Genomic DNA, 60,000 nt, shown 5'->3' with positions numbered 1-60,000 from the left:
CTTGTTATGTACGATCCCTCTCAGACGACATTGTTCAGATACACCAAATTTTATCTCCTTTTGCAAAATTATCGGCGACATAATAAACGTATCAGTTTCCTAAACTTTCTACATCTTTATAGCTATTTCCTTTCCAAAGATATTTATAAGTGATGAAAGTCACCTTCAAGTTTATACATGTGTAGCCAGGAATTTTACTTGAGAAGTCAAGTGAATAGAGCAAGCAGCTCTATCTAGCCTTTATTGACCTGTTCCAGCCCCTAGAGAAGATTTGATGTCCCCCTAAGTTCCTCAGCATGTTTGTTCCCTACCACGAAAGGATGAGCGGCACCGTGCCCTTCATAGTCCCTCCCAATGAAGAGCGGCGTGAAAGAGGGCTTTGTCTTAGCCAGGACAATCTTTTGAATCTTTTCTCTCCTCTTGTCCTATTCACTGGACTCTTCCACAGAGTGTAAACTCTTCAACCTAGCTCGCCTCCGCACCAAGCCCAAAGTTAAAACTGTTCTTGTGCGTGACATGCTCTTTGCTGACGATGCTGCCTTGGCAACACTCTCCGAGAAAGCAATGCTGAGGCTTATCAACAAATTCGCCAGCGCGAAAACTTTGGCCTCACAATCAGCCTCAAGAAAACCAATGTGAGTGCCCAAGATGTCAGCCAAGCCCCTGTAATCAAAATCGGCGACGACACTCTCGATGTAGTCGGCGAATTCACCTAGTCGGTTCCACCGTCCTCATGAAGTTGAGCCTTGACTCAGAAATCTCCCGAAGGATCGGCAAAGCCACCGGCACCATGTCCAAATGGACCAGGAGAGCCTGGAAAAACAAATTTCTGACTGAAAACGCCCAAATGCACATCTACCAGGCATGCGTTCTCAGCAAGTTGCTCTACGGCAGTGAAACTTGGACCACCTACATCAGACAGGAACGCCGCTTGAACTCTTTCCACCTGCTATGCTTCTGCACATCTTCGGCATCAAGTGGAAATACCACATCCCCAACAGTGAGATACTGTCACGTGCTGGTTTCCCCAGCATGCACTCCCTCCTCAGTCAGCGCCGCCTGAGATGGCTGGGACCTGTTCATCGCATGGATGATGGGCACATGGGCACATGCGGACAATTAATAACAGGAGTCGGGAAAGTCGGGTGCACCGCCCTGCGGTTCATGGACGCTTGCAAACCTGACCTCAAAGCATGCGAAATTGATCCAAACAACTGGGAAGATTAGAGGGCCATGTGTTAGAAAACTCTTTACTGGGTTAATCATGTATCTACCCTCTCAAAATAAAGAACATTGTATTGTATTGTATTGTATTGTATTGATGCTGCGATTGATCGTGCTTGCTTGAGACGGACAGTGAAAGAAGGAACAAGAAAGCAAATGTGAAGCGTCACCAGAAAGCTGAAGAAAAGCGCGCTCTCCGCAAAAAAAGCTCTACTTTGCCTTCCTTCAACTTCATCTGCCCCATGTGCCGTAGGGACTGCCACTCTCGCATTGGCCTACACAGCCACACAAGAAGTTGCAGAACCACCATTGATTGACTAGGGCGCACATGCCTTGTCTCTTGAGGCTTCACATGCCAGTTAGCTAGGATTTCTCAAGGCGGGGTGCGGCAACATCCAGGATCGTTCAGGGATTTCATTGCTGTGTTTTACTAAATCTGAAGAATGAGTGCTTTGCTTTACAACGTAAAAAAAGAAGTAAAAGCTCGTTCTGTATCTAGACTATATTGAAATAAGTTTTCAAAAAAAGTTACTGTAAAGTGAAAAAAGGATTCGGTTAAATTCGTAAAATGATTGCTGAAGGGCAAAGAAGTCAGTTTTGCCTGAACCTGCGTAAAATAGGGTTATATTAACACACTCCAGGCAATTCAGCTTGTGGATTTTGCAAAGAGCACAAGGTTCAAATATAATTTTGTATTGTTTATGTTTGTCCCGTGCTGGATACTGTAGTGATTACACGAAAAAAGCTGGGTTTTTTTCGTTCGATGATTTTTGCTAATGAATTGCATTCTTTGTCTTTGTTGTATGGTCTTGCTTTACCAGGGTTGGCGCGGACATCTTGTTATCTGATAGTGTGTAACTCATATTCAGATTCGTCCTCAATACAGACATCATTCCCGTGGTTAATTAAGAAAAGGAAGAAAGTTCGTGCACTGTGCTTTCCTTTGTGGGTGACAAACATTGAATGAGAAATATCGTCATTAAGGCATCGTCTAACAGCTGACAATTTTGGACAAATGCCGCATTTTATACAACCATTTTTTTTTAGATAAAACCGCGAGCCAGTTTACGTAACTCGAACGGACTTTAAACTTTGATTTATGGCATACAAAATCATTGCGCCGTTTTCTAATCTTTTAGTGCTCCCCTTTCTTTTTCTCCCAATCTCAAGAGCGGTGAAATAACACAAAATCAGAATCGGTAACATCTTGACATTTGATCTCTTCATCTTGCCAACGATGTCTCCGGGCCATTTGCAGAACAAGATGTTTTCATTACAAGATTTGCCTCCGCCAGCAATTCCCACGCTTTGTGGTTATGTGTGAAGGCGTTTTTGTTGAGTCTTATTAATTATTGATTGCTAAATATTCAAGTGGGATAAAATTTATTAATCCGGACTTCTCGACCCCTAAAGGATGCACCAAATTGCTACAAGATGGCTTAATCTTTTCACAGAAAAAAAGAGGAAAATTTATATTAGGAAACGCATGCATAAGTGCAGCAGCGTCTTTTGAAATTGCTAAGAAACAAAATGAAAACAAAAATATTCTTGTAAAGAGATTGTGAAACATACAGCAAAAACGAGAAAATGATCTGTTATCCCAGTGAGAGCCTCCGGATATTCCTGTTCAAAAGCAAGCATTAGCTGAAGAATTATGTGTATCGAGGATCCAGCCCAAAGACCTGGAGAAAGCTTGTGCTTCATTCATCGCAAGTAGTTAAAAAAAACTTATAAATAAATAATTTGCGACAGTATGTGGCAGTTTTTCATACCGTTTCTAAATGCGAACACAGCCGTTCTCATTACTCACTCGGTTTTTAATTAGAACTTAAAGAGTATTGATTTCGATTAGAACGATGCAAAATTATATTTTTGAGCAAAAATTTGTGTAAAGATACTAAATTTTTAACCGCGCCATTTTTACATGTTCTACCGTTTTCCTCCTCGTCTAATTCTCTGCTGGTCGGTTCTCCATAGCTGTTTTCAGATCATTATCACTTGCTGGGTGGGGGTCAGATGATATCCTAGGATCGATAGACATTACATGAAACTTCAATAGCCACTAATTGGGACTTTTATGTTAATGCTTTATAAATCGGTGATTTGGGGTTAAATTTTTTTGGGCGTAATTTAAGGAAAAAGTCCCCGCACAAGGTGTGTGAAATCTTTTTCACCTGTTGTGTAAAATGATCGCTTTTGAAAGAAAGAACATTTGGACGCTCTTAATTGCTCCCGGCTTCCTGCTATCTTGATCATTGTATTTTGAATTCATTCTAAACCTGACTCATTCTAAACTTTTTCTGCACTGTTTTGTGTTAATTATTTTTCTTGCGTTGCAGGATGCAGGTGAAAGACTGGAAACTAACTTTGTAATTGAGCTGTCAAGCACCTTAAGGTCACGAACAACAAATCTACTTTGCCGCACTTTGAATGTTGGCTTATGATTATTCAACACTGCTATCATCTCGACTCCGATCGGTGGATACTCAATAACAGATTTATGATAAATCTATGAAGTAGTTTTGCATACGTGTTCATCATGCAGTTTGCATATCTCTAAAAGAATGATATCAACGGAGTCCATTATCGCTTCAGGGTGTAATCAAACTGATTAGTTTCCGAAATATATTGCTTGCATGTGACACCGCTGGGTATTTCATTTTGGTCAAATGAATCTAATGTAAAAATCAACTTTCTATTTTACAACAAGGACCGTGTAACCACGTGGCCTGCCAATTCGCCGTCAGTCACTTTTTCATCTGGCGCCACTGCACTGCGAGCAAGAGGCTTATATTTGCATATCTGAATTCGACAATCAAGACTTCATCTTCACTGGTTTTCGAAACAGCCAGCAACAATGAGCAACACAACGGCCAACAGTTCCGGAAACCATGTCTGCACCTCTGTGATTTGTATATTTACAAAAGAAGAACGCGATGTTATCGTAGTCTCGCTGTTTTCCATTGCAGTAATCTCACTGGCTGGAAATATTCCCATTTTGATGGTGATTCTCTTTTCGGCGAAGAGGAGGAATTCCTCCAACCTGTCGACTGTTAATTTAGTCGTGTCAGACTTACTCATGACGGTGTTTTGCATACCGTTTGTGACTTTGGATATGTACGTGTATGACGCTTGGGTCTTTGGATCTGCCATGTGCCGTCTTGTAACATTTGTACAGAATTCTGCGATCGTTGCTTCCTTGTTGAACCTTCTGACTATAACATGTGAGAAATTTCTCGCTATTCGGTTTCCGTTTCATCTGCGCCTCAGAAAAAAACTGGTTTGCCGCTCCATGCCCGTCGCATGGATCATAGCCATTGCACACTCAATTTTCTACGGACATTTCAGAAAAAGGATAGAGATTGGTGGTGCATATTACTGCATCGATGATTGGCCGGACAGTCAAACATTAACGAAAGCACTGCTGATTCTTAAATCAACTATGTTTTTTGTTCCCCTATTTTTGATTGTAGTCCTGCACTCCATCACAATGTACACCCTCTTCAGAGGTAGAAACACTTTCCATCTTCAACAACAGAATGGGGATAGGAACTCGTTTCGCACTACTGCTAGAAAGCAAAGACGTCAAAGAAAAGCCGTCAAGATTATCCTTGCAACTCTTGTCTCCATAATAATGTGCTGGGGGCCTTTCCATATTTTAACCTTGTTTCTGCTGCTGCGGCAAGACGAAGGATTTGGAATTAGGAATGTCTACATTGCTTACACTGTTTCTGTCTGGTTGCTGTTTTCCCACTGCTCTGTTCTTCCATTTATTTTCTTTTTTTTGACAAAGAAAGGTAAGGAGACTATGGACACTTTTTCACTTTGCCTTCGAACTTGCTCCATGCCGGGAGGCTCTAACTCTGGATCTCTGTTGCTTGACACTTCCAATAACCATGGAAGCAGAGGAAGCAGCTTCAGAACGAGTGTGCGGTATTCAAGCTGGCGAAAAGGGTTTGCGGTCGTCAACGAAAGTCGTTTGTAGTTAAATTTTGTAAAAAGGCTATACGAGAGACGAGAAGAAAGAGTTAAAAAACCAAGTGTGATTGAAAAGTGACGCAATGACTGCATGTGTCATTTTAAGGAAGCCTGAAACCCATTCAGGAAAACCTTCAAATGTGGTAGCGTCCCAACTTTAAGCCTTATCCAAATCTTTGGGTAATTTTTAATCAGAATGCAATTGTAAAGACGGCAAAAGCTAGCAATCATGACTTCACCCTCGGGGGTGCTTGGTGATCCGCCTGAAGGGGCATTATATGTAGATATTTTAGTATTAGTTTAATGGTCTATGATTTGTTTTTAAACTCCTGCACAGCGTAAATTTTTAAATCGATAGGGACACGTTCATGTTGACTATAGTTGTACTAATTGACAGTATTTATATTCATTATCCCTGAGCGTTCAATATGTGATTAGAAAGTCGAATATCATAAGTAATGTTTCTAGGCATATGTCAAAGCAGGGGGCTGAAATAGTCTAAACGTGAACCTCGTTTTCAAACATTTCCCTCGATAATGAATAACCGAAAATAGTCTTATGTCGAAGCCACTCAGTGACTTCTTTTGGTCTCAATGGTTGAGGTCACACTAGAGAAAGTTTACTATAGTAAACTCAAGTTTACCATAGTAAACGGCGCCGTAAGTGTGACCGGCATTTTTCAGTTTACTATAGTAAACTCTACCCTGGTTAATTTCCATGACAACAGCGGAAAGAACAAAGATGACCCATCACCGATAACCATCTGGTTACCCAAAAAAATAGGTGGGTATATCTCTAGTCTATCTAAACTTTGTTTGTTTTGTTGACAGTTTGTCATGATTTTTGAGGAAAGTAGTTTCAAAAAGGGTCGCATAACAGAATAGCTTTAGAACATCGGTGATTGTTTTTTTCCACAGTGCTTTAAGGTTTCTGTTTCTGTACATTTCTTCAAACCATTCTTGGGGTCGAGGGTAAACCCACGCGTGCCTTCGCAATGCCGCTCTTTCTCTAAGAGTACGTCTTCGACGGGTAATCAATGAACCTGTCACTAAAACATCTTCACTAACTTCGTATTCGAAACCAAGGTAGGTAATAAGGGAGCGCATTCTTCTTGCTCGTCTGAGCAGCAGAATTAAAAGCAAAATGCTCACAACAGAAAACAATACTCTCTCACACTGAACCACGCTCAGGAAGTTATAGTTCAGTAATTTCAATTTAGTCAGCTCTCATAGCATGTCATCATTTGTTTTACTTTCCACTCTCACGTTACCGATCACGCGAGAAAAAACGCCTGGAAAAATTCAAATGCCTTTTTAAGTGGACCTGTCAGGTTTACTACTGTAAAGAAGACGTTACGAAACTTACCATAGTAAAGCCCTTTTTACCATAGTAAAGTCTCTAGTGTGACCTCAACCAATATTACCTTAAGAGTATGGGTTTCTCTTAATTAGCTTTGGTAATACTTACAAGGTGATCCAGAGTCACTTGTCCGCTTACATAAAGATCTTGTCCTTTAGTAGAAACTTGAATACTGTGTGGTTATAAGTGAAACTCAAACACAAACACCTGTCGAGCATTACTTACCGCGAAGAAGAAAGAGCCTGACTTCTGGCTACACCTCATCGGATAATGACTGCTATCTGAAGAATGTCTGCCAGAACCAACATTCCAGTCCATATCCTGAATTTGCCAAGGAACAGGGACTTAAAAATTATTTTAGTAGTGGTATCGGTCCAATTATAGGGACTTTTTCTGCACATTTATGCAAGCACGGAGAGCAGAAGGTGAGCGCATTAGAAGTAGTGTGTGGGAGGGGTCATGAGCATAAAATCCGAAGATTCATTAACATAGAAATCCTAGGTAGGAGGAGTAGGAGAGTGTAAACGATTATTGGGCTTTCGTGGGTAACGCCCAATTAAGTTCTGCGTAGCGTGTTTGCCGAAATGAAATGCAAAATGGCCGACGCATAACCAAGAGGGGGTTTCGTGTCCTGTCCCTCCTGCAATGGAGACAATCACCTGATTTTTTTGGGAAATAGCATTAGTCTTTTCAGACATAATCAAACAGACTCGGCTTGGAACGAAAACAAAATTCTGGCGTTAAGTTATCAGTCCTAAGTAAACTTCACAGTCAATCGCATTCGGTATACCCCTGACGTAAATTCAGTGACCACAAAAAAAAAATCATTGAAAAAAAAAATATATGTGACGTAATAAAGCTTGGTGAAGCAAAGGTGTGGTACGTAACGCTACAGTGCAGTTATCGTGGATTGGACAGCGGAAGAGCTGGTCAGCATGGATAGAAAAACTAGGAAGATATTGGCAGTGAATGGTTGTCTACACGCCAGAAGTAATGTTGCCAAAATGTATCTACCAAGGAAAGAAGGAGAAGGGGGATGTTTGGTAGTGAGTCGTGTGTCAAGAAGGAGACCAAAACCTGCATGTCTACCAGAGAAAAAGCACAGAGTGGATGCGAATGGTTTTGAAGAAAAAGGTGTTTGTTGAAGAAAAATCTTCAGGACTACCAGAGGAGAAGGAAAGAGGAGAAAGTCAAGAACTGGAAGAAAAAAAGCCCTACATAGAGAGTTTTCTCTACAAAATTCAGATGTGTCTGGAGAGGAGTCCTGGTTGGAGATGGCTCAGGAATGTTTTGTTAAAGAAGGGAACAGAAGGCTTTATCCTCGCTGCATAAGAGCAAGCTTTAAGAACAATTCGGTCAAGCACAGCATAAATAAGACACCTGAGACATCACTGGGCAGATTATATGTGGTGACTCCACTGAAACAGTACGACATATTGTCAGCGGATGCAGCAAGCTTGCCCAGAGAGAATATAGGAAGCATCAAGACAAGTTGGCTCTACAAGTACACTGGGAGCTATGCAGAAAGTATGGGTTAGAGCGTACCGACAAGAAGTACGACCATCATCCCTTACCAGTTGTATTAAATGGAGAATTGAGAATAACTTGGGATATGACTATCCCTACAGACAAGCGGCTTAAGTGCAATTGGCCAGATATGACTGTAGCACAGAAAGACACGCAGAAAAGAATCGCAGAAAGCCACGAAAGTGACAATAATACCAATCGTGAATGGTGCTCTTGGAACTATCACGAATAATGCTAAGGCCGGGTATGGAAGGTTGAGAGTCTGCCTGACATTTTTGGAAGTGCATAGTTGTCATCCATGCTTGGTACTGCCCATTTCTTGCGGAAAGTGTATTGTGTGGGAAGCCGCTGAGACATGGCTGAAAATACCCAGAAAATACCAGAGAACTGGAGAGGATCGCACATGACGATAATAAAAATAAAATTAATTAATTAATTAATAATAATAATAATAATAATAATAATAACAATTATTACTTAATACATCCACCAGATGTAAGGAAAAATCGTACCCTAACTAACTTAGTGATCTGAGCACTCTCCAGAGGCTCTCTTAACAGTTAATCTGTTAATATCCATTGGGATACTTAGTACGTAAATATGCAATGGAGACATGTATCTGTCTTGCAGAAAGTAACACCAGATTAGTCTTCGACGCATTAAGAGCCCTGAATAGCCTTCGAGGCGAGAGATAGCAGAGGTTAGGCCCACAGCACCATCTTTCAACTTGCAAACTTAAAAGTGCAGGAAAAAGGTTGTATCATCTGCATATTGGTAGCATGGACTTTGTAGGGTCTCTAGCAGGCCTGCCACGTATAACGTAAAGTTGAGGGGACCCACTATAGAGCTCTGCAGAACACCGAAGTCCAACACTTACCGGCGTCTAATCTGAAGGAACTATGAGGAAAGTATCTCAGAAAGTTCTCGAAGACCCCAACGCGTGTAGTTTGGTAAGACCGATCTGAATTTGACCGTATCGAAGGCCTAAGAGTAATCGGCACACGCCATCATGGTCGTAATCTATGTCGTAATCCATGATGAAGTCAACAACAACAAAAATACTTTGTTTACCCATGCTACATCTAGGAGTGATAAAAACTCGTTAAAACATGTGCGTGGAGGTAAAAAAGATTAAAAAAAGAAAAAAAAGAAATCATCTATCTATATAAAACATTCTCAACTAGTAACATTTTTGATGTATACAATCTAAAATTCATCTATGTACAAACAGTATTGAAATTAAAAGCTAATCACTGCTACAATTAAAGATCGTGCTTATTCAAAAGACGTTTAAAAGTAAAAATATTTTTGGCGTTTCTAAAATACATGGGCAGAGAATTCTAAAGCCTTGCTGCCAAAACTGAGAATGATTTATGGAGTCATTCTAAATTAAAATTGGGTAGCGTTAACAGTGCCCCCGACGCTCTTGAGTTATAATTACAGAAATTCTTCTATGTAGCTAGCTTGGGGCTTCCTTATTGATACACTTATATACTAAAACCATGCCGGGACCTGAAATTTTCTTCTTTGTTCTAGCGTTATGATTATAGGGCGTATGCTCTCCATAGCCTAAACTAGACCTAAGAATATAGACAATATAATTATTAGTGTCTTCTAGCTTTTTAACTTGGCCTATGCCAACTCCAAGTAATAGCGTACAACAATATTCTAAACGGTGAAAAACATATGCTTTATAAGGGCCGCACATTACGTCTAAAGGAATAAACCAGCGAATCCTCCTTAATGCGGAGGCTTTGGCGCACTTCTTTTTAACTTGTTCGGACACATGAGCAATAAAATTTAACTTACAATCTAATGTTACGCCAAGAATTTTAAGTGTATCGGTAGTTTCCTTTGCATTGTTATCTACACTAAAGAGATAGTGATAGGATACAGGACCTATGGCCATTGCCTGTGTCTTAGATGCATTGATCTCAAATAGTTATGCCGAAGCCATGTTGATGTTATATGAGATAAGAGTTAATAATATATTCTTGAACTGGAGGGGAAACGTCCGATAGATATTCAGTAGTGTAAAACGATATTTTTGGGTATAAGTTAATACCAAAATGAAAATACCTTTATCGAATAAGGAACGTTAATGAATCATCAAGCATTGCTATTTTAATATATTTTAATTATTATTGTCACTGAGTAGAGTGTTTTGAGTTGTTATATAAATACGTTCTACTAGAATGTACTGGGCTTACAAAAGCTGTTTGTCTTTCGTTAATAAGGTTTGCCCTTTCTCTGTAAAGATGCTCTTTTGGACGTCGGTTTCTCTTTGCACACGTGCCGCTATCCAATTAAGAAATGATGCTTTTTGTTTAAACTGAGCCCACACAGAGGTTCTTAATCTAATTAGTTCTGGTAAATTTAACGACATTTGTTTGTTATCTTACATTAATTGGCTTAATTGGTTTTTCCTAAATCTTTAGAAGCTTGACCTTACCAAGTTGTCTTTTCCTGGACATTCCTATTTTTACTATCTTTCGCGTATTTAGTGGTTTGATCGAAACTTCAGTGCGCTTCCAAAAGAAAACCTCGTCCAACAGACTATCTTAGTTAACTCGTTGTGATAAACAAGCTTTTGTTACTGCCTAGTTCAATTTACTTGCTAAAAGTTGTAACGAGTGATATCTTTGTTTAAAGGCTTTCGCAATGTAAATATCTTGCTAATTGATTTTTGATTAGAGATTTGTAAACAATCTTTTAGTTAATATATGGAAAAAGGCGGGACTAATTACCATTGTACGATATTCCAACAAGAAGCTTTTAAACGACAACTTAAGCATTGTACGCGAATTGACAAATTGTACATTTTAGAGTAACGATATTGTACATATGTGATTTTCATTCATGTAGACATTCCTTGTAATTTTTGTGTCTCTCTGACTGTTTTGTTTTGACTGGACAATTATTGGACAAAAGTGAATTTTGGAGTTTTAACTGATTTTCCTATTACGACACAACCTCGAAGGAAAATATGTTAATAATTCTTATAGCCAATCGAATTTTTACTGATGTAAGATTATTTTAAGTTTGAGTAAGATTGGCAGCCTTCAGATTCAGTCAAGATAAAAGGAGCTGTAACTAGGTCTTGTCAGAGAGATACTGCTAGTCTTGATTGTGAAAAGTTGAGCAACAAGTTATCTACATTAAAACAGTTTAAAGAGACAAAAAGTTTGAGTTCATTGTAGAGGATTACTGTTCCCCCAAGTTTCCTACTACAGTAGTGTCATCTGCATAAAACCGTAGAGAGGTGTGTGTGACTTGAAGGTTCAAATGATTAATATAAATGTTAAAAAGGAAAGGGTCCAATAGGGACCCCTGAGGGACCCCAACTTTGACAGGTATCTAGTCAGAGTAAACGCCGTCGAATTTGACCCTCTGCCTCCTATCTTGCAAATAATTCCTCATTAACTTCAATACTTGATCTGTAAAACCATAGGCTCTTAGCTTTGCAAGCAGTAGGCCGTGGCATACGGAGTCAAACGCCTCACTCAGGTCAATTGCAAGCGTAGGAACAGCCTCTCTGTTGTCAAGTCAATGAATACTTTAGGTCTATTCAGTCGGGGTTTAGTTCTCTAGATGGTAGAGTAATTTAACAGCTATGCTAGAAGTCACCAACAGTTGGTCAGTAAATATTGATGTTATGTTTAATGGCGTCATTTTTACTGAGCTGAAAAAGGCGTTTGACACCATTGACCATCACATTCTGCTACTTAAGCTTTCTGCCTGTGGGATTGTTGGGAACCTTTTTTGAGGGGATTGAGTCGTATTAAGGGAATCGCAGCCAGAAGTGCAAGGTCAACGGTCGAAAACCACAAGTGAGTTCCTCAAGGTTATATATTCGGTCCGTTGCTTTTTCTGATAAATAAATGATCTCGCAAATTGTTAAGGGAAGGCTTCCTCTACTAATACTACCTTGGTTACGTCTTACTCAAATGTCCTTGAAAAGGAGAAAAACAAACCTTTGGCGCATAAAGAACAAGTTTAGTCTGAAGATTGCCAAAACTGAAATCGTGTTTACTGGCACTCGTCAAAGAATACGGCTGCCGGACAATCAGCAAATACAAATCCATATTGAAGCTAAAAATATCAGTCCTTGGGAATGTAACTTTCTAGGGTTTTCAAAAAGAAAGTCATGTAAAACAGTTTGACTTTTGTTGTTTAGATTTATTTACACTGTACTAAACACATTTTAATAACTGTGTGGCTGATGATTTCCGTGAATAAATAAATAAACTAGACTCGCCGAAAAGCAAGTTTAACTGGGCTGCCATGTTTAGCCTTGTTGCCGATCATTGCGTGACATAGAAGGGGAAATCTGTGACCCGGTAAATCTAAGAAGATCTGTAGACAGCCACATCGAGAATGATTATTTTCACAACCTACACTGTACAGAATTATTTTGCTGCATGAAAACGATAAGTTTACCAGAACATACAGCGAACAGATTTTAAGAGAAAACAACCCACTATAAAACCCTTCACGATAGACAGGCCTTATTCAACCGAGACTGATGAAAATGATCAATAGCTAGACGTTAACAGGTTATTTTTACCGTGATATGACTCTAAGCCAAAGTGCTGATGACACGAACTTAAATTGTTTTTTGTACAAGCGATTCATCTCGAAGCCTTATGTAATTGACCTTGATGTATAGTTAAAACCCTACATATAATTACCTCCTCACATTTACAGTGTGCGTATTCAGAACACTTTCAATAAAATACGGGTTATACCCTTGCGTCAAAAGCCTGGTTAAACCAGGGTTTACCAGGGTGCAAGCCTGGTTGAATCAACCAGACTTTTCTGGTTTTCAAACCAGGCTTACCAGACTTTACCGAATGTGCAAAAAGCCTGGTTAACCAGGGTATTCCTGGTAAGCCTGGTGAGCCTGGTTATCCTTAGAACCAGGAAAACCAGACTTTAACCAGGCTCGTAAAATTCTGAATGAACCACGCTTTTTTAAAACATAAAAAAGGTGTTAAAGCGAGCTGTAAACTTTAAAAGTTTATTGAAACTCGCTAATGCGAACATCAATCGTGTTTGTTCGGGTTGTTAAATAGGCGGAGACACTGAAATTAGGAGGAGCATAACACTCGATCAAGCACGAATTTAATGATACAGATACAAACAAAAGCAAAAACTCTGAGCCGCTGTGAGAACAACTGTAAGCTCTAGGATATTAAGTCACTAAACTGGTAAATAACTTGCTCAGTACTCTATTTCTATCAAGTTGGTATTTGAAGCACTCGGTGAAGCTTTGCGTTCTCGAAGCGTCGCGGCTTATTTCCCCCTCACCAATGAAACTATGAGATGAACTTGTGTGCGAAACTGTTTTCGACGGACGAGTCTTCTTTATCCTTGTCCGAAATTTAGTTCTCCACAAGACGTGTGTTACTTGCATTAGAGAACAGAATCAATCTTTTAACAGACTCTGGGAAAATGGACAAACATACTTTTATGGATCACGCAACGCCCTTTGGGTTACTTGGTTAATCATTGATAGAGTTCATTTTTTTACACTAATCTTCCCATTTTATGAACTGGATCTGCCCTATAGGCAGCCCAGTGAATAATAACATTGTTTCAATAAGATGGGCTACAATAACCATTACATTTCATGTTTTTATTTTGGAGGGTGGGGTTGGGGGATGGGAAGGATTTTTAGAAAAATGAAATGATTTTTTTTCCTTTTTTGTGTTATTCCGCAATGACTTAGTAGAGTCTTTTTAGCAACATACTGTAAAGTGCGTAATGTAATAAAAATAATAATAATGATAATAACAATAAATTAATTTTAATGGCACGATCGTTTTTAACACACCGAGCAAACACATATGCTGAGTAGATTGATGAAAGTAATGTTGAGGTATTTTTAGTACTTTTTTAAATAAGTGAACTTTTGTCGTTTCTCCTGTACATCAAGGTCCTTTAAATTGCTTTAAGGGGAAGCAAAAGATCCATTCATTGAGATATATTTGTGGAGATATATACCTTACTAAACGTTAGAATGGGAAATAATATCTTTTTCAGCCCACATCAGGATAGACTATTATTTTATAATTTACTATATTTATCAGTCATCTTGATTTCTTCCTTCTTTGAACTAAAACAAAACCTCTTTATGCTGTCTTTCATTTAAACGTGCGTGTATTCAATACGTCTCCCACGTTGGTCATTTTAATATTGTAATTAGGGAAAATCAAAAGAAAAAAACGTCATCAAAAAAAAACCTAATCCATCGTTCAACTAATGGTATTATAATTGTGATATCGCCCTGACTTTTCGATTGTTTGATCTTTGCACGGAATAACCATACAACATTACGATGTTACTTCCTAAGTTTTAAACGACCTTCATAAACGGTCAATAAAAAGTGGATTGAAGAAAAATATTAAATTATGCTTTCGTGGACACCCAGTTGTTAACTTATGTTAATTTGCCAAGTAAAAAAAAAAAAGTATCAAAAAAGGTTGAAGTGAATGAGATTGTTATTATCGTTCTGATTACTATTTTTATCCGAAATAACTCAAAGTAGACTTTACTGAAATTGTACATTGATTCAATACAGAGGGGGACATGGGGGTTTACGGTATTGCGGTATTGGGCTTTTTTTCATGCGGTATTTCGGTAATTTTCATTTTAAAGTGCGGTATTGCGGTATCATCTAGTTCTGCGGTATGCGGTTTTTCATCATTTTGGTTGACGGTATTCGGTGAAATAAGATTGTTCACGGTATTACGGTACCGTTTATTTGCGCTTTCATTTCGATACAATACGCAAAACAAAACACAGTAGGACATAAAGGTCAATAAAAGTTAAAATTCAGAAGTCTTGAGACATAACAGTAAATGATTACACCATTTGTGGGTCATTTTGTGACAGTTAATGGTCGATAATATACAATGTGATTGTTGCTGCATCCAATGATAATGAGTCATCTCAAGTCACCTTACCAGGCTTTTCGATCTGTGTACTTGAGCCGGTGGTAATTCGAGGTCTTACACGTTTTCTCACAATGGCTGAGATCGCTGAGGTTGAAGGCAGCATGGTTATCATTGACTGTGTGGCAGTTTCTTGGAAGAGGGCGAAGGAGGCTAACATTATCGCAACAAGAATAAGTATAGATGTCGGGTTTCGAGAATTAAAATTTGGTAAGTTTGCCTCTTACCGGCGCGGCGTGTGAGACAGTCGAGACAGAATTTTCGAGGCGCAGGAATTTTTTTTCGTTATCAAAATCCTTGTATGAATTTTTTTTCATTTAATTTTCCCTTGCGCGAATATTTTTTTTTGTACTTCGCCCACCCCCCCCCCCCGCCATAAGTTTTCTAATGGTCAGTGACTTATCAAAACTCGCACTAGACGTGCGTGGAAAGGGTTTGGATTGGTTTGTTTTTCGCCCTTTCTAGAGTTATTTTTATTGGAGTTAATTAGCTGTTGGGTCCACCTACCAAAAGGTTGAACGAATGTAGTTTACTTTTCCGTGAAAATTTGCGAAAATTTTGCTAACTACCAAAATATTAAAAAAAAACATGCACATCTGGTGCATAAATGCCTGAGATAAGTAAACGTACTAGATGGAAGCAACCATAAGTATGCGGAAACGATTATAAATATGATTAAAATATGCGGTATCGGTATTTGGACAATTTTCGACGCGGTATTTCGGTATTTGCCATTTTTTCTTACGGTATTACGGTATTGGGTACCCCCCAATGTCCCCCTCAATACATGTTACATAATAAGATACATTGGGTTATTTTTAGGCCTCGTCTGACCAGAACCCAAATATTTTTTGAAACCGCTTAATAAAATTAGACGAATCTGCCTTCTATCCACTAAAAACCAGTGAATCTGCTCACCAAAACCGCTCTCCAACTCTGTCACGGATTTGCCAATTCGATCGTGTACATGATTGAATCCGTATATTCTTGAAATTCATTTCCTCCCCATTCTGCTCAGATTCGTCCGGACGGGGCCTTAGTTATCTTATATCTGTCTCATTATTGTTAGCTTACGGTAATGTACACTTCAGACGTTAATATAATTAGTTATGTGGTTCTAATCCCGTCTAGGAAATAATTTTTCTTTGTCCCACTCTCTTGGCATGAAGAACGGAAAAAAACGCCGACTGAAAGTGCGACTACAAAGAGGAAACTGAAGCTACAATAATCAATATGGTGCTAATAAATTGATATTGACACTAGGATCATGATAGAACATATGCTCTACCTCTTGCCCCGCCTTCTAAAAATACTTAGCAACATTACAGTGTAACAGCTCCTCCTTAACGTTTTTCTAGACTCACACTTCCTATAGCAAGCATGTCCTAAAATAAGGACTGAGCATTTTGAAAACTGTGCGCCATCTTTGAAAAAAAAACAAAAAAACAAAGACGACACATTTTCCGTTAAGTCAGTCGTGTGTGCCATACTCTCACGAGTCATATGTGGATAACGACCAATCAGCACGTGTTCTGGCATTGTATTAATTCTAATGGATCATGTTATGAAATAGCGACCTTTAGATTAGACAAACTGAATGACTGCGAGGGGAGCTCGTTACATCCACATATGCTATTCTTCTCACTGTCTTGTTACTGATTAGCATATACTAGAGGGGCTTAAGCAGTACGATTGGTGTCACAAGTGATAAATCTCTAGATCTAAAACATGTGAACTTGGTCTGAAAACGCGATAAAGAAAACCAAAGAATTAGATTTTGTATTTAAACAAGAGAGATGAGAAAATTTTCTTTTCATGTAGATGTGACAAGAGTTTCAGCAATGAAATTTCGGCTTCTCGAAAGGAAAGCTTGTTCGTACGTCCCATCAAAAAAAAGAAAAGAGAGTCAGTATAATAAGGGAGTTAATTTCGGGCAAACTCAGCCGCTGCCGTTCATAGCGAGGTGTTACTGAGTAACAGCGAAGAGCCGGATCATTAACTTAAGGCATTATAGGTGACTGTGTGATGAACTGCAATTTCGCGGTACAGAAAATTAAGTAGCTGGTAGTAATGAATAGGTATAGCTAAGGTCGGTTCAACTTTTTAGATAAATGCTGTGTTGAGAACTTGTTTGAAGTCTTTCGCAAAGAGCCTTCGCAACTGAAGCCTCTCAGCAACACAAAATTACTTTCGGATTTTATTTGAAATCAGTAAAGCAATGCCTCTTTCTTTTGGATGGGTTAATTTTGATGTTGGATTTTTGTTAAAAGAGCCACTTTTACTTGTACATATAACAGGGCACATTCAATAGCATCAAGACTTCAAATTTCATTCATTGCGATAACCATTTTTGGTTGGAGGTTACCGAGGCTGCGGAGTTTCATAGCATCTGAAAATTTTGGCCTCGACGGATAACACCCTCCTCGATCTCCATATTAAAGTCATTAAAAACGCGTCGACGGGCTGTTTGTAAACCACCCAAGTACCAAGTTCGAATAGAAAGAAACTGCGTGGTATGCACAGATAATAATAAACTGAGTCAAAGGTTACGCAACGAAAACGAAATTGCGCAATTTTTATCTAAAAAATCTGGCAAGTGTCTAGATCGGAAAATCTTGAATGCCCTAAAATAAACCATTACCTTTTTCTTGTGCGAGGTTCTGACTTGACCCACCTGATAAAGACAAAATCAACTTATCTGTTCTATCGTATCGATCGCAGTAACTCGTTTCTTGTTGCAAGAACTCAGCCTTTGAGTGAATGATTTCATGTGGTCAGAAAAGACTCTTGTGATAAACTAAAGAAATGAATGAAAAATTAGTCCAGCTATTTCCTACAACGAACTTTTATAGAAATCTAGTGCATTTGCACGTATTACCCTTTCTCAAAGTAAGTTTAATCTCAGCGAATGTCTTTTTTAATGCGTTTTTAGTTAGGGAACAACAGATGTGAAACTCTGTTTATTTTTGTCATCTCATGAATGACGGCCGTATCAGTGCGTTATTGCATTTTAAATATTTCCTTTGCAAATAGAAGGGTGTAAGATTTCAGTTCCAACTAAGTTGCCGAGGTCATATGGTCAGAAATTATAAGCTGCTGATAACTCAGGAATAAAACAAAGCTCCGACCCCAGCTACCTTGAAAGACCACGATGCGCCAGCTCACGCCGACGAATCGATACCGAGGAATGTTATGTCACAATAACGATTTTAGCTGAACTGATTAGTGGTATCTGCTGATGTGCACCAAATGCATGTCTCTTTTCAAAAGAATCCGCAACTTTTGGGAAAAAACGTACACTGCTTCAAAAGAGATATTGAGAAACTTACATAATAGTTCAATTATATAATTATTTTTTGGTGAAAAAAATTCTACGAAAAGGAATAGGCTAAGTATGACGTTTAATATCAAAACTGTTGGCCAACTGAGGTCCGCGTAAAACTGATGATTAGCCGAAAGAGTAGTTCATTGATAAGTGACTCCACTTATCTCCATTTTTACAGTGAAAAAGAGGATTAGATAACTTTACTTTAATCCGATAATTTCCAGTTTCGTTTTTCCTGCGTTCCCACCTCAATTTCCTGTTCAGAGTTAGCGTTACAGTCCATGAAGGTCGTTCTCAATACACTGAAAAGGAAAAGCTATTAATTAAGACCATCCGGCTTAGCTTGAAATACATTTTATTTATTTATATGCGCACTTTTTTACTTTGAAGCCTTCTAGAGAGTTCTTTTTACGAAACCGTTTCCGAAATACGTTTTTGGTGCTGCTCTACTTAGTCTGAAAAAATTTAATTTTGACTTGCAATATTGAAAACATATACCAATTATTTTCAAGTGCCTTTAGGAAGGAGGAGATCTTTCTTATTTCCATGCACTAAATATTTTTATTAACATGTTTTGAAAGACAAAATATATGCGTTAACCACCGTAAATCATAAAACAAATGAAACACGCCAATCAACCTCTCCTTATTCCTTACCGGATACTTTCAATGGTTAATAATATTTGATTATTCAAAATCACGCGTTCAATAAGACATATTTCTTCCTTTTGACAGCAGGAAGGGATGAATTACAATATCTCCCTTGTCGTGCAAAAGTCCTTCAGTAAAACTTAATGGAATAACCTAAAACAATCGTTCACAGCTGTCACTTAAATGGTGTTTAGAGATAAGGGGATGAAAAGACATTAATTAAGAGGTGAAACCTCTGTAGCATGTTTTCAAAAGAACGTTTTAGCACGCGTAGATCCCTATAAAGCGGACGTTTTTACTGCTGATTTTATTGATCAGAACAGAGGGATTTCTCCAGTTGGACCTGTTTTTATAGGCTTTCAATACCTTGATTTTTTTCGTGAAATGCTAGACGCATGATGAACTCTACACACCTGAAAGCCTCGAACTCTACCCTACCAGTTTGCGGCACCGTAAAATGCCAGTTTTCCGTGGGCAGCAGAGTGGCCATTATTTTCTTCTTCTTCCTTATCTTCGTTGCCTCTTTCATTGGGAACAGCATCCTGTCCTTTGCAATAATCCGCCATAAGGGGATGCGTCGAAGTTCGACCAACTTTTCCGTTCTGAGCCTCAGCCTCGCAAACATTCTTATCACAGTGTTCTGCATTCCGGTTTTTGTGATCGACGCTTTTATTGTAGATAAGTGGACGTTCGGTGTAATCGGCTGCAAACTGGTCGCTTTCCTTCAAAACCTTGCCATAAATGCCTCTATTTTCACACTCGTCATCATCAGCGTCGAGAAGTTCTTGGTTGTTTGCTTTCCATTTCGAGTACGTTCCCAGAAAACTAAAGTTCGCTACTTGGTTCTTGGCGGATGGGTTGTTGGAATCATCCAGTCATCGGTGTACTTGAGTTACAAGAAGTTAAAAATGTTTGATGGAATTCCCTATTGTATCCAAGTCTGGCCTTCCTTCAAGACTCGGCAGATATTCCTTGTTGTTGAGGCAGTTGCCCTGCGTATCATTCCGCTCGCGCTCATGATTGTTCTCCATGTCGTCACAATCGTAAAAATCAAGGCAAGATTGAAGTATCGAGCGCAAGAAAACTCTGCAGCAAAGTCAGCAGCGGTGAATGTCGTTGGTTCGCAGGCCCTCAAGAAGAGACAGAGGGCTGTTGTTATGCTGGTGTTTATCGCCACTGCAGCTGCTGTAACCCTCTTTCCCCACTACTGCTTTAGGTGCTGGCGTTTGTTGGCTAATTCGGAGAAAGTTTCAGACGTCTACACTTTTAATATCTTTATTACCGTGTTCACATGGCTGCTCTTCTTTAACAGTACCTGTCATCCCATCATCTTTGGGCTCATGAGCTCCAAGTATCGCAAGGCAGCAAAAAGGACATTATCTATAACTTGGAAATCCCCACTAGGTTCGAGCATAGGGAAAAAGAAAAGGCAACAACTTATTCTAATGGCCGAGCAAGGTGGGAACTTTAACCCTTCAGCGTCGACTTAATATAAAGCTTGGGCCAGTTTAATAAGATGTATGCTCACTAGACAAGCTCAGAAGTCCCTACAATATGATCAGTACGATACGTACGTTGATACGTAGATATTTGTTGGCTTTTTGTTATTTAATAAGAAAACACAATTTGTAATAGGCAGTGGAAAACACTGCCGACATTGGTTTTTTAATATTTTAATTTGAAAATTCAACGAGAGACTATTAAAGGGAGCGACTCCTAGCGATATTTTAAGACTGTTAGATGAACGTAAGACTGCATGTAGTAATTGTTAGTTGCGTTCGAATTGGCAGGGTGAACAGCAATTACAATTGCAAATCAAATGCGTGCACCCTTGGAAACCTACCGCTCAAATTGATTGAAAATGTTGTGGAAAAGTACTGACCTCGACGGTTCTTCATTGAACTTTTAACTAATTCCTTTGTAAATTGAAGTCTAGAGTGACATTATGAAAAATTCCTTATAAAGAATGAATTGCTATTGTAACGCTTCTTTGCTGTTAAATGTCATCAGCCATTATTGCGCAACAGTATATTTACTTCCACTTTTACACAAAGTTTTTAACCTGGGTTTCTTTAGTGTCTATAAATATCGGTGAATACCCATTGATGTAATATAACTAATTTAATCAAAATTAAAGAAATAGTCATTAAATTTTGGTTACATAGCATATTCTAAAAGGAAAAACCTTCTGAACTTTTAAACTTATACAAAGCAATTCAGGTATTTTTTGTGAAGAGCCAAGTTAATTTGACCAATCAAATGAACGCTGGCCAACTGAATTTTTAAACATTGTCACAGTGGTACTTTTTGCCTAAAGTCTTACTGAATTATGCTAAATCACTATTGCGAAATATGTAATTCCTCACTTTTACGAAGTCGAATACTAACATCTCTGTGGAGTGGCTATTATAACATCCTGCAGGTGTAATTTTAAAAAAGCGTGTTTCTGTTATGCAATGCAAAATGTTACGTAACTGTTTTTATTGTCACACTTTTTAGATGTTAGGTATAAGCCACCGAAAAAACACGAGCTACGTGCCTCGTCTTTCTGCCTAATCATTAGATCTACTATCCCTGTTAAAATATTGTCTTTTTTTCAGTCTGCGTTCTGTAAATAATTGTTTCCTTATATAGTATCAGAAATGGGCGGTATTTGTGTAAATTAAAATGCTTTCAAAGGGAAAAAAAATAACAATGGAAGTAATAAAGAAAACTATGTAATATCATTTCTGCCTTGAGGGTTACTTTGTATTTGAGTAACTTACTTTAAACATCTTGGATTATTTTTGGTATTGTCGGTTTTTACAAACAGCAAAAACATGAACTGGTGTGTCATTTACGTAACATCAGTGTGGTGAATGACTTAGTTCAGACACTTCCCTTCACGCATTCGATCCCAGCTCTGAAAATAAAAATCCATCGATTACAGAGAGCAGCAACTTTTTAGTTCACCAAGTCAGAATAAGGGTTTCGACCAAAGGGATGATACTTGATAGACTCTTGATAGACCTTTCGATAACAATTTTGTCGCGAAAATGGAAATCAGATATGGCTGCAGATATCCGTTTGCTTTAGGTTATGTATCCAACTGGGTAAATAATCTCTTCCATGATTATAAACAAAAGCCATTTTTGCTGCCGGTTTGGATGACTCTGGCTCTTTTTGTTTGTCTGTTTGTTTATCTTTTTGTTTGGCTGCAAGATTGCTTGTATTCTGCTAGCCTTTGAAAATTATTTGAGGATTTTTTTATTCTTAGATGCTATGTTAGAGACGTCACGTCTCAAGTTTGCTTCTGTATCAAATAAAACGTCTACCGCAGTACTTTCATATGTTATCTATTTAAAAGAGTCCGGCTCACTTTTGAGAATGTGGACGAAACCTTAGCTAATTAATGATGTGGTCATTCAAATTAAACCTCTGCTAGCACTTTCTCATGATATCAACTGGTTTTTCAACAATTTACTCAAAAAATAAATTTTGAATTATTTTTGTTGTATTTTGCATCTCCTGTTTTATTTCATTTATGTTAAGTTATCGTTGTAATTCTTTTTTGTGCATGACTGCTTAATTCTGTCTTGTTAGATCCTTTCTTCTCTCTTAGAACTTGTCGGTGGGGCTGGAACCAGAGGGCATAAGTGTGAATTAAATCTTATTAAACAGCGACCCTGCATATTTTACATGTTTGTCTCGATACTTGAAACTAATTTAGCGACAATTCGCTTCAATTTACTCAACTATTAGTCACAGCCGCGTGTTACTGTTCCATCCTTGATACTGAAGAACGAAAAAGTCTTGCGGGCGAGTTTCGAAATAGGCTTGATGATGATTCACATGTTCATGTTATGTAACTATTATATACAAGATGTAAAAGGAAATGGGAATTGTTTATTTTCCACGAACTGTTTCAACAGATAAAATAGTGTTTAAAAATAACATTGTTGATAGAACAAAGCTGCTTTCTACGTCTGATCTTGGCCTTAAATTTCACTGATAAGCTAAGTTTGAAATAGGGTTGATCTGGTAGATCAGTAGAGGATTATTTAATTTATTGCCTTCAGTCTTCGGTTACACAAAACGTACTTGTCATCTGGGAACCGCAATAAGCAAAGTTGAAAAAGATAGTCAAAAACAAAAACGTGATGTGGTTGACATTGGATATAATTAAAAAGAAAGTTAAAAAAATGCAACCAGGCAATGGAAAACTTACGCAGTTAATTGCAGGAATCTTGCCCTAAGTGCATACTGGAACTTACAAGATTGAACTTAGGAATGCGTAAATTTCCACCACTGTGAATTAAAGCCAGCAAACTGGCTGACGCGTTTTCCCATTTTACCTCCAAGAGCTTATTGGCTTTTTAATGCGGTTGTGACAATACAATATCGGTCCTGGGGAAGTTTTGTGTCCAGCAGTTTTAGTGAAAACAGGGGTTTGTGGGGTTGCTCAGTCTCGCGGGTTTACAAAACCTTCCCTTGGTCGATCTTTTTTTGTATTTGCCGTTTAAAGCAAGCCACCAATTTTTTAAACGGAATCCACTTTTCGGAGCCTTAATTTAGACGACTGCCACGAACACACTAGAACATTTTAAAAGGCCAACAAGAACAACGCCGATTTTTTGTGGCATTTTGATTTAAAAGTTACTAGTTTGAAAAGGAACATAACAGAGGTTCCGTGCAATGTTACATTATTAAATACCGTGAATGCTTGAATTACCGCCCGGGGCTTTTTGTTTGATTTTCCGCGACAACTATAAAAACTTTGTGTAATTGCGAAAACTGCGACGTCAATAAACACGTCTCTGAAAAATAGTCTTCACATCCTTTTAAACTTTTTCGCGATTATCCAATTCGCCCTGTTACTTAATAGAAGGGAATTTTGGTTGGAGCTGAAGAGAGGGGACCGCGCCCGAATTCCGACAGAGATGATAGAATTTATCGCCTTGCCGTTCCCGTTCTCAGGAAAACTTAAAATTTGTCAATTCACGTCGTAGTTGTCCACGGACAGCAAAAACGCGTGATGCACGTTTAGAGTTGTTGTTTTGTTCATTAAACCTATTGCTTTTTTGACGTTCTCGTTGCCGTTGCCATCGTAGTTTCGTAAGGTCCCTGTTAATTGGAAGGGGGCGCTTATTCAAAGAGGACGTTTATCTTGCTTTTCAAATTTCGTCCTCTTTATTTCCAGCATAAAAAAAAATCCTAAACTGGAACGTACAGTATCTCGGCTGTAAGAAGAAACACAATTTTGTAAAATAAGCTTAATTTCACTTCAATCCTCTTTGATTCCTCTTAGGAAATCTTTGTGGTATTTAAATCTCTTCTATTTTTCTTCATATATACAGTAACTTTTTCATTCTGGGGGGAGAGTTGGGGCTGTTTATTAAAAGAAGGCCCTGAAAGGCGATTGAAGATGATAGGTTTGTTTAGTAAAGCGACTCCTAAAGGTAGGTTTTAATGTTAATATTGCTTATAAATGAAACAAGCTGTGTTTGAATATCAAGACAACGCCGATGGTATTGAGGCAAATGCAAAGTCGCATGACCCTAGATAAACTGAGAAACATAGCAGGAAACCGATCATTATACAAGTGATAAATAAATTTTTAAGACAGAATCCAGCAGGAAATTGAGTTATTTTGATTTTCAGTGGACAAAAACCTTGTACCAGACTATTGCATCCTTTTTTACATTTTTAAAGGGCTAAAGATGTAATTAGTCATCTGTAATAACACCAAAGAAAATTTCTAATTGGAGTCCGAGAAAATGAATGTCAAATTTCACAAGAATTGTGAAAACACAGGTAAAATTCTAAAAATTTCATGTGTAACATATCAGTTTGTGAAACTGGACATTTATTAATTTTCTCGGGCTCCCATACGAAATTTTCTTTGGTGTTATTACAGATGACTAATTACATCTTTAGCCCTTGAAAAATGTTAAAAAGAATGCTATTTTATGTAAATTATTCTGGTACAAGGTTTTTGTCCACTGAAAATTGGAATTACTCAATTTTCTGGTGAATTCCGCCTTAATCATTTTTTCTAGTATTTCGTTTAGGGACACACACTTTATCATTTTGTTCCTTTCGAAAAGGTTTTTATCAAACGGCCCTGTCGGGCACAAAATAGAATCCCTTAATTTTGCTTTTTCCATCGCCCGAGGTTTCACTTCATTAGACAATTTGCTGCAACGTTCAAGGAGCTTTTTTCATCGCCAAGAACTCTGTTAGTATATCACCTCTCAGTAAAATCCATATAGTTGTCTATTATCAATGCTCGGTCATTGGTTGAGCTACTACTAGGCTATCTGTTGTAGCCCACTAGTAGCGAAGAGCGCCGGCTTTGAAAACCAAAACAATGGCGGCTGATCGTGTTTTGCTAGCTAAAGTTGTTTTTTCTCGATATTTTTGACCAACTTGCTGGATTTTACTAAAACAATTATTCCTCTTGCCCTCATGGCCTCTGATTCAATAGCCCATGAGGCCGAATGGGGCCGCTTGACTCAGAGCCCATTCGGGCTCGAGGAATGATTGTTAATAAATTATAATAGCCCACGGTTTCAAATTTATTAGAAACCAAAAAATCTGAAAAAATCTATACTCCAGGTCTACTAACGTTTTTCGGAGCAGGTGTTTAAGCTAAGGGCTTAATTAGCTTCCTTAAGGCCCCGATCTCCCAATCACGCAGGCATATAGATATGTATTTTTAGGTTGGGTGCTGCAGTTGACACTAGGGACCTTAAGCATCGACAACGAAACGGACGACGACGACGCTTCGCAACCGAGGCAGACTGGGCCAAGGGTTTCGTTTTCGGTGGGCAAAACGAAGTTTAAGCGGTGCAGCTTCCCAGACGGACGACGACTTTTTCTTTGCGAAGAACTTTGTCTTGTTACAGTCTTGTTAGGGCATTCAAAGACGTCCGTAATTTGCATTTTATAAAGTATGAAGATGGTTTAATCGACGATGGCGAATTCATTGTTCTTTAGGACCTGGATTATTTGATTGTGGAGGCTTTCTCTTCGTCGCGCAGCTTTTGTTTTTGTTTTGAAATGAAGTTAAACCTGTATACCGATCTCGAACAGCTCTTGACTTGCAGTTAAGCTAAATTTCGGCTGCTGAAGAGAATTCAGTGCTGCTACAATGTTCTCCCTTATTTGTCCTCTCTCAGGGCTCCTCATAACCACATCATGTTCCAGCTGAGTCCACTGAAAATAGTTGCCTTTAATAGCGGCTAAAAACAACATGGGAAATTATTAAATCTTAGTACGAAAAAATGAACATTTATCCTATAGTACAACCTAGAATGCATGAGTAAACATAGGACCGTAAAGGAACGAACAGCAGCTAATCTAAAAGGTTCGGAAGATAGCAGAGGAAAGCTTACTTGTCTGTCCGACTTGTTGTTCCGCCATCACTCAGGTTTTCAAACAAACCGAACCTGAAAAATAAATTCAAGTTAGCAGGCGAAGAAACCGACAAAGTGTTTAACATTTGGATTCTGCTAATCCAGAAAGAATATATATCTACTTGTACTGAATGACAAGGAGGGAATAGAGTGATTTACACGCAGAAAGTATAGTTTTATACTTACGTTTTAGCGACGACGGCAAACCTCCCTGAATTACGTCGTCGACGAAGGCTGGACGACGTTTTGACAACCTTACGCATGCCCAGAAGGTTCGCGCGGGAAAATTTCACTTCCGGTCGGCGTCGTCGTCCCATTTCGTCGTCAATGCTTAAGGTCCCTACTGATGCCAGATGACGTTGCTATCTCCGAGACCACTCTGAAGTGCATGAACAGTGATTGTAACGGACCCCTTGCAGGTAAGTACACTTACAACAGCAGCAAGTTAAGAATACGACATAGTTCAATCGAGATATAGTCCATAATGACAACGGTTGGCCACTTAGACTCATTCTCGATCTTGGGCGTGGGCAGGCACTTAAGCGTTAACCAGTTTTTACCACACGAAGTCCGTACATGGCCAAAATTAAATTTCATGCACGCACGGTAGCAGCGGACACTTAGAAAAATGACAACAGTCTACAATGGAATTTTACAAAGAAATGTGGTATAAGTAGAATAATTCGCAAAACGGCATGTTAGGCAATATTCCTGGACAATTTTGTTCAGCGTGAGACTGAAAGGTTGACTTCTTCGAATTTCGCGCTTCCCAGAATGGAAATAATTAATACCAAAAAAATACCTTCGAATTCGTTTCTATAAAAGTTCTTTGCAAAAAAACCTCTTTCTTCACTATTAATAACAACTCCGTTGGAAAACTATCAGCTGCTCGGTTGAAAACTTCAAGATCTTTCGTGAGTTTCTTCATAGTGAAAAAGTAGATTCTTTATTCCCATGTTTAAAGAATTTGCTGTTAATTCTGTTGGTAAAGGCGCCTCTACTACACGGCTAAAATCCAAGACCTTCGTTCTACAATATCTCCGCCATAAATCATCCAAAACACAGTTATGTATCGGTCAAATCGAGCCTTCAACATCCCGCCGGGGCATACCCCGGGCATTTGACACCTTTGCCGTCCCGGGGAGGAGGGAATTTGATTATCAGAGAGTTCCAGGCGGTGGTGAATTTTATTCCCATGCGTATGGGGTGGGGATGAAAACTGTGGCCTCGATTTCATGTGAAATCTCTGTGCTCTTTGCATGTGGCGAACTATCGTGGCGGACGCAGTGTTGGAGGATTTTCGTGGAAAAGATTGATTGGTTACCAGGAAAGGGCTTAAACAAGCTTTGTGCCGTATTTGAAGGTATTTGAATTTTAATATTTTTAATACTGGATTCAGGCTTTGAATATATGAATGTATTAAGTTGTGTTTACAATGAAACCGGCGATTCAATAAATAAGCTCAACAGAGGTCAATTGCACGTACTTTGACGTGCCGCATGCATGTCAGTGAAATGGTCATGAATACGAATATCGCATGTAAGAAATGTAGTAATCTCAGTACGTGGGACTTTTTTTATAGAACGCCTTGTATGTTGCATGACACACGGAGAAAAGCTGAGCATTCAGTGACCTTGTAGCAGCGATTTCCGCCGCTTTGCACCAGAGTTTTGTTCGTAGTAAATACGCCTGCAGTGTTCTGTTCTTAGTTTTTATTATATTGAACGCGAATTATTTGCTGTGTTTATAAAGATTTTGTTTGACAACTGAAGGCGTTTCTGCCGTCCTTTTGTCATTCATGTGCCTGTGAAATGTCCCTAAGGTAGGGGGGTGGGGGGCATTTGATCACCTGAATGGACCCTAGTGTGAGGCATTTGAACGGCATTTTGGCTCGGGGAGGGGGGGAATTTGAACAATAATTTTCAAAAAAAGTCCAATTCCCCGGGGGGTTGCCCGGGGGGGTGTTAAAGCTTCGATTTGATCATACATTAATAAATTAGAAACGCACCATTTTACGATTATTTGAGACTAATAATCGTAGTATCTGCGTTTTACGATAATAATAATAATAATAATAATAATAATAATAATTCAATAAGTAAACTTATATTGCGCGGGCATTCATAAAAATGATCAAATGCGCATTACATTGGTAATGAAAGCATAAAATAAAAAAAACTTAGTATTAACAATTCGAAAAACAATACGAATATATACACTTCTTCAATAAAAATCTAAAATATCAATTTGCAACAATTAAAATTCAATTAACTGCAAACTTAAAAAGGTGCGTCTTAAGATGGCTCTTAAAGTATGTGAGTACGGAATCTCAGGAAGCTCGCGCGGTAGAGTATTCCATGCTATAACTGGAAAGACATATCGCCTTGTGTGACCTTAGTTCTTAATGTTGGCGATGCTAGCAAAATTCCACCAGACTATCTGAGGTTACATGCGCTTTGCGATTTCGAAGAAACTAAGTTCTGAATGTATGTGGGGGCTATGCCACAGATAGCCTTGAATGCAAATAACAAAATCTTAAAATGAATGCGCAGCTTTAACGGAAGCCAATGCAGCTCATACATCAATGGTGTAATATGGCTAAAGTGCGGGGTGAAGTGCAGCAAACAGGCCTTGCGGCATTGTTTAAAATACGCTGAACCTTTATTATCCTGTACTCCAAAAGTATTTTGAAACTCCCAAAACGAATTGACATCTTCTCTTAATTTTCTCCAAAACCTCGTGTTTGAAAGCTCGTTTCATAGACATTTCATCGCCCGTTTTGGCAGTATTTTTGATCAGCAGCTTTCATTTGACCATAAATTGAACCACGTATCCGACCACTAGAAATCACTGTTAAAAAGCAGCGGTTAAGGCCATTCACGCGTGACAGCCTGAATGTAAAAGTCCCATGAAGGTTTGATGTGCGAGATTACTGGCCATGCTTACCTGAGATCAGGATCTATTTAGGCCGGATCTTAGGTTAAATATGCACCTATCTGGGATCGAGGATATCTGCACCAGTGATAATCAGATAGAAAAATGGCCGAAAAGTTAACTCTGCCTCTCTCTTGCTGAGAGAAGTTGTGCCTGGAGCAACGGCAGCCTCGACTGGGATTCCATGGACCCAGAAAAAAGACGAAGTAGCCAGAAGTCTAACAGGGATTGCTGGCTGGGCAGCGTCAAGAGCTTTGGCGAGGATAGTAAAGCCCACCGAAATCTTGGGAATGCCATTAACAGCCTCTTCTCGAGCGAAGAACAAGCACACTGTATATCTTGATGGTGTTACCTCTTCTTGGTGGATAAACCCTCACATGCCAGCTGTGTGGCAGTAAAAACGTTTGTTTAGGGCTAAACGGAGGGAGACGAGTTTCTCGTCTTCTGAAAATTCTTGTCCCAATGTTTATTGTACCGTTGTCACACATCTCAGTTGTGATGTACTCCTGAAGAAGGCCGAGACGGGCGAAACGTAAAGTAAAGGCTTATTAAGAAGATCTATTTGGAGTTTATTATTAGACATACTTGTGTTATTTGTTTTATTGCATTAGATTTGTTTCGTGCTTCCCTCTGATTGGTTGTTCTTGACATGATAAACGAGGTAAATCAGTTGGCGGTACTTTTTGAAATATAATTTAATCTCAATCTTTGATTTAGTTATCCAGTTCATATTTACAATACTTAAAGTAGAAGTAACCCCATGAAAACTCTCCATAAAATTATTGCCCGACAAATAAAGAGGAAGATCGCATTCACTAATTTTCAGCTACTAAAACTTGTAAAAATAGGCTAGCCAAGTATGAAAACTAGTGCTATGCTTTAGTCTATAGACCTGACAGTTTCAAGACCATTGGAAGTAATGGCTACATATTCACAGTGGCAATAATTCACAGAATTAGAGGGCTGTGTGTTTTCCGTTCTTTTAGGCTCCAGATTTTTTCTAGATTCATGCTAATTGAAGGATTAACTGATAATTAGTTCAAGACGGCAAACGTTATCAATTGCATGGAAATTCCCTTTCAGCCTGACCGAACTACATCAACATGCGCTGTGATTGTTAAAGATGCCTTCCAAGTTAGCACTCTTAGGGCTTATGTGCGACAAGTCTCTTGGAAGACATTTCGCGCAATTCAGTCATTGTATTTCATATGGAAGCAAAACTTAAAAACAGACTACAACGTTCGTTTTCTTCTTCTTCTCCCCTATTCATTTCTGTTCACTTTTTTTTCAATTATTCCTGTGAAGTTTGTGGAAGATGTGGTGTTTCTTTGATCCCTTCACTGGTCTTGGGGCGTGGTGACGTTTACCGTATTGATAAGGTGCGGGGTTGTATACCGTGTTGCAGCAGGCTGGGGTGCATCCAACAGGTGCACAAGTGTTCGGGCAGGAGTTAGGGCAGGTTCCTGCGACTGGGACTGGAACTGGAACTGGAGGTGGAGGAGGCATGTAATAAGGCTGTTGATAGCCCATTGGATAACCCTGCTGGCAACACGTGTCATAGCAAGAAGGTGCACAGGCTGATGGGCAGGGTATCGGGCACACAGGTGGAGCAGGCTCCTTGTAACAAGCTGCAAAAACGGAATGCAGTTAACACTCCTCAGCATAATCCTATTACATAGATATAAAAGGAGTTCGCAATTTCTAGTAGAATCTAAAACTAAAGAAGTGTTTGTAATGGTTCTTTTTAGCACATCAGCAGTAACAGTTTTAAATAAGTTGCCCTTCCTCCTCATTTTTGATTCGAAAGTAATAGTAACTGGCGCAACATTTTTATTTTCCACCTTTAAATAACACAGTGTCAAGAAATGTTATAGCTTAAGAGATTTCAAACCTGCTTGTTCAAGTTTTGGAGCGACTGACACAGGGGTTAGCTTGCCAAGTTTACCCAACGTTATGGCCTTTGTCAAGTTTGGAAGATGAGTTCCATTGGTCGTGAACTCCACACAGAAGTGCACGATGGACTTGCCGTCTGGTGCTTTGCTATTTCCGAAAAGAAAAGGTTTAAATAAATACTTGCAAGACTCAAGGTTGAAAAAGTAAGTACGGTAAATAGGAGACGTGTTCTCTTACGAAAAAACTTGATCGATCCTCGGTTTTCCCGAATGTATTATGTGTATTAAAGGATATTCTCGATCGCAAACGAATCGTTTTCTATTCTTTACTCTATTAATTAATTAATTTATATATTTAAAAAGACTTTAAAATAAGGTCTCCGAGAAGTCTCAATAGGCTGATTTAGCAACAGCACGGGAACGTCAGTTGGCGACGGCGCGCGCAAATCAAATAACTGGCTCGACCAAAGGCACAGCAGCAAATTGGGCACCGGAAGTCGAGTTTAGTCCTTACCGCGCGCTTTCCTGTCGTCAAATGACGTTCCCGTTCTGTTGCTAAATCAGCCTATCATAAAAAAGGACAATGTTATCATAGCTTGAGAAAACAGCCGACAGTTTCGCGATGCCATCAGTGGTTTCCCTGCGAAATGACGTCTGATGAATGAGTTCAGAATTGCATATTGATGGTAGTGCTCCTGATTGATCGTGCCGCAGGGGAAATTTAATTCAATCAGAAGCACTACCCAGATCTGGGTAGTGGCACGCTTTCAGTATGAAATTTTCTGCGCCCAGGTACTTCGGATGTCATTTCGAAGGGAAACCAGTGATGACGTCGAGAAACACCTGCTGTTTTCTCAGGCTAATGTTATCAAATTTAGTGAACCAACATAGCTACCTGAATCTTAGGGTAGTAACACCTACGAATGGCTTGTATCCATCATACACTTGCATAATCTAATTACAATGGATAAAAATCAGTGAGATTGTACTTTAAGGAGCCACACAGTTGACTTTTAAAAAACGTAAACTTTAAAACATACATAACGCAATGGCATGTATTTCTACCTGGGACAACAAAATGATTTTTCTAGCTGTTCTCTTGAATTTTTCAGGTATTTTTGTATTTTTTTCCCTAAAGCTCATTAGTACAGATCTGTCAATAACTTTAGAGTATACTTACTCCAACTTCAAAATCCGTTCTAAGCTTGATGAACTTAGCTGAGTGTGGATTTGCTAAATCGTCAGTGTAGGTAGCATTCGTAAGCTTCAATGTCAAGTTGTAGACAGAGCCTAAAACATTGAAATAATAAAGAATTGACTCCTTTTATCTCAGCAGAGGCTATGACCTGGCTTCTAAAAATCCTACCAAGAATTCAGCCTTAATTGGTTCAAAAAAAGGCCATTGGACAGAAATCAACAATGGATATTTTTAAGTTTCTTCTTGCAATTTTTGTTCCCATCTCTTGAATATACCTAATGCAACCCGTTCGTCGTTTAGTTAAGTTGTTAGTGATTACTGTATGTATTATTAGTAGTATTGTAATCAGAAAATTACCTGTAATTAATAGATCGAAAGGAACAACGTGACCTGACAAACTGGCATCGCAGAATTGTTATTAAGACCTCTTTAGATGTATGTTTTGTTTTTCCAATGCAGGTCAGGTGATAATACTATAGAGAAATGTTTCTTTTAAATTTCGCCTTGAAGAATTTATGAAAAGTCAAAGAGACAAATTCCCCAGGGTCCTTCATTGGGAAAACAAAGCTTAAAAGCTAAAGAGTTCTATTTATTATATAAACACCAATGAAATACCAAGTGAGCTTTCGCGCGAAAACTTGATATCTTCACATGTTAAAAGAAACCTGTTATCTTCACATGTGAAAATATCACCGTTGTTATGACTTCATAATAAACCGCACCTTTCAGACCAAAAAACTATTTAAGTAAAGTGGTTTGATATTTTATGTGTGTTTATATAATAAATAGAACATTACATGGTCGCTTGGAGATACGAAATTTCTCTTCTCGTGTTGAAAAAATATTTCACTCGTTCGCAATATTTTTCAACACCTTCAATACAACATCTCCGCGCCGCCATGTAATATCCTCTAATTCTTTCAGTGAATTAGCATTGCAGCCCCACCACTTGTTAATTTCAGTATACCTTCTGCAAGAAAGAGGAACAAACGATATTTATTTATCTATTGCAGGCGACAAGAGGAGCACGCAATCTTAATTTCCAGGTTGTTATTACGCATGCGTCGCAAGTATTTAGCCAGCCTTCGTTTGGACTTCCTCTAAGAATGAATGGAATGTACAGGACGCAATTTGATTACTCGCGTTTGGACCTTCTATCTTTCGCTATCTGATCACTCGTGTTTTGACCGTCTATCACGGGGAAACTTACGCAAAGCACAGAGTTTGAGCATGGTTAGCAGTCCCCTCTACTAACTATGGTTTGAGCAAAAGCGTTTCGACCTTCGATCTTTGTCGCCCACACTCCGTAACCTTTGGTTATTACTAGTTTACTTATTTACCTATTTATTTTTTAGTTATCTATTCGTTATTAAATAGCAGTTATTAAATAGTTTTCGTAAACCTACATTGTAAAGTATCCGGGTTGGTAACATTGGTCACATTTGCAGGGTTGGCGGTGGTAGCTGGCTGCGTTGGTGTTGGAGCAGGTGTCGTAGCCGTAGCTGATTCGGTGTTGGAGATAAAAATTCAGATAAAAAAATTGCTCATTTTAATTAATTCATATAACGTAATCGTCTAATAATTTTCTTTTTTCTGGTAGGGGCGTGGGGTTGCATTTCCTTATTTACTAAAGGCAAGGATACATTGTAAATACCTTTTATGATGGCTTCTGCATGCGGACACAATTATAAAAATGACAAACATGGCAATGGGACACCGACTTAATAGACACGTTGCGACTTGTCTGTTATCGAATCAATAAATTATTATGGGAAAATACTGAGAAAGATATAAACAATCCCATACTGCAATACAAACTAAAAATAAAGTGCAAGACTTGTTGCAATATTTAATTACTGTTTGTCGGTAAGATAACTTTTGGTATTCAGTGTGTTTGTCGTCCGTTGTGTACTGGGTGCACAAGAATTTTTATTTCCGCCAATCCTAGATACCTATAAGGAACTAACTTCACGGCTTAGACTTTTCATCTAAAAGCAGGTCTTCTAGTTCGTGTATACAATGCTAAATGTTATCGGAAAAATATTTCAATGAACCGGAGCTTTGGCCAGGAACTCTGAGCTGGTGAACGGACTGGATTTTCAAAGCAATTCATGTAAATCCTTAAAGGGGAGATATTTTGCTTTATGATCGTTTCCACATTTAACTTATTATTACTTTTTCCCGAAATTTGCATGTCATTGAATATTTGTGTAAGTCAGTTATGGGACCCACTTAAAATTGCTCATATCCGTATAACGAGGCAACAACACGAAAAGAAAAAAGCCAACACTGTTAGGTCAAACCGCTGGATAAAAAATCTACAGGTCATCCTTTGTAGCTGGCTTTGTACGACTGATCAAATCATACCTTGCTCTCCTTATTTGCATATATATTGATTTTCATCTGCATTTTCTGATAATAAGTAACTTTCAATCTAAGGTAACACTATCACACAGACTAGTTAAACTGATGAATACGACACCAAATCAAAACTTTTATTCCTTTACTTACTTTGACCGCTTGAAAATGCGAAGCACGCGGACAGTAACAGCGCGCAACAGAAAACTTTCTCGCCCTTCATCGCTTGAAAACTACAGCAGAAAACAAAAACACAATTCAAGATTATGTTGGCTTGAAATCATCTTTAGATATCAATAGAAAGGTCAGAAACGTCGACAATGGGTTGATCAGGTCTTGAGTGAGGTCATACCCCTTATCGACACTTTTCGTGGCGTAAAATGGCGAACAATCGATCCACAAGCACGAGGCGTCTTAGTGCATGGCAGCACTGAGCAAAGAAAGGAGAGAATCGGTGGAGAATTCAACTGGTACCAGACTCTAACTTTCTGTCTTTGTGTTTTATTTGTTAAGGGGTAACCATGCGTTAAATCTCCAAAGGGCGGCCGACCAGTTTACAATTAGAGAAAACTGGTATGTTTTAGAGTTTTAGTAAAACACCTAAATTGCAAAAGAAAACTTAGCATTTAAACTTTTACAATCGTTTTAGAAGCGATTGTTGCAAGAAAATTTGTTAACTGTACGGTTATTCGTCTTTAACCACAATTTGGGATCCTAATATGGAGCCTCTCTATAGGTACCTGCGGACGTCGTTTTTTGACGCGCCTTTTTCATCAAATCGTCGGTTTTTTGACGAAATCTTCGAATAACAAGGATTGTTTCGCATGATTACGCTACTAAAGAGCTTGAACAACCACGACGACGACGGAAACGAGAATATCAAGAAATTATAACCAGCAATCTCATCGTGCAGCAAACTTTTTGGCAGATCTCTGCGTCGTAATCCCAGGACAAACATTGTGAAACTTGATCGCAATGGCAATGCCATCGTCGCTCTAAGCTTTAAGATGCATGGTCGTTTCATCAAGAACGACCGTCGAGGACCGTAGCAAATGCCCATAGAGAGACTTAACAGGTGTATATGTACTTCACTAAAAGATCAATCTGATTAAAGATCTGTGACAGAAGATGATCTTTAATTGTATCATCATCAAACGGTAAGTTTCGTTTTCTTGGAAACTATTCGGAGAGCATTCAAAATCGTTGCTTAGCCACCCCGGAATGATAAAAAAAAAAAATCAAATAAAACAATCCACCTTAGAAATTGAAATAGTAATGATAAATTGGCGTGTGAACATTCATTAATGGTTAGTTATACTGACTTGTTCCGACTTAAGGCAAAATAAACCGCCATAGTAGGGTTGTTTGAGTGTAAAGTGAAGTTAAATTTTGATTAGCACGGTTTGGAATGTGTTGGTTATCACGGCTGTTGAGTCTAAATCGTGTTAAGACAAAATATTTTTGGTTTTCAAATTGTTTATGTTAATTGTTATTGATTTGAACATCGCAATTTCAGTTTCATGCTTTAAAACCTAACAAGAAGACAATGTAGGTTCACTGAGCGTTAAAATCAAAACTGGAAATGAAAAATAGCGCTTCGTTATGCAACAAGCACCCTCGTCAACAACCGTGAACAACAACAAAAAGGAGATCTCTTTCCCGTGCGCAAAAAAATTTAGAATAAATGAAGGGAAAAATATCTTACTTACGGCCTTGCGAAGATCCCAATTCCTTCGGATTTCAGTGATAAATTAGGCTGTAATGACTTATTTCAAAAACACGGATGATGATAGAATGAGAGAGGACTATCTAATCATTAACATTCCTGGCGTATTCCGTTATTTACCCCTAAACTACTGACGCATGCGCATGAGGTGTTTGGTAGTTTGGCCTCAATGACCTTATGGCTCTTTGTTGAAGTCACTTGGTAGAAGAACGATTTCTCAACAGATATTCTCATAGAAACTAACTGTAAATGCTGTCGTTATGCTTTGATAACCACATCAAACCGACTTCGTCTGGAGTGTCTCGTTTACTGCTACCGCTACAACTATATTTCTCCGGCGTTAATTCAAGTTTATGCCAAAATCAAATTTCAATATTTTTGTAATTTATCATTTTCTGTTTTGGACAAAAATTATTTCCTTTTAGCCACCGAATAGTAGTTTTTACAAGAGGCAAGCCGAGTAAATAATGACTTAAATGCATGACAGCAGGTCTTTGTGTGCTTTTCGGGGTGGCTTCATTCAACGCTGACAAGTTACAACGGGTGACAGCTTCCACTTGTATGTACTCGAAGAGAATAAATGAGCGTTAAGTCATGTTCAAAAGACTTACGGATAAGGTCCTTGAATAAAAAGAGTCAGTGTCCGCTGAAGACAGAAAATCATGCTTTCATGTCAATATTAAGATACAACTGGAAACATTATACACAGCGAATAGGTTGGAACAATTTAGGACGCACCATAGTTACATAAAAAGTGGTACAAAGCTAAAAAATTCATTTTTAAATATATCGTATAAACTTCAAAACGTTTTAATGATTTTTCTCACTAGATGATCTTATTTTGCTTGCTTTCTTATTTCAGAATTCGTGTAGGCTGTGCAGGATTGGCAAAAAAGAGCAATAATTATACTCCTCCACCATTAAAACTTTTATTTCGAAAGATATATCAATTCTATCCCGACATTTTGAACCCTCTAAAGAGCATAATCCATGTTGATCACATGTCAATTTGTAGGGAGTTAGACCGTATCATTTGAATCCCCTGAGCTTCGTCCTTCTCGGATTCATGAGGTCATGTTTCTATATGGAAATCTTCTAGTGTGACCAGATACTTTAAAACAACGCTCGGAAAATATTCGTAACACCTTCGGAAATCTTCGGAAAATCAGCATTGTTTAAAACCAAACCAAGATTTCATGGTTCACTTTTGAACGACTCCGTGTCATTGCCTTATTCTCCTAAACCAGGTACCCTTTCTTGTTGAATTACTAATTAAGCGTCAACAATTTGGTTTATTTTATTACCTTTGTATTCACATGAACAGTCGTAAACGATTTGTGAACGAGAACGGGGCAATTGTGGACGAAAATATCTCCCCAATAACCAAGGGTAAAAACGTTAACGTTCTCATGAAAACGAGCTCCGAGGCATATTGTAAACTTAACGCTAGAAAAACGAAGGGAAAATATCTAAATACTCATTTTAAAAAATGGGCCCGTTCTAAAGCTTTCGCACTTTAGAAATATTATATCCCGGTTTAGGAAACGAGCTGAAGCGGTCTGAATCGTAGTTACTAACCTTTGGGAGGAACATACCCGTAGAGGTATTTTGGGGGAGTTACTTCCCCACCAGGGTTTATTGATAACCAGTATTCGTCATCGACAACTAAAGCTACAGGTGTACGGTGAAACGGGCAATAAAAACGTGCAAATGACTTGTCTTGCAACATCGCTGCAAAACGAGTTGTAAGCGATGTTGCGCGTTTTACCACCCGCGTTCAAACCTGTCTTGCAACAAAAGGTTTCAACAACCTGATTTGTTGCAAGACAGGTTCGATTCCAGGATAAAAAAAAAACGTGCAGCATCGCTTTCCAACTCGTTTTGCAGCAATGTTGCAAAACAAGTTAATACGTTAATCGTTTTTGTTGCCCGCTTTAACGTACCTTAAATCTCTAGCTCTACAGGCCATAAGCAAAGACAGTCTCAGCAAGTACTGAGCGTTAATTAAGTTTTAACGTGCTTTAACCCCCTTCAAAAGACTGAATCGAATTCAAGTGTACAGTTATGATAGTGAAGATTCTGATTTTTTTAATAACAATCGAAAAAATTTAGGTATCTTCTTCAATTTTTTTACAGTGTTTTTTTGTTTTTTTACAATAAAGAACCAATCAAAATCAAGATATTTGGAGACAGTCTTTCAAATGAAAAGGATAGTTTCAAAACATCGATTATTCAGTTTTATTTGACTGGTTTTCATGGAAACTATCTTTCTTTGTTATTATTTGATTTTAACTTCTGATCCATAACTACAGCAAAGGTACAATGCCACTTACGTTAATACTAGCGACATCAACCATTTTGACAAGAAAGAGACAAACCGACAAATAACTTTGCTTTATTTTACTTTATTTTTTAACTTTTAAATTCCCTTTAACTGTGTTTGTCTGATTCACGATCTAACGACAAGATCGTCAAGAAGACTGCATGAGACGAACAGCCTTTCCATTTTCAGTCAAAATCTCGACGTTGCTGTAATTTCTGGAAAGAAAAAAGGAACACTGTTGTGAGAATGCTGGGCCGGGTCCCGGAAAGGCCGGTCAGCGCAAATCCAGGATTAAAATTTTGTTCCGTTTTTTGATTTTTTCCTTCCTTTGTATTGCTTAGATTAACATTTTGTGTCATCTTTGCCGTATCTGGTATGGAAGGCAGTATTTTGTAAGCTCGAGTTGCATGTTCTTAGACAAGAAAACCTTGGTTAAAAGTTGGCTTAATCCTGGGTTAAACTTAACATCTATCGAGGAACAGTGCCCTGGGCACTGGATGACTATCATCTGTCTCGCGCTTGTCTTCTCGACAGGAGCCCATAACTCGGAGAGTACTACTCCCATACTTAGGCTATGCAACGGCGTTTTCACTGATCAATTTATTTTAGCATCATTTTGCAAGGCTAGGACGTCAACCCGAGACTACCGTATTTATTCGAATAAGCGCCCAACCTCGAATTAGCGCCCACCTCGAATAAGCGTCTATCCTAAAGGCAGAAAAAGTTAGTAAGCGCCCAGCCTCGAATAAGCGCCCACCCCAGCCCACTCCCTCCCACAAAAACTCCAGTGAGAGATAATAAGAGACCCTCCCGAAGACGGAGTTTTCAACAGGGTATAGTACAAAAACCTTGCTTTGTTACACCTTCGCTTTTTGTTATTAGCATTTACTGTTTTGTTGCAAAATATACTACTACGGTTGGTGAGAATGGTGAAAATTTAATAAGCGTCCACCCTCGAATAAGCGCCCACTCTCAAGGTCCAAAAATTTTATAAGCGCCCAGGGCGGTTAATCGAATAATACGGTAATCCCACAACCCGTTGACATAAACATCATTTACAGCTTTCTTTTTTTACACAGCAATGAAATATGATAACTGTTTATTGCAACATACGGTTTCAGTATGTTGAGCACTTTCTTCATGTATAGCTACTCTCCCGCCCATATTTAACTTGAAGGAACCTTACCAGTCGGCAGTCTTCTCCCAGCTAAGTGGCGCGCAGGGCATTGTGGGATGGAGGAAAGCGACCTGCTACCGAGCTACCGCCGTGGGTGTTACGAAGAAGCTGTGTCACGAACTTAAGCAAAATTGAAACATTTGGAACTACGGTACTAATAGAAAACTACCCAATGTGAGGAAATGCACCCGGGGAATTAAATATATTGTATGATTCATTCTTATTTAGAAAAGTCTGAGTGCAGAGCGAACATGGTCTGTTGATTAGAGGCTACATATTACTTTTAATTATTCAATCAATTGATTAATTAATTGTTTAATTAATTTTGTTCGTTTTTGTATCTTTCTTGCGAATTAAATCACCTGGTAAACTCTTGCTCGACTCCTGGATGGATCTGAATTAAACAATTTTCCACCCTGTATTTGACTTCGTCCACTGTATCTTCTGATCGCCCTTCTGTGAGCTGAGTTAAAAATGCCTTTAACATCAGAGACAGTGGTCACTAACAGACTGGTAGCAATAATTAACAACAGACTCAGCCCAAATGCTCTCATCATGCCTGGAATGGAAAAAAAAATTGAATTGAATAAACAACGATTTAGAGAGGTAGCACTGATGCAAATTAAGTGTTCTTCGTCTACCTTTCCTGGTCGACTTGGAATTTGGATATTTTTTATTTTTTAGGAGAGGGGAAAAACGGAGTACCAGGACCTTTTGGGGAAAATGAGAGAACCAACAACAAACTAATTTAAAAGCTAAAACACTCTCTTGATCATCAAATATTAACGCCGTGATGTGAGACGATCCGCAACGTGGGCAACAGCAGAGGCCTTTGATATTCTATCACGTGAAGATCATATCCACAACTGTACACGAGGCCGTTTACAGGTTTCGTGCAAAACGACTGTAAACGGATATATCTGTTTTCAGTAAATAAGATTACATAAAAGGATAAATATTACTCTCGTGTGCGCAAACGTACGACGCAACATTGAGTTTTAAATCGTCTGCAAACTTACAAGAAAACTTGTTGACGATAACAGTCTTTAATTTACTTTAAAGACTACGTAGACTTTATACATGGCCACCCTTTTCTCAGTCTTTTGTACTAAATAAAAACTAAGAGTGTGCTATGAACAAATGAGAAAGAAGTGTTCGGACGAAGGATAAGAACGTCACTAAAATTCATATTTATGATATTAGGGAGTAGCGTGTATGTAAACTTGCCTCGCCTTAAGAAGCTCTGCCTCCACTGCAACCCCAAATAAAAGCTTAATTCTTGGAAAAGAAAAAAGTCATAACAAGCAGTCTTAACTGGGAAACCTCAAATTGGATCTTTAGTTCGGGTTTTGAATATTCAATCCACGAAGGCGAGCGACCTCCAAGAAAGAATTTCACTTTTAAGTGGACCCAAATGTCATATCTGTGTTTAATAGCAAGTTTTGAGGGAAATCTAGAAACCGCACTTAAAAAACTAAAATCTGATTTTACGAATGCAAAAAAAAAAAAAATTACAAGGCCAACTCTATTCTCTTTTGAGGGGATTATTTCAGTTAATAAAAAACTTGATATTCTCTGTTTACAATTTCTTGGCATTTTCCATTTTTCTGTCCAGTTTTTGCAGTTTTCGAGTGTATGTTTAACGCTAGCTATGAGCTGGCAATCTCATCCCGTTCAAAAAAATTCCGAGCACTGGCAATCCGATTACGAACCTTTCCCTTTACCTTTCCCTTTTAAAATATATCGCCCAGCATGAATTATCAGAAAAGTAGGATTGCAAAAGAAAAGGTCAAACCATACGACTTTCGCATCAATAGAGTCATGAAAAAACAACGTCACATATTGAAAACGAAATAAAAAGTAAGGATAAAAGAAATATATCAGTCCATTGACTTTTTAAAACTGAATGATTGACACATGGAAATAACGTAGGAAATCGAAAAGTAAATTGCCCATAGCACTTCAGTAACATAAAGTGAGATATGATTTGAAAAGGGAAAAAATTAAAACCATGTCATTTTTAAAGTGTACACCCACTATTATCCTTCCCTATCTGTGTAGAGAATGAAGTGCTGTCCTTTTTACGATTATGAAAAATTATGTTTAGACGTCAATGCAAAAAATACTTTCCAGCTGTCCGTGCGGTTCGATATAACCTCCCTAACTTAAGATTTTTGCACTAATTTTTTTTGAAAGGTGAAAAAGAAAAAATTCTAATGAATTCGCGCAGACGTTATCATAATCGTCGATGTTTATTTTAATTTTCTATTTGGTTCTTTTTTTTTACTTTGAGCTTAAAAAGATTGTCTAGAACGGCATGGCACAAATAGAAAAAGGCATATTTTAATTAAATGGTTGTGTGTTTGAAAGTATGACTAATACGCGTCTAACTTATCTTTCTACACTGTTATTACAATATTGTGATTTGATGTATACCCATCGTTGTTTTGTAATTATTAAGTTAATATACACTGTGTGAACGGCGCGCGCATTATCGTTTGAAATAAAAAAAAAGCAAACATTGAGGCGGTCCATCATGTTTTCAAAAGTAAATATTAAGAACATGAAAGAAATATTGTAGAAGGACTACACGAAACGTAATATGCCAAGATTTTTTAATTCAGACTGCATGTACTAAATTTGGCTATGTTTCTCAACGATTAAATTCTATCACTTTAAATTAAATTCATAACATGGCACTTTCTTTTATTTAATTCCAAATCTCTTCTAACAAATAAAACTGCAGAGTTTTCAATTTTCTCCAAAATAACAAGAATCCCACCGTTTTTTGCTTTGAAACTTTCTGCGTTCTGCCATGTTGAATTGATTTCAGTTTTGAGGTTATTTTTGCAACAAAATCGCCCTGACCGCAACTTTCCAAAGCATAACTGTATATGTGAGAATCGCCAAAGTCAGCGTTGACTATTTCAATTCTTTTGCAGGTGGCAGCGTGTTTACAATTCCCATGCATAAGAGATGCTTCAGTTTCTTTAGTTTACCACGACATACATTGAAATGATGCACCAACGTGCAACAGTTTCGTCCGAAAGTTTTTTCTAATCATCAGTGACGATTTAAATTTACGGCCGTGAGATTACGAATTAGTAACCAGGCGTGATCATAAGCAAAGCAAATTGAACGTGTCGAAGGAACTGAGCGCCATATAGATCGAAGAGAAGTGTTATAAGTCATATCGAGAACATAAGCGGCAGCCAACACGAATAAACTTGAAAGAAATCACGAATAACTTGAAAGAAATTGTGACCTGCAGTAAGGTTGTAATTCAGCTCTACGTTCTTTCTGCAATAAGCATTCGGAAAACCAGAAAACATCTGCCAGTTAGAATCGCTGTTGTTTTGAAGAAAAAGTATTCTGAGCTGACTGTACACTAAAAAATACGCATGAACGACGTAAGCCAGAAATTCACAACATCAAAAGTGTAGTTTCAAGACCTTCAAATGTATGAGTTTATGCTTGCCCGCAGCCAGTTGCTTCTTCATCATGATTTCTTATCTAACGCACGATCAACAAATTGCTTTATTCTAAATGCGCAACTTTTTGGTCCAATTTTTAGACCTGGGTTACCTTTCATTTTACCTCGTCACGATGAACATCGATACGGCGTACCCTGTTAGCAATCGCATTACGAAACTGGAATATTCCGCAACTAAGGAAAACGCGCTAATAATGCTGCTCAGTCTTAAACTGAGGTGTAGCTGCAAGAATTGCCCTTTCGTCCAAGGTTCTATCTTTTTCTTTCAAGTTCCTTAAAACGAGGACATGAAGATGATACGGTTGATTTACAAAGACTGCACAAAAAAAAAGTTTGAAAAGTTTGGTAGCCTATACTCACGATGCATATCATGCGAGGAAATGAAAGAGAACCTTGCTACAATTAGATTGACATCGATTCAGTTTAATTCGGAAAATCCCTGGGGGAAATCAAAAATATTTCGTCGCTCGCGTCCCATTAACAATGACTATGGATCGACAAGAAAATCGCAGTGAAATGACAAAAAAGAATCATCAGTAAAGTTGAGCACATCCAAACAATGAGACGAGCCCCTATGTTTAACTTCCCGGCTGTTACCTTAATCCGGCGTTCTATAGGCAGTATGTTATCTTGAAGTTGCGTTGTGGAGTTCCTTTAGTCAACGCCTTAACCTCTTCATAGGCACAAGCGCTTATAAACGTTTGTTTGCCTCACGAAGCCATCTCACTGTCATGTTAAATAATATCTTCCTCACTAATGTGATTACCTGTTCATTACTAAGGTAAGCTAAAATTAATGTCCGGCGATTTCAGTTTCTATTATCGTAGTTCTGACATTATCACAGGAAAGGCGGGGTTGATGAAAATGACAAATAAAACAATGTACTGTTGATAATGTAAAGGTTTCATATTTACTTCAAACTCAACGATCGACTATCGCTACAAAAACCTTATCAACTTTCACGGTTAGCAAGTGTCTCAGGTAGTACAGTCACAGGGTACCCATTAACCGTTCACAATTTTCAAGTAAATATATGATATTCAAGTGCAAGTTTTGTTTAGCAACAGTTTCAAAGTATAGATACAGATTAATAATATTATCATGCTTTGAAACTTTGTAAGATCTTGTTTGTTGGGTTTGTCTTTTTTTCAACGATTCATGTGGTCGACGTACAGTCATATAATTAAGTTACATTAGAGAAACGCTTGAAATTTTTGCCTTGTTTACATCCAAGTCATTTTTACGTATAATTCATAATCATTTTGCTCCTTTCGCCCTAAACCTAAGCGCTTTAATTTTGGTTCTATATAAATTTAGTTGTAGAGATTACTAAGAGCAAGAAGTGGATAAGACTAGCCGCATGCAGTTGACAAAAAAGACAAAAACATTATTGTCCCGATAATTAAGCTGCTTAGTTGTGAACCCAAGCTCGCATTTCAGTTTTCGAGGAGGAACTGTTTTTTCCTTGAACTCAATGACTTTTTCCAAGTCAGCAGTCAGCAATAACAAAACTAAAAAAACTAGTCAAAAATTAAAAAAAGCCTATGCACAATTTTCTTGTAAGTTTCTTTTTAGCACTGAAGAACTAGAGTCACTATGACATGTCCTTCGATCGCTTTTTTCTGTAATCAACACTGACAATTTTAATCTATCTGACTGTGAATAGGATGCGTTTATGAATCTGGGCAGAAAATGTGTTTTATTCCAATAAACTTCTTATTAACAACAAAACACAAAACAGCCGATTAGTTTTAATAAAGCTACACCTTTATCAGTTGTGCGGCTGATTCTAATGAAACATAACTATAAACGTTCAATGTAATAGCAAATTTTGGACAGTGACCCGAGCTTATTAGGATGTGTTGTCGGTGAATAATCCAGGACAATATCGGCCACAACTGGACCAGGGTTAATAGCTTCACCCAAATAATGTCAATACTGAAAGCTTAAAGACCAGAAGCAATTTCCTTCTGTTCTTCAAAGACATTCCCTCAGTACTATGATGCTGGTAAAACATTTCACAATTAGAACAGACGGAAATGTGCATGTCGATAAAACTTTTTAGCGTTTATTAATCCTTGTCTTTTTTATCAAATCTATCAAGTCTGGCAGTCACTCATTATATTGCAGCTTATTTTTAGCGCCAAAATCCAACGCTAAGTATCAAAGCGTTTGAAATGCTAATAGAATTCATTTTATTTCTCATGCTCTTTTACAATGTAAAAACATTAGAAAAAAATCCAAGATGATCGACATATTTGAAAACTTCCTCGATTTTCCATGCAAAATTAAGATATTTCAAATACATCAATCTCTCAAAGTCTCGACAACACGTAGAAGTGCACAACAATCTCTTGTTTTCGGTTCACGCAATAAATAACAAGACGTTTCCACTGGTCACTTAGTCTGCCACATTTAGTGTCGTCACGCAACACTCCTCCCCAGGGAAGAAACGTTGCGTGACGACACAAAAAACGGCTGTGTAGCAGACTATCAGTCACTTTCTTTAAAATTATGACAGCCGCTATATATAGCGTTTTAACTTGCGTCGCTCAGCATCTATACAAATTTATTGCAACAGAAGAAAGCGTTAATATATAAAAAGAGTTCACGTTTGGAGCGGTGAGGGTAAAAGGGGGAATGGGTTTGCGGAATGGCATGTGGCATGGCTTGCGGAATGACATAAATATGTGGAATGTAATATATGCAGAATGACCCACAGAAATAACTGAAAAGTGCACCCTTTTTTTGACGCCAATCAATTGGCAAACGCAGCTGCTGTTTTAATGTTGGCATACGATGACAATCAAAAAGCCACGAAGGCTCATTGTCGATTAGCCTTTTCCGCACAGCCACAAAGATTCTTCTTGCCTTTATTAGTCGAGCTGCATGGCAGCACCGATACTACAGCACGAAAGTCGGCCATAATTGAGTGTCACGCTCCCTTCTACTTTTTTCTGCAAAAATGTTTGCACGATTAACTCTACAGTTTCTTTTTAACTATATTTGTATTTGCAACCGCGTGAGAAGTGCGTCAGACGGTGGGTTACGCGATCGTGACATAATATTCAGAGATGAAACGGATCTTGTATTTTGTTTCTTTAGCTGCTTGGTTAAGTTTCCGGCACGCGAAGCTAACAGCCGGCGGAGAAGGGCGAGTCCGAATCCATGCAATTGAGTGTGAGTCTTTTTTTCTTCTTTTCCCCGGCTACCGCTTTAGCATTTTTTGACAATCAAACGCACACACTCACACAAACAAGGAAGGTGCGAAGACACGTGGAAAGGCCGAAAGGAGACAGAGAGCAGTTTGCTTCACCCGATTTCTGGATTACAGATTAAGGTTTGACTCGGGGTTTCATTTAGTCTCAAAAATGATCTGATCCGTCCACCGTATTAATTAACTAGTAATAGTTGACACTACAGCTGCCCCCGGTCTGTATATTGTCGGTCAATAGTATTCTTGCTCATTGTGTAGCTCTTTGAAATATACCGATTCACAATGAAGATTTTCACACATATTCCATACAATAGGTGAGATAAATAGTACAGAAAAAAAACGCAAGGTTCCATGCACAGTCTCAGTTCGATTTACGCAGCTTTGATCAAAACATTCTCAGTTTCGATAATAGTTTATTCTAAACCATAAGAAAAGATTTACTTAGAAGTTTGATTTTTCGCTATTTCTATTTCACTTTTTACATTTAGTTCATTTCATTTGCCGGAAAGTAAGCCTTAGAAATTAAAAGGACGTTTGATCAATTCACGCTCGCGCATTCTAGTCTTATTTTAAATTTTATAGCGGAAGGACATCTGCCTTGTGAGCAGGGAATAAGTCAGCACAGAATTTGATGGTCGGCGAATTTCTGTAATCGTCCACCGTTTTGCTAGTGATAAGCTAGCCGTTGAATCATTCACTCGTCTTGCTTGTTTTGGGCCGAGTCTTATTCCGGTCAAAGAAAGAGAACGAGTGTCTGGCAAGGTTCAGCTGAAGGTTTCCAATCAAAGATTTGTGAACTCATGTCTGGCAAACTCACTTAGTGTTGAAATATACACTGTTCTACGCACCTTATAACTTCATCTACGCGTAACGAGTGTCATTTGGTCCATACCTTTCATAACAACTGCTCCACAGAATGTCACAGACAACACCGTAACGCAAAAGAGTATCGAAGTATGACTGCACAATTCATGTCACAGAATCTACCTATTGTAAGCTGTTCCTTTGGGATTTTTTGTTTTACGTCATCCTAACCATTTCGTACCTGCGGGCGCAAACAATAGAAACGTCATCATTACCTGCCGATTCCTCGCGGCCCCTGTTCAAGCAAATCGAGTTTTTTTCTATATTGACTGTATGACTGTATATTTTAACTGTAAGTACTTTCCTTAATATACGCGCGAGTTACTAAAGTGCCTCCTCGGGTTTTGCCTTCTAGGCGAAATCCCTGCGGGGGCAATAATCCCTAGAATCGTAGCTAGCCCAACTTCACGTTCAACAAGCGTTTTTTCCCTCTTGCGTTTTGACATTTGACTTTATTATAATGGTGGGCAGAAAGAGAGAAAGTATTGTCGAAAGCAACAAAAATAAATATTAAGTATTAATTAAGTATTACATAGACACAAATGCAGTAAAGCTTGTCTCTGCTTTCTGCTCTGCCTTGCTGGTTTAAGCTAGCAGTAATAAATGGACCAGCAAAAAAGTTGCTCAATCAAATTGGCGCCAAAAAAAGGCATGGCAAAGATGCGCGATTGTTTTTCAGTCTAATTTCTTTCTTTGTGCCATTTTCCATATTTTACAATTATGTCATTCCGCAAGCCATGCCACATGCCATTCCGCAAACTCATTCCGCCTTTTACCTTCACCGCGTTTGGAGAACCTAACATGACCTCCTTTTCTTTGGTTTCGAACACCAATATGGCCGCCGTGACGTCATGTGAAAACACTCTATTCAACGTTGTACACGATCAAGTTCAAACAGGCCAACAAAAACATCTAAGGACAAGGAAAACTGCCGGGGCTCAAAACTACTGCCAGACGCAATACTTTCAAATCTCTTCTTGGCTTCGGTATTTTGTAAAACTCTGTGTCGTGTTTGACAAAATTTCTTGGTTAACGTCAAACTAAAAAACCGTGGGCGGCGAGCAGACCGAGGTCTTTGACACCTTGCACGTGTTAAAGTAATTTCTTGATCTCTGTAAAAATATGGTGTACAATGGTTTTCTTGATTAAGAAAAATTATTCATAAAAAGCGGTATAGCTATAAAAAAAAACGATATTTTTGTTTCAGTTCAGTTTATAAGACTGTTTTTTTTTATCTTGTCAAAAGAACGTCTTCTGTAGCGGCCAAAAGTTGTTGCAAAAATAATGTTTTATTTTTATTTTATTAGCTTCGCCAAAAAAAAACAAACAAACAAGCCAACGGAAAGAACGCTGGCAGGGACACCTCAACAGCTGTGGCCAATTACAGCGGGCCCGGGACCTAAAGAAACGTAATTGACGGTTGTTCATCGAACATGAAATTTATATTTCAACTTAAGGTGGCTCGTCTGGATTTTTCAGGGGGGATACTTCCAAGTTTGAGCATTAACTACCCCGGTATGAGTATAGATATGGGAAAATGTTACCGCAAGTGTATTATTTAAAGATGAAAATTTCTTATGATCTGGGTTTCATTGCAATCGGAGTCGCCATGGCAACGCAATGACGCCATTACGTTTTTTTTTTTTATCTTTGTGTTTCTCTGTAACAGGAGGTTTTTTAAGAAATCGCTTAAGGGAGTTTGTACCTGCCATAATTGCCTCAATTATGGCTAGGTTTGAACAAATTCTATGACAGCGCTTGCGAAATATTTTGAAACGAAGTTTCATAACAGTGAAATAGCATGCTATCCACATAATTAGCTAATATTTTAAGGAAATGATAAGCTTTGGAGACGCGGCTTCATCTCATAGTGGTTTGATTCCATTGAAAACTGCGTACAAAAAAAAGGGGAATTGCTCTGGGCGATCGCGAGCAAAAAGAATTTTATTAACTTGCATTCAGCTGCTTTTGTTACTAACAGTTTTTGGCTGTAATTTGGTCCATTCCTTCAAATTTCATATCTTTTAAAAAACCTCTCAATAAATTTTGTTATAAATTTGACGATCCCGAGATCAATCGTCAATAAATATACCCTGCAAGTTTCAAGAACATTGAAAACAGTGAAGGCTTTTAAATAGAGCCTTAAATATAACAAATCCCGATGTAATAACGATGAGCCGTGACATTCACCATTTCGGCTCTCACTGCTATCTGTGTCGACACAAGTCAAAAATTAGCATATTCCGGATATTTCTTCGAAAGTAATCGAGAGTTCTTTTTGATGCAAATTTATTTCTTCTGCTTGTGCCAGTGAATAATGAGGACGCTCGCTTATAAACACTTAAAATCTGGGGGGAAAATTGGTTATATTTGAGGCCCTATTTAAAAGCCTTCACTGTTTCAATGTTCTTGAAACTCTTAGGGTATATTCACTACACGATTGATCTCGGGATTTTCACATTTATAAAAAAAACTATCGAGCGGTTTTTTGAAAAATGCTAGATTTGTAGGCATGGACCAAATTACGTCGACAAACTGTAATAAAAGCAGCTGAATGCAAGTTAATAAAATTCTTCTTACTCGCGATCGCCCAGAGCAATTCCCCTTCTTTTGTACGCAGTTTTCAATGGAATTAAACCACTATGAGATGAAGCCGTGTTTCTAAAGATTATCATTTTCATAAAATGTTAGCTAATTGTGTGGATAGCATGCTATTTCGCTGTTTTTATGATTCTTAAAACTTCGTTTCAAAATATTTCGAAAACGCTCTCTTAGAATTTTTTCAAACTTTGCCATAATTGCAATTATGGCAGGTACAATCGATTTCTTAAAAAAAACTCCTAGTACAGAGAAACACAAAATTGAGCAAAAAACGCAATGGCGTCATTACGTTGCCATGGCGAATCCGTATGCAATAAAACCCAGATCATAAGAAAATTTCATCTATATATAATACAATTTTGGTAATCTTTTTCCCATATATTTACTCATGCCGACGTAGTTAATGCTCAGACTTGGGAGGTATCCCCCCCCCCCCCCCCCCCCCCCCATCGAGCCACCTCAATTATTTTTATCTTGAATATGACCGTTATTCTGACGCTGCAAAAATGTCATAAATGGATGCTGCGGCTTAACCGGTTCAAAATGAAGCTTCCAGCGACAAGCTAAAAGTTTATATGCGGAGCAGAATCATTATCAAAGGTCATTTATTTTTACTGCAAAACATGGCTTTAGTATCAGCTCCTTACAATTGCTTATTAGTGTAGCAATTGTATGCTAAATTTCCCCTTCCATAGAGAAACTTTTCAAAGGCAAGGTTATCCAAGAACCTCTCTCTCCTATATATGCGGACCACATTGCCGCGCATTCAAGTAAAACTGGTTTGAAAATTACTGAAATGCTAATCTATTTGTCAAGTTGATTGTCTTCACCTTGTATTCATGTGCTATTTTATTTTATTATATAGACACGAGTGTTTTACTGGAAAATATACCACTCGTAAAATTCATAAAAACTTCTTCCGGGACCCAAGTGGTTTATTTCCATAATCTCACACATGAGTTTATCGATGACGTAATTTCGGTCATTTCCCTCTATTATTTTATCGATGTCTTTTTTCCTATACAATAAAAAGAACATTACACGGCGGCTTGAAGATATGAATTTTATTTTCTCGTGGTAAAAACAATATTTTACTCACTCGCTGCGCTCGTTCGTAAAATATTGTTTTGCCACTCGAAAATAAAATTCATATCTTCGCGCCACCGTGTAATATCCTCTATATATTTACTTATAATTTATTTATTTATTTCACGTCATTCACCAAAAAACAAGAACAATATTCTTACCAAAAAATAGAATTGGTATCTTCATTCTTGCTAAATGAGGGTCCTTTCGTGGTAGTTGACCACTACAGAAAATACCATAACAAGCCATTCTTCACTTTCATAATGCTCTTTGTTTGTCAACCCAAAATTTTGAATATTCATTGTTTTCAGTTTCTATTGAGGCCATTTCAACTCCCAAGAGAAACGAAAGACAATGATTATGCAAAATTTTGGGGTGACAAACAAAAAACATTATTTAGCAATTAATGGATGAGGTTGAGTAGGATATGAAGAATTATGCAGATCTAGTAGTTGTTATGGCTGAGGTGGATAACACCCTCCGAGACCTGTATAATTCTTTATATCCTACGAAAGCCCAATTCTTTAACTGCTTTATTATTCATTCCAAATAATTCCTAGTTTAAAAACAAGCTAAAACATGCTTACCTTCGTCGATGTTAAGTTCACCTCGATAGCGCATGTTTAGAAGATAAAGGGCTGTTCAGTTCTGCAAATATACTCCAAATAGCCGTCGAGTTGTCTTCTTGCTATGTTTTCAGACAATAGTTCGTCGTGAAAAGAGTAAAATTTTCCGACGACTGTCTGGCTATTTTTCTTTTTACAACCAAAACAACTCAATCTTGTGCACAGGTCATCTCTGTTAACGGTGCATAAACTTGCAACTGTGCTGCACTTTTGACGTCATCGGTTGATTAATCACAAATTTCTTCCAAATTTGGTCAATAGTAGCTGGTTATAGTGCATTATGCGTGTGCTTTTAACCAATCAGAAACGAAGAAATCTTTTGAATGGATAATAACGTATGTTATGGTATTTTCTGTAGCGGTCAATTGCTACTGTATCGTTAATTGTATCAATATTTGTACATAACTTCAGCGAGTCGGTTGTGGAATAATATTGTAGACGTTCTGCGTAAAAGGAATATTACGGGCCTTTAATTGTTTCGATTTTTTAAACTCTTACAATATATATATTAATATATTAAGTAAATTAAAGGTAGATCACGTGATATTTTCTTGGTCAAATGTTTCTTAGGGGTTCTGAATTTTTCTTTACAGCATCATCTGCTTCAATGTTCTGCAAAGAAACAAAATGACTTACAGTTAAGAGTAGACGGACATAATTTATTGGTTAACGTAACCATGGAAATTAATTCTAATTGAAGATGTCTTGGATGTTTTCTTTCCGAGAGTAATCTTCATGGCTTATCAAACTCTACCATGCTTCGGCAAGACTTTTTAAGCTCCCATTGGAAAAAAAAAATTGGAATGTTGCAAATATGATCAGATAATTTTAATCTGTTTCTGCGGTGAAGCGACGAAAGAGAGAACCTGATAAAAAAACACCGGGAAGATGTGATTCACCGGCTTTTAGTAATGCCATGTTAAACTTTTTATCTAAGGTGGATTTGTACACCAGAAGTTGTAATTTGGCCAATAGATTTGTATAGGTAATAGAGTGTTTTCACTCACGTGGCCAGCATCTATGCAAATTTATTGAAACAAAAGAAAGCGTTTGCATAAGAAAAGAGTTCAACTAGTACTCCCACAGGATTGGTTTGGGACACCAACATGGCCGCCGTTTCATTGTTTTGGGACACCAATATGGCCGTCGTGACGTCATGTGAAAACACTCTATAGCATGATTTGTACTGATATTTGGCATAAATACCACGAGTGATATTTCGAAATTGTTATACGTAATTTCACAAGCCGTTAGGCGAGTGAAATTTGAGACAATTTTGAAATATCACAAGTGGTATTTATACCCAATATCGCGTACAAATCATGCTAGCTATTAATTTGTTATACTACTACCCGCAAAAGGTTTTTAATTTTCACATGTAGGTTTTTCAAATTAAGTTGAAATACCACTGCTCTAAGCCAATCAAATTACAGAAATTTCTCATGTAGTAGTATAAATAAGTATATTGTTAACGCTTTTCGCATCAACCTGTTTCTTTTCAATAACCAGTGGTCTTTCATTGGAATATTGGAAAGCTCTTTGCTCATGTCGAGAGGGTGATGATGTCTGCTGATCGGTAAAATATGCTTGACTTGATCTTTGGAAGCTGTTCTTTGGACCTACTGAACGGCCAAATCTTCTACCAAATGGAGACATTAGCTGCGAGTCTTGAACAGCCAGAACCAATAGAACAAAAAAAGGCGCGATTGCTGGATATAAACTTCGACGTTTCATATTTTTACTGAAAAAAAGAAATATGAAGCTGGATAAAATTTCTAAACAAAATTTATTTCCAAACTGGTGAAACTAACAAAGGCTCATAAAGGATCGTACTCCAATAATTATTCTTCCCCGACTTGAATTCATGCATGCTCAGTCTTAGTTGCATCGACAATTACCTTCTGGATTTAGCAGATATTAATTTTCGCCGACATTAAAAAGAGGGTAATACACTTACCTGTGATCTGATTTACCTCAAGACGGTGATACAGAAGGTTGTTTTCTTGATACTCAACTTTTAAGTTCTAATCCTTCATATCCAAACCCATGTTTATAAAGAAATAGCCCTCACATTTATTTGAACGTCGTTTCCCTCATCGTTAAGATAATACGCTGTTTATTACGCCTTTTATTTAATTTGCTTCATGCATATTAGGTAAGCAGGAAAGATAGGCAAAGAATTTTATACTCAGGCGCTATCTTTTTTGCTTATCTCTTGTCTCCGCCTTCTCTGACAATTTTAATTTCCCAGCGTCATTTTCATCAATTTCAGCAAGTTTTTGTTGCCCAACTGTTGGGGCATTTTTCGAAGATCCGTGGAGCAGATTTTACCATACCTCAGCAAATCCGATCATCGTTCAAGTGTATACATTAATCAATATTTGCTATTTTCTGCTTCTTTTGGTATTATAAAAAAAAAAAAAAATGTTTCATGACTGTTTCAAAATTTTACCCCATGATATCAATCTTATTCTTGTTTATTCGTTGTCAAAATGAGCTTCTGTTTTCTGTAAATCTCGCCAACATTCCATTAACAGACCCGTGCAAAAATAACAGTCCAAAACATGGAAAAAAAGTAATTAAATGCATGAATTTTAAATCCTGCGTTTTAACTATTGCCCGTGTAATGCACATTTTGGTTTCTTTACGGTGTGTTTTAAAAACCAACTTTAGTCAATACAAATAAAATAGGAGTAGTATATATTTTTTAAAAACTATGTTGAAACCCTCAAGACACAACATTTAGAACAAAATAGTTTATAATATCCGATTAACAATACTCAATCAGACCTTTGAGCAGCTAATTTGCACGGAATTTATTATGTTGCACATAAACGTAAGACAAATGTACGTCCTGGGACTCCGTGAAATGCTGAACTATCTTAAACACGTACTAAGCTGGCTTTAGTCAGTACGGCTTAGATACAGTAACCTGAAGAGGACTTCATATCTGCTTAGACTTCAGTTGCCAGTAAAGAGCTTAGCAGGGATTTTACTTAACACCTGAAAAATTGACGCTTAAGTTCAGTTGAAAGGAGTCCATAACTGATTTTTTACTCAGCCCTAACAGGAAATGTGTGATTACTTGTCCAATTTGTTACCAAATTTTGACATTTTATTTTCGCTTTATTTCTAGAAAATAAAAAAGAGTTTACAGATTTATCTGCAAAATCTGTGGAAAATCGTGTTTAAATTAATTACTTTTCCTGAGCCACTGTTAATCTATCAGCACTATTTGTTCTTCAGAACTGATTTTCGCCTTGCTGTGACCAAAGTAAATTACGCGTAATTTATGACTTCTTCGGATTCTGAAACCTTTTCAAACAGCAACAACTTTTGAATAAATCAAATTCATCTTCTAATTGTATGCTATTATTTGCATGTTTGCCTAGCAAGTGTAGAGAAAAGTTAATGAAGGTAAACATAGATATTAAAAATACGTTATATAATTTTGAAATTCCAGTCCTCATTGCCATGAAACTGGTTTTTCATAATTCAACTTTTTTCCTTGGCACTGACTTCAATTCAAATTTCTTGTCACGAAAACAAAGTCACTTGCCGGCACAGGTGCCTTATGTCAAGTTCAATTTTCAATGTTGCGTAAATTTTCCTTGTCTAAAGTTTTTGCTTACTACGTAATATGAAAGTCATACGTAAGTCAGAAACAATATCAAAAGTGCTTATAAATAAACAGTTGTAGCATTTAACTAATTTTTTCTTTGAAAAAATGTAGAATTATTTTCTGTTTTAGTAATGCTTAAAAGCCAGCGGTATGCCAAGCAGTCGTTGTTGTTGTGTTGTCTTGTATTCATTTTCTTTAGTATTAGGGTCGTACGCCTCAGTAACCTTCTATGATGATCTACTATCACCAAACAGGTATATCTTTTCCACACCGTCCTCAAAACGTTTCCTCCTTGCACTAAAAAGGACAATGTTTCCTTTATGTTAAGATAAGTAGTGATTTTTGAACCCCTTAGAAATTAGAGAAATTGCAGTAATAGAGCAAATGAACATTTTATTTCTTGTAGAACAATTCAGTGTCAAATACTCCGTTGGTAGTGTCTCGTACCGTATACATGATTATTAATAAAAAGTAAAAGTCAGAGGGATTTGGGAAACTCTTGCTAATCATTTTGATAATTAGAGACGATCTTTCACGGAAAGGCCGGCAGACGTAACTTTGAAGAGTCCAACGTTTGTGATTGTAGAAAGGGTGTCTGAGGGGTTTTCACTGAACACCTTTAAATACAAAGTTTATTCCCATCAATATTTTATTTCCTGTTCAGTTAAATACTAATAATTAAAAACAGTTCGCTACACCCTAATCAAATAAATTTTCTTTCTTAACAAATTTAAAATTGCAAACAAGAAAGCAGTTGATTAGACTTGATTATTGAGTGGTTTTTTTTGAAAAAAAAAAATGTTTTTTTTCATGATTTTTTTTGGTACAGAAGCGACATTTGATCCCTGCTGTTGTTGGCAGGGTTGTTGAAAATCCCAAACAGGAAATAAGAAAAGTGAACTTAATGAACCCGACTTCACTTCGACTTAAACATGCTGTCCAGAATGGTTGATTAATAAAAGTTGAAACAAAGCGTAGTGTTGTTAGGGTTTAAAGGGCGTATCAATCGGCGTATCGTCTGCCACCTTTAACTTGTCGGAATATGCTTGCGTAACTCGCAATACAATGTTCACACGCCATGTTTCCACTTAATATATTTTCGTGCCCCTAAGTAGGTTCGAAATCGGCTCTATAAGTACACTGTCAGACTCTGATCACTGTTGCTTCAAAGGCAGTTTCCGGAAGTTGACAAAACGTTTCATAAGGAAACGCAGTGTTACTTATTATCATTTTTTCTTTTTCGTAATTTTGACATTATCCAGTCAGCTTTCCCGAATTCCATGTGAGAAAAAAAACAGTCTTATTTAAAATCGCACGAGAATAAGGATTTATTTAACAATTTGCAGAGTTTAATTAAAAAAATAACAAATTTTCAGCTATTTTCATTTTAGTAGTATATTTTCAGGAAATTAACAGATAGATAAAATGGGAAAGATATTAGCTGCACAGAGATTTGAACCTATTCTAAGCAAATACAGACGCCTGTAAACATTGTTAATTCTTTTTGGCACACGAATATACTGCAAGTTTATTCCGTGAGTAAGAATTAATTGCATCTGTAAATCTCTTGTTTGCTTTAGCGTAAAATAAACACAAATGGAGAATCATATTAACAGTTAAACAAATGGCATACATTAACACGTCGGTTCATTTCCTTCGCCTTTGTATTTATTTTATCCAATTAAAAGGGAAACGTATGGCCCAGATCACACGGAAAATTGATGGTCGCGCTTATTTCTTCATCTTTAAATCCAGCAATCTCCGCGGAGGTGTATTCTTTGCCGGACAACATTATTTACATATCGACGTAATTTGGGGCTCAAATAATTTTGCCGCGTTTGAGAGGTAGTCTTAAGGGCAACTGTAGTCCAAAGAAAAGAAGGGCATTTCTAAAAAAAAGACTAAGAAAAAAAGAGAAAAACTGCGACAAAAATTGGGTAAGAAAAGTATTTTAAATGTTTTAAACGTTTTAACACTGCCACTACTGCAACTGCGAAATGCTTCAAATCTAACACAAAATTCGATAAAAAAAAAAAAGAAAAAAACTCTGAGAAAACCTGTATTATTTATGACGAGGAAAGAGGATTACTATAGCAAGCATTCGGATACTCGGCTCTCTGTATCATAGAGAGCGAGGTTTTTCTTCTTTACTTATGGTTCGATAGTAGCCTTACTAGTTCATATTATTTCTATCAGGAAAATTTTTATTTTTTATTTTTTGTTAGAAATTTGGACAAGATATATCGATATCTGGACATTATTTGCTAACGATCGTTAATCAAGATTCACCGGATGCTTGGTTTATGTTTATGTTTAGTCTCGCAGCAAGCATGACTCTGAAATTGCATATGCCGTAAAATATTTTTGAAGAATTTTCAGGTTTTACTGCAAGAAAACGAATGCTTGACTTTAAGCCAACGGATTCCTGCACAAGATAATATTTGATGATATCGCTGTCAAAACAGAAGTAAACCAGTCGTGGTCCGAGCAAGGTTATTTTCATGGTGAACGGTGTCTTAAACATTTTCGTTTTCGCTCCCAGACATACATAGCTATAAGCGAAATTCGATGTATTTTCTTGAGTAAATATTTTTAATTTCCTTTGTTTGACCGGTACCCATCCTTACGGGAAAAATTTGTATAGATTTCTTTAAAAGGCCACACATTAAAAAGAGAAGGAAGAACAATTTTTTGATTTGAATAGGGCCTCGATAAAAAGATAGGTCTCATTAAACCTTTGAGTCACAAACCAAGAACGCTGGAAACTAAATTCTGAAGGTTTTATAATTTAAAGGTTTCAAAGGATATCTGATTTCCGTTAATATGAGCTTTTTGTTCGAAACCAGAGAAAACTGCATTTTAAGACGTTTTCAATTCACTTAAGAATATGAATTACCGGTAAGTATTTTTTTATATTATATATAAAAAGATATTTTTCCATCGCGTATGCCTGTTGTTTCTCTGAGTTCACCACTTAATTTTTTATCTAAAATTTGCGGTGTGAAAGACATTATTTTCTTTCAACAAGGCATTGCTCGAAATCTAAAAAAAGGGCAGCTTAGAAAGACAAAAGCTAACCGCATGGGCACAATGAAGCACAGTTTCGATCTTCATTTTACACCGAGGCAAGTAATCATGGTTTATGAGTTACGTGAACGGTTGTACTAAGTTCTTGTTGAGTCAGAGTAAAACAACAAACAAATAATCATAACGGTCTCAACCGTACCCTGTACTATATGTACTTATTACGTTCAATATTCAGTACGATACATAATGTATTCTCATGTATTATAATGTAAGCGTGGTCTTGCAAGCAAGGAAAGTAATCGTATTTTTTTAGTTGGCACGCACTAAGAAGCAAACAACACTCCGATTTCAGCAGATCGGGGCAAATCCCCAAAAAGTTGGAAGGACGCGAGTACGGAATTGTTAGAGTAGTTTTAGCTTGACAATGCATCTTACATGGCGCACCAAAGTTCCGGAGAGGATTTACTGGTAAACACAGCAAGAAAAGCCCCTTTTAAAAGTGAATCAACCCTCTGTACTGCCTTAAAGTACGAAGTAAAAAGCAATACTCGTTTTGTTTCTTTATAGGGGTAAAAAATGAAGTACAGCTTGATATTCACCGTGTTGGTTGCATTTCTTCTATCGTCAATTTTTCCTGACAGCGTGGAAAGTTCTGGTTATTATTACTTTAGATACGGTAGAACACTTGATCACAAAAGGTCCAGAAGTCGGCAGAGATACCAAAAGGCGCGAGAGAGCGAGTTACACTTTTCCATATATCGGCCTGATACTAAGGCCTCTGGTTTTGTGGATAATAATTCTGATAAATGGTAAGAAAGATTTAAATTAAAAGTGCACGTGAACTGTATGTAGACATTCAATTTTCCATATATCTCGGCTTTCTCTCTCTTCAGTACAAAGTGTTTCTTTCTTTTGTTCAGTTGTCCTTTTTTATATTAGTTTCCTTATTTTTTTTATATTACTGAAGTTCAAGATACATTTAAGATCCAGAGTTTTGAACCTTAATTATTACTGACTTATCCAAGCCTCGCATTTAATGTTGAAGAAGGGTTTCCAAGGGAGTTTGGGCCAGCTCTATTCGGTATTGGGACCCAGTTAACTATTAAATAATTATGAAAACATCTTACATCGGTAATCAGTCTGGCTACATTTGTGCCGACCCTTTGTATTTAAGCACATTAACGGAAAGCTGATGAAACTTTCATACAATACAAGAAATTATCACAGCAAAGTTGAGGCACCTTTTTCAGTTGGGGAAATCTGATTTGCTTTTATCCATTCTCTTTCAGATGAGGATTGCATAAACCTTAGAGTGAAGACTAGTGAATTAACCACCGATAGACCACAGTTAAATTGATTGTGAATGTAAGCTTTGTCTGGATGTTGAAGATAAATTTGTTATAGCACGAAAAAGGAATAAACCATTTTTATTTAATCTCT

General features: G+C 37.7%; 3 protein-coding genes and 4 long non-coding RNA genes across 7 annotated transcripts; 3 read left to right on the top strand and 4 right to left on the bottom strand.

Annotated features, from left to right (window-relative positions):
- Window positions 1-3,565: 3,565 nt before the first annotated feature.
- On the top strand, window positions 3,566-5,508 carry LOC140935724 (neuropeptide FF receptor 2-like). Its single transcript, XM_073385296.1, has one exon. The coding sequence runs from the start codon at window positions 4,082-4,084 to the stop codon at window positions 5,207-5,209; it is 1,128 nt and encodes a 375-aa protein (XP_073241397.1). The 5' UTR covers window positions 3,566-4,081; the 3' UTR covers window positions 5,210-5,508.
- A 13,755-nt stretch (window positions 5,509-19,263) lies between these two features.
- LOC140933607 (neuropeptide FF receptor 2-like) lies at window positions 19,264-21,745 on the top strand. The gene has a single exon (XM_073383210.1). The coding sequence runs from the start codon at window positions 19,415-19,417 to the stop codon at window positions 20,507-20,509; it is 1,095 nt and encodes a 364-aa protein (XP_073239311.1). The 5' UTR covers window positions 19,264-19,414; the 3' UTR covers window positions 20,510-21,745.
- Window positions 21,746-25,750: 4,005 nt separating this feature from the next.
- Window positions 25,751-26,733, bottom strand: LOC140935723 (uncharacterized). Its single transcript, XR_012165240.1, has 3 exons — window positions 26,603-26,733; window positions 26,396-26,449; window positions 25,751-26,242 (listed from the first exon to the last, which is right to left on the bottom strand). It is a non-coding gene; the product is annotated as an uncharacterized lncRNA (long non-coding RNA).
- A 3,287-nt stretch (window positions 26,734-30,020) lies between these two features.
- On the bottom strand, window positions 30,021-36,644 carry LOC140933601 (uncharacterized). The gene is made up of 7 exons (XM_073383209.1): window positions 36,508-36,644; window positions 34,952-35,031; window positions 33,847-33,942; window positions 32,423-32,532; window positions 32,138-32,196; window positions 31,242-31,390; window positions 30,021-30,978 (listed from the first exon to the last, which is right to left on the bottom strand). Exons 2-7 carry the CDS (start codon window positions 35,019-35,021, stop codon window positions 30,638-30,640), a joined length of 825 nt encoding a protein of 274 aa, XP_073239310.1. The 5' UTR covers window positions 35,022-35,031; window positions 36,508-36,644; the 3' UTR covers window positions 30,021-30,637.
- Window positions 36,645-38,909: 2,265 nt separating this feature from the next.
- LOC140933602 (uncharacterized) lies at window positions 38,910-44,261 on the bottom strand. Its single transcript, XR_012165069.1, has 3 exons — window positions 44,115-44,261; window positions 40,387-40,583; window positions 38,910-39,062 (listed from the first exon to the last, which is right to left on the bottom strand). It is a non-coding gene; the product is annotated as an uncharacterized lncRNA (long non-coding RNA).
- An 8,091-nt stretch (window positions 44,262-52,352) lies between these two features.
- LOC140933605 (uncharacterized) lies at window positions 52,353-53,649 on the bottom strand. Its single transcript, XR_012165071.1, has 2 exons — window positions 53,400-53,649; window positions 52,353-52,523 (listed from the first exon to the last, which is right to left on the bottom strand). It is a non-coding gene; the product is annotated as an uncharacterized lncRNA (long non-coding RNA).
- Window positions 53,650-57,394: 3,745 nt separating this feature from the next.
- Window positions 57,395-59,968, top strand: LOC140933606 (uncharacterized). The gene is made up of 3 exons (XR_012165072.1): window positions 57,395-57,470; window positions 59,128-59,369; window positions 59,850-59,968. It is a non-coding gene; the product is annotated as an uncharacterized lncRNA (long non-coding RNA).
- The last annotated feature ends 32 nt before the right edge of the window (window positions 59,969-60,000 follow it).

The sequence above is a fragment of the Porites lutea genome, chromosome 4 (assembly GCF_958299795.1).
Source record: "Porites lutea chromosome 4, jaPorLute2.1, whole genome shotgun sequence".
In the NCBI taxonomy this organism is placed as follows: domain Eukaryota; kingdom Metazoa; phylum Cnidaria; class Anthozoa; order Scleractinia; family Poritidae; genus Porites; species Porites lutea.
Note: the sequence above shows the minus strand (reverse complement) of the source record. Positions and strands in the feature narration are given on the sequence as shown.

What these genes read in the sequence shown, in the direction of transcription:
- LOC140935724 (XM_073385296.1), top strand. Translation starts at nt 4,082, where the DNA reads ATGAGCAACACAACGGCCAACAGTTCCGGAAACCATGTCTGCACCTCT.
- LOC140933607 (XM_073383210.1), top strand. Translation starts at nt 19,415, where the DNA reads ATGATGAACTCTACACACCTGAAAGCCTCGAACTCTACCCTACCAGTT.
- LOC140933601 (XM_073383209.1), bottom strand. Translation starts at nt 35,021, where the DNA reads ATGAAGGGCGAGAAAGTTTTCTGTTGCGCGCTGTTACTGTCCGCGTGC. An exon ending in CAACCCGGATACTTTACAAT is followed by an intron (nt 32,533 to 33,846) that starts GTAGGTTTACGA and finishes TCAATGTTTTAG; the next exon opens with GCTCTGTCTACAACTTGACA. An exon ending in GAACGGATTTTGAAGTTGGA is followed by an intron (nt 32,197 to 32,422) that starts GTAAGTATACTC and finishes CATTGTAATTAG; the next exon opens with ATTATGCAAGTGTATGATGG.